The sequence below is a fragment of the Lissotriton vulgaris genome, chromosome 6, assembly GCF_964263255.1.
Source record: "Lissotriton vulgaris chromosome 6, aLisVul1.2, whole genome shotgun sequence".
Lineage (NCBI taxonomy): Eukaryota > Metazoa > Chordata > Amphibia > Caudata > Salamandridae > Lissotriton > Lissotriton vulgaris.
The window spans coordinates 553,164,758-553,236,846 of record NC_141694.1 but is presented as its reverse complement, the minus strand read 5'-3'; positions in this window follow the sequence as shown (position 1 = coordinate 553,236,846).

The window sequence follows — 72,089 nt, the reverse complement described above, 5'->3', positions numbered from 1 at the left end:
GTGAAGAAGACCTGTACTCAGAGTGATGAAGTTTACCGGTAAATAGCCAGGCATGTGTTCATTCATTAATACATAGTAATGTTGCCTTATTCCTAATTAGCATGATATACTTTGAAGTCCCTAGTAAAGTGGTACTCCATATACACAAGGTCTGTAAATTAAATGTTACTAGTGGGCCTGCAGTGCTGATTGTGCAACTCATTTAAGTAGTCCTTTCAACATATCTCAGCCTGTGATTGTAGAGCCTGTGTGTGCATTTAAAAACTTCAATTTTGGCCTGGCAAACTGAGCATTTTTGGCAGGCCAAACCTTCTTTTTTAATACATATGTCACTCCTAGGGTAGACCAGGACAGTCCGAAGAGACTGTGCAATTTATTTAAAACGTTGGGCATGTACTTTTAAGTTTTACATGTCCTGGTAGTGAAAATCTATTTTTCACTACTACAAGGCCTGTATCTCCCATAGGATAACATTGGAGTTGCCCTATAATATTTTATAAGTGTAATTTCCAAATGGGAAGTGATAACCATTTCATGTTTAGTGTCTCTGGAATACTAATTTAAAATCCAACTTAAGGGGAAGTCGGATTTTAAACTACAGTTTTGAAAATGCCACTTTTAGAATGTTGACAAAACAGGTGTTGGGCACTTTTACCAGTAAGGTTGAGCCACTGAAAATCTCAAAACCGAACAATACCAATACTGACTATTCTTTTACACAAACTTACTGTTATTAGTGAACACTATAATCAATACAGTGGTCACCATTTATTTGTTATTAACATTCATATCAATTGATTCATAATTAATCATATACAGAAGTACAATACACACATATCATGTCTTTACAGTACATTAATCCCACCTCACATGCGATTTATGAAAATCCACTGGATACAAACAAAAATATATAAACATTAAAAAAAACACAAAATCAATTAAACAAAATAAGTCTGTTCTGAATTTCACTTTCCCAAACAGGTACCATTAATTACCTTCACATAACACTACAATAAATTGGTTCTCTCCTTATGAATGGCCAATGCAACAACAAACCTGTCATTTTCTTGTCTTAACAATTTTGTGCCTGACGCCTGACGCCTGTCACATGACTGTGTGTAGTTGGCAGTTGGGATTTGTGTATTCTTCCTAGACAGCCACACACAGTGGGAGCTAATGTGTGACTGGATGAACCATAACTGGCTGAATGGGAGGGAGGAGCTTAAACCAGCCTCACTTACACCAGAATAGGCTGTGTCTTGTCCATAAACAAAGGGCTGCATGCCCCCTCCCGTAGTGAGTCTGGAGCCATGGGAGGAAGGGAGGACCCCTATTCACTTCCAAGGCATGTCTTTGAAGCCTCCTCTACTTCAAAGGCACCATTAGATGTAAGTACTGGATCACATACACCACCACTCCAGTAATCCTCTGGACATGTGGATACTCTTTGCTCACTTTGTGGAACTGAGAACATATTTTACACCCCACCAATTTCATTGTCCACCACCTGACACTGTAAATAAACACAGGGCAGACATGACTAATGCCAACCTTTTCCTCATGTCTTGCTTTAGAATAAGTTTAGTTTAATTTAAGCATGGGCGGAAAATCCGTTCCGCTCGCGGATTTTGCGGATTTTCGGTAAATTCGCAATCCGCGAGATTCGTGAATTTCCCGCAAAATCCGCGAGCGGAACGGATTGGGTCAAAAGTTCAAACTGACTTTTGTAACTCTTTTAGAATGGCGCCGGCAAGCTGCCAGAGCCATTCTAAAATAGTTACAAAAGTCAGCTTCAACAGGAAGCTCTAATAGATAAAGTAAAGCAGGTGCTGCTCAAATTCAGTTACACAATCATTAATCACCCCAAACTTGGGGTGATTAATGATTGTGTAACCTAATTTGACCTTCAACTCCAGCACCTGCTTTACTTTATCTATTAGTGCTTCCTGTTGAAGCTATATGCAGCTATTTTAGAATGGCGCTGGCAGCTTGCCAGCGCCATTCTAAGTGGGGCTGATGGCAGAAGGGCACAAAAGTGAGACAGAGGGCAGAAGGGGACAAAAAATGAGTGGGGCAGAGGGCAGAAAGGCACAGAAACGAGTGGTACAGAGGGCAGATGGGCATAAAAAACGAGAGGGTGGCAGTGATTAACCAGCAAAAAAAAAAACCCACAAAAACGCAAAGCGCCTCGCGAACACCCGCGAACACGCAAAGTGCCCCGCAAACACCCGCGAACTCGCAAAAATAAAAAAATCCGCAAATTCGCGCAAATTCGCGAATTTTGCGGATTGCAAATTCGCAAATCCACAAATTCGCGGATTGCGAATTTGCAAAATTCGCCCATGCTTAGTTTAATTCCGAACATGCATTTGAGTTTTAAAGATGTCCCTGCTATCTGCTATGCTTTACCAATGTCTCCTCTCTTTCACTTTCTGTTTCCACTTGTGCAAGACTTTGCACACACTTTCCCTACCAATGTGATGTTTCAAAGCAATATTTACACTTCTGGTTGAAGCTAAACAGAGAGCACATTTGCAGCTTGTTTTGTGAGTTAATAAAAGATATTGTACAATTATAGAAACGTTGACACTGTTGCAAAAGGTTCTGTCACTTAGATGTGTTGTTACTTTAAAGTTCTTATTTAATGGTCTCTTGTGCTGAATTGTGTTTCATTCATTACTACGAAGAATCATGAAATTGGCAAGGTAGTGAGAGGATTACTCCTTCCTAGGGAGGAAGATATAACCTTCCATGTGAGATAGGAGTGTGAATGTTAGAATCTGTTCTTACATTACACAACTTATTTGATGTCTGCTATTTTCAGGTTGGTGCCGCATTGTTTATTTATTTTTGCACGTGAGGTAAATTTTTGCAAGAACAGGACTCTTGCTAACTACTGAGCTGGTTGACATATTTCAAATTTTGTTATTGTTTTGTGGTCTAAAGATTCAAATTAAGATTAATTTTGTCATTATTTAACTCACAACACAAGCAATGACAAAGCAAATAAGCATGACTTTTGTATAGTGCACCAAAAAACAACGAGCACCCTAATATTTCAATCAGTCAATGTGTATGCTACTTATACAAATAAGCTGATAAAAAAAGAGGGCCTTATTTATGAAAATTGTCACACCAATGCGGTAAAACATTTAAGTGCATCTGCCTTGCAACACCATGGATGTGCCTTATTTACTGTATGGCGCTCCATGTCCGAAGGATTGTCAGATACGTCAGGTATCCTAATGTATCTGACGGCACAAAAATGGTGGATTGCTGGAGTGTGTCTGGAAACAGACGCAACTCTAGCAATGTGTCATTTCACATGGGCAAGCCCCCTTTGAAAAGGCCTATGTCACCCCTTGCACCAGCTCCAAGCAGGTGTAAAGTTTTGATGAAGTGAGGTCATGGAAGCGTTGCAGTAAAATTTCATAGATTTCACTGCAACACTTCTATGAGCCTTTTCTGCACCTGGACGCCCACCCCCCATACATTATACCTAAGCTATCTGGTTTTAGGTTTAAACCTAAAAAACTGATAAAACCCCACCGAAAAGAAAATAGGCATCACCGGTGTAAACATATAAACACTGAAAAAACACATTCACAACCACAAACTAAGTGCCATTCAAAGAAAGGAAAAGATGAGTAAAAGAGTCTTCTTTATTTCTTCCTAAAGGGGCACTGCAACTTTGTTTTACAAGGCAACATCAAGAAAAACTTAATTTTGTTATATAGGGATGTCAACCAAAATATTGTCTCTTCTTCCTTCTGCTTTTTTAAGTTTTATGATCTTTGGTCTAAAGATGCAGAGTTTCGAAGCATGTTTTAGGTTTTATTTAGTTATTTTAAAAACTGTAGAGAATCAGGAAATATCCAAATCATATTTGATATTTTGGCTACTTTTGATTTCACTGATAGGTAAAATGGTGGTTTTCATAAGAATCTTTCCCAATATTAAGGGTGGGCGTCAAATTCTGTTCTGTTCTGCTCGCAGAAATTGCGATATATTGGCAATTTCGCGTTCCGCAGAGAGTGCGAAAATGCAAACCTTTCCGAGATCTGCAGCATAGGGGAGATTTTGTCCATGCTCGCGCCTTGAAAATACTTTCTCGTGCACGCGATCGCCTTACCGGGATCCCCGCATTCGCCGATGAGTTTTCTTATCCGTTCACGTGCTCCACGAGATGTTGGAAGCCGTTTGCGCTATCTCGCGATCACGTCATTCGTCTCGCCATCAGACACTGCGAGAGTATAAGATCTTGAACACATCATTCTCCACTGCGAGCGAGAGCGTGAGGACACAAACACTTCAATATCCAACTCGACAAAGAACCTAAGAACGCAAACACATCATTTTGGATGCGACATCGACATCCGGCGGAAGTGTGGTGAAGCTCGAGAACTTGAACACGTAAAATTTTCAAGCTGGAGAAGAATATCATCTCTAGCAGCATAAAACCTTCTGTAAATGATGATTTGGATGAAAAACACTCCTCAGATTGACATTTGGCTGTCCTTTTTTGTGCAAGGAGTCCTTTTTTAAAATGGGGGAAAGGGAGGAAGTGCCACAGAATCTCCAACTTCCTGTTCCTGTCCAGCAGGCTCCTCCCAGTACTTTGTACATCTCCTGTTCATTCTGCCTTTGGATTTCTACTCTTGTTGTTTAATAACAAAATTGTACTTTTACTGCTGACCGATTTTCACAGTCACCCAGTACAAGTATCTGAGATGATTGATGGAATAATAAGTCAGGACGTTTCATGAGTGGCATAAAGGGAAACAAGTCAACAACAACCACAGCAGACCTTAATGTCTGTGTAGCAGTGGAGTCGAGTGTAGCGGTGGTATGACTGCGGTGCATTGATTTATCCACTTAAATTGTAAAATGCTATGTTGCTGGATATGTGCTTTCTCCAACTCTTTAAAAAAATGTACACTAAAAGGAGGATGTGCTAAGCGTGCCGGCACTGTGGGCCTGCTCTGTCCTGTTGTTGTTGTAGGTCAAAGCTGGAAACAGACTAGAGTAGAGATGAAGCATACATGCGCCTGTGCATGATTTAAACTTTGTTTCTCAATATCCCCTTTGTTTTTCCAACTACAGTTACAGGCCGGGCCTTACCCTGTGCTATACTTAGCAAAACAATGCACACTTACCTAACCAATGAATCTACATCTGCCAGGCAGGCAGTGACAACACCCAAAATTGATGGACGAGAGAACCAAGAGGAATGCCGAGATGCAAATCCGCATTTTTGACCAGGATAACACAATAACAGTAACAACTTTCATCATTTTTTAAATATTTTGATTCATTTTTTCTCTACAATCTTTACAAAAGTGTGTTCTTCTTCTTGGTATTATTATCATTAGGTTTGCTCTCTGTTTATAATTCATCCCTACAGATATTTTAAAATTTTCTTTGCTATATGTAAAAGTAATACAGGTCTCCTTATCATTCATCATCATGCATGCATTTCCTTTTTCACCCTTAACATATTGATATGGATATGGTAGTCTACAGAGTTTGTCATTTGTTGTTTGTCCATGCGTACTGTTTTTCATTTTCAAACCTTTCCCCAAACCCCCTTCCCATCCATTCAACAAACCCTAACCCTCTTCCCCCGGGCTGTGTGACTTATTGATGTGTGACTAAATTAAATGTACACCAATAATTTATCACATGCCTATTGGGGCAGATATGGCAAAAGCAACAGTACTTCAATTTCAAGGCAGGGCGAGGATCGTCTTCTGCTTGCCTACCCATGAGCAGTATATTTGTGAGATGATTTTTATTTACCAAAGGAATCTATCCATCCACATTAACTGCCGGCATCGATTGGATTTGTTGTCATCCTCCTACACAGCACTAACGGTTACGCTTGTGTCCAGTGTACTGTAGGCATAGTCAAGTGACTCAACACAACTATAGTTTGTAACTCTGTGTACTAGGCTATCCCCACCACCATTATGTTTTGTTGTAAAATATTTTTGCATAATATTGTTTCGCAGTAAGTTCTGTACTGTACTTCATTCTACTACTCCTCGAACAGGCTCTCTCAGGCAACTGACGGTCTCATTTTCTTTTTTTACAAATGCTGCTGTCAGTGTCTACTACTACTACTACTACCTCCACAACCATGGCATGTTAGGAAAGGAAACCATCATCACCATTCAGCCATCGCTGCGCCTAAGTTAAACATCAAGCAAACGTAAGAGAAGTTTGGGGGGGGCATAATTAATAATGGAGATGTTTTCAATCAATTCACACATCCCTTTGACTCCAGTTAAAGAATGCATAGACTACAAAGTCAGCCAAATATTTAAATCAAACAGTAGCTATGGGTGGCCCTGCACCAGCAAGGAAACAGTGTGATGTAAAACAGTAACCCCACCCACAAAACATTAACAACATTGTATGTAAAGTAGAAATATTGATTTAATAACCCTAACAAAAACAAACTATGTAAAAAAAACACAAAACCTGACCCACCCCTCTCACTAACCCCAACCAATGTCCGTCAAGTAAAAGTCCAACCTAATTGTCCAAAACGCGAAACCTCAACGCCCGATTCCCACCCACCAAAAGAATAAATAAGAAAGGGGTAATAAACAGGGTCTCTTTAGGTTCTGCGGCATCGACTTTGGAGGACACGCACTTGCTCCTCAAGAAGGGCGACACGGAACTTCACAGTGCGGCAGTTGTAGCCACAGTGGGGGGGCACTAATGATGCTGAAGGAAGGGCGGCAGTGGGCGGCTGCCAGACGGTGGTGCCATACCACTGGAGGGCGGTGGCTGGGGCCCTGGGCCCGGGGCATTGAAGGAGGTTGCAGCTGCTGCCGCCTCCTCCTCCTCCTCTTCCAGCACCACCAGTCAGCGATATTCCCGCTGGATGGCTTCCAGCTTCTGGCGCCGAGCCTTGGCGGCCAACTCCTTCTGATCAGGTTTCCTCATGGAAGGAGTAGCTATATATCAAAAAGAAAAAAAGAAGACTATTGTAAAATATACTCTTAGAAAAGCAGTAAGACAAGTGGCATGGTAGCACTATCAAGCACAGTACATAACATTTGTGGTATGTATCTATCCTCCCACTTCCTTGGGCTTTAACATTTGTGGGAGTTTTTCAGGCATTCAACCAACCATGCATCTGATTCCTATCAGCCACCTATGCATGCCAGCATGCATCACACGTATCCTTCTCTGTCAGTCAAAAATATTAAATCTCGCCCGTCCTTCTGAACTTCTGAACTTCTGAACTGAACAATGGTTCTTCTACCACTGTTCAGTTATCATGATTTCCCATTTTTTTTCTATGGACTTGTAGTTGTTGTAACTGTAAATAAGTGTAACAATGTTTATTGTTTTAATGTTATGCAGTTTCCTGTTGGTGCTGCATTATAGAACAACGTACAGAGCTTGTCAATTGAAAATAAAACTTTTGAACTTACATAGACTCGGTGGTATTTGGTGTGGACTTACATGAGTGAGTGAGGGAAAGGAAGGGTGTGCATGTGCATTGCTTTAACGACTGAGAGGTCAGGTGTGTTATGTTCTGGGTTGTCTACTTGTTGGGTATCTTTGGGGGGAGGGTTTGGAGAGCTAATAGTTATGACGAGACATTACTATAACTAGACAGGCAGGGGATTGTGGTAGGTTCTGAACTTCTGATTGAGGTGTGAGGAAGGTCCAACCTACCATCACCAACATCCTATTTTCTTGTGCAAAGTTCTGTATGTGCAAATCCCTACAACAGTAGTAGTATGTCCTATCCTATCAAAATAGTAAAATCTGATTGGGCATTTGTTGGTGGGAATTGTCGAAAAGACTCAAGATCAATAAGACTTGAAGTAATACAAGAGGCAACCCAAAGGACTGGACTCAATGGCTAGAGCAACTGGTAAATCTGAGTTTTATTTAAAACCTTTTTTTAAATAAAGAGTGGCCAACTGGGCAAGCTTACCTACAGACAGACTAATAGTAGTAGTACAGAGAGTCCTCATAGCAGAGGCAGTTAGGGGCAGGGATAACAAGAATTTAGAAACAGATAGTCTGAATCGAAGGATAATTGTTGGGAAAAAATAGCATTAGGAAACAGAAACAATAGTTTGGAAAAAATATGGCGCAGTAAAAGTTAGGGAATAAGAATTAATAATATTAAAAACAAGAAGACTTACTAGGGCCAGCAGAAGAGCCCTCGTCGTGGTCCTCCTGTCCCTGGTGTTGTTCTTGTGCTCCCGTCGACTCAGACCCTGTCTTCTTGCGCCTGGGTGCTGATCATGAAAGATATAAGAAATAGAGAAACATTGATGATTGGTGTGAAAAAAATAAAATATTGTTAAAGGATGGTAAAAAAAACATTTATGTAAACAACAATTGCAATAAAATGGAACTATCTCATCTGGCCAACAAATAGTATCGGGGATTCGCGGATCGACTACTTATTATTTATCAACACTAATCCAGTCTTCCATTAGGATTCCTGAATACTAACTAAGCCTAAGTAGTATGTACCACCTGACCTAGCGCACCTATTCCAGGCGTGCCAATTGTACATTAAGTATGCATTTCCACTTCTTTTAGTCCTCAAAAATGCATAAATGGAGGACACATCACTACATTTTTGCATACACCAAATTGTTGGTTAATTGATTGATGCTGATGTTCTTCTAGTGCTAAGCCTATTACCACTCATTGAACAAACTACAAAAGGTTCTACTAAGGACTGGGGTAAGCACTAGCAGCACTTGACGTAACAGAGGGGACGTCACGTAGACCACTACAAAATTACAAACTCATACTAATAAGTAACTAAACCTAAGTATCAGTCCACCCCTATCTCTTAGTGACAGGACAAAGGAAGGACTAGAGTCACTCTAGCATTACCTAACTTAAGTTCACTAAAATAAACTCTTACATAATCACGGTAAGCGAGCGCAAACGCAAAGTTGCAAACAAGTAAGATTAGTAGCGCTGAGCACCTGTGTCTTAACAATCACAGAAGACTTTTAAACGTAATAAATCTGTAATGTAAGCAGCAGCATTCTAGATGGTCTGAAAAAAGATATTCGCAATATATAACACAGAGCAGAAGAACAGACTCAAAGTAGTAATAATTAAATAGTTACTCACCAAGACCCGGGTCCTCCACTCCTAGCAGGTACAGCAGGCCCTGTCTCGGTCCAGGATAACAGACCACCGGTGCGTCAACTGGTTCTGTGTGTGCCGGACACCAGAGCAGCGAAACACTGCCCGGCGTACCTTTCCCCAATGCTGCTGACACTTCCGGAGCCCGCACCCAGACCCAGGCCTGCCGCCTGCTGCCAGGATTAAGGGAAGGTGGCGCTGCACAAAGAAAACCAGTGAGGCAAACTCCACCTCCCCAAATAAGGCCCGTCCCTGCTCCCCTTGTGGGTACACGGCTCTGGCTACGACGAGCCCTGTGGCCCTTTACCATGGTTCTGGAACAGGCCGGGGCGGGAAAGAAAAGGAAAGAAAAGGTAAAAATTAAAAAAGTAAGTAAAAGAAATGAAAAGAGCAGGTAATAGAAAAAGATTGAAAATGTAGTTACGAACACACAAAAAATATACAAAAACAAAAAATACAGAATCAGGAAAATAGTCTCAGAGATAATAAATAAAAAAGATCAAAAAAAGGTTGCTAAAAACAAAGGATTGCAAAGATAGAGGGAGGATTAAAAATCAGGCCCCAAAACCATAGCAATAGAGTGAAAAACAAGATGGCCGCGCCCATTGCGACCGCGTGGGCAAGTTTGCGCATTATTTTCCCCCGAGCACGCAAAAAGCGTTGCAAACACACAATAGCGTTCCCAAACAGGAAATACATATCGCGAACGGGTGCGAGAACGCATTGCGTGACCCAGAACTGGAAATAAGCATCGCGAGTGGGCGGGAAAAGTGAAAACAAGATGGCCGCGCCCATAAGCGACCGCATGGGCAAGTTGGCGAGACATTTCCAAGGCAATCATGCAGAAAATTTGATGAACAGGTTGGAAAAGCACTTCCGCATCTTTAAGATATTTCCGCGTGTTTGCGGAGATTTCTGACATTTTCACGAAGAGTTGCGTAACGCGATTACATAATTTCCGCCCACCCCTACCCAATATGTATCATCATATTTACCCACAGACAGAGAATGACTGAAACTCTTCGATACATTAGCCCCCTGGTCTAGCAAGTCAGTATTGATTGTAGGTGAACTGCCAAACATGCCAGGCTTTAAACATTCAACGCAAGGTGTAGTGACAGGTATATGTGAAAAGAATGTTGTCACCTGAGATAGTGGTGGAAACATGACACCAGATGTAGGTAAACCTGGAACGCAGTGTCACATGGAATGCTGCTGGAAAAAGTTCCTACCAGGTTCAATAAAGATTGGAGTGATATTGTTTGTATTTACAGTAATTTAGCTACGTGTATGAAAAAGTTGTATGGTGACCTGAAATCATCTTTACAATCTTCAGAGTTAATGAAGAATGCTTTTGACTTTGTAGTCTTTTCTGGTACACTGTTTCGATAGGCCCGGGATCTAAAATGCAAATATTTTTCATTTTGTGCTTTGTGTGACATCAAAGGAAGAGTCTTCCTAACCTTGTCATTTAGCCGTTGGTTCTCAGTCCTAGAGGCTGTGAATACCATATTATCCATGTGGCGACCGTTTTGCTTAGTGATGATGCCAAAGGCAAGAAATGTGATAATCTTTGGTCACATATTGAAAGCGATGTGAAAAAAGTACAGTCTACTACATGCTTAGGTTTTTACAGGGAATCATGACTGCTGTAGTGGACTTAATCAAAATACTAGAGTCTGAAAACACCCTTGTCTACCAAGTGTTCAGCGTAATTGGTGTAGATGTGAAACATCTCCTTGAGAGTAGGCTGGGCAACACTATTAGTGACTTTGGCACTGCAACATGCTCCATTTTAGAATCATTGCCACTTGTTTAATCTAAGAAATGTTGAGGAGCAATTCAGGAAATTTTATTTTACAGTCTATGGGAAAAGGCTTGCAATGATGCACAGAAATGTCCCTTCACCAACCATGACATTTGAAGTTAATGAAGCTTCACTGAGGTACTCTGCACAAGTTCTAGATCCCTTCTGAATTTTCTCCAGACTTTGAAAAGTACTGCTTCATTTTTGACCACTTCAATAACTGAGGGCATATGTGCCCTATTCAACACATATGTTGCAGGAAATGTCGTAGACAATCACAATCTTCAGGTGCACCAGTATTGGCATGGAAATCTATGTCATTGGCCAGAGTTAGAAAATTGTGTACTGGTTGTTTTAGCATTGCCATCTCAAGTGTTAATGTTGAGAGGGCCTTTTCACAGATTAAAGTGTACATAGGAAGGAGAGCATGACCAAAGACTCACTAAAGAAGTATTGTATGGTGTACTAAATAAGTTTGATTTGTAAAAATGTATTTGGACCTCATATACCCAGTAAACATGCTATCTATACACATGCACCATCAGTTCAGGAAGCAAGCAATAATTGAAAGCAAAACATTCCATAAACACGGGAAAAACACTGTTCTGTGTACCCACTGATAACCACAGTTTTTTTAAGGTATTGAAAAAAACTGAAAAACCCCACCATAATTTACCAAAACTAGAAAACGAAAACAGGAAAGCCTAATTATACCTGTCGCAGGTATAATTTAGTGCAGAGGTTTACAAGCATGACCAAAGACTCACTAAAGAAGTATTGTATGGTGTACTAAAATAAGTTTGATTTGTAAAAATGTATTTTGACCTCATATACCCAGTAAACATGCTATCTATACACATGCACCATCAGTTCAGGAAGCAAGCTATAATTAAAAGCAAAACCTTCCATAAACACAGGAAAAACACTGGGGCATATTACCAAGCAATAGCGATAATTATCGCTATTGCTTGGTTAGCGATAAAAAATTATCGCCGAGCTGCGGCGATTTTTATCGCAGATAAACCTTGGTATTACCAAGGTTTATCACAAATGCGATAAAAATCGGCAATAATGCATGAATATCGCTGAAAAATCAGCGATATTCAGGCATTACCGAGCTAATGCTTTTAGCCATGTTATCCACCTCCCATTGGATAACATGGCTAAGAACTGCTCCTGGGCAGGTGTTAGCTTTTGGAGATATTCGCGCTTAGCGCGAATATCTCCAAAAGTTGGTAATAGGAGATAGCGATGTTAGCGACTGTTTCCAGTCGCTGACATCTTGGCACGCCCACTTTGCATGTCATTAGTGATACATTTTTCTGACATGCAAAGCGGGGCCCAAGATGGTCGCTATCTCCTACTAGCTGTCGCTATCTGGTGTTAGCGACAGCTAGGTAATAGGGAGATAATTTTATCTCCGCTCTCTTGGCTTTTAAAGCCAAAAAAGCGGACATAAATCCCTCGATAATATGCCCCTCTGTACTGTGTACCCACTGATAACCACAGTTTATTTCAGGTATTGAAAAAAACTGAAAAACCCCACCATAATTTACCAAAACTAGAAAACGAAAACAGGAAAGCCTAATTATACCTGTCGCAGGTATAATTTAGCGCAGAGGTTTACAAAGTGATGCATCTGCCTAGATGCGTCATTTTGTAAATATGATGCAATGTGGCACATTTTTTACGCTGCCGCAGTGTCACGAAAAGTGACACAACAGCGGCGTAAGGGCCTCATAAATAAGGCCATAATTTGTTTAAGCAGCACATACTTTGGACCATATTCGCCATTTGCTAATTAAATGCATATAACAATGCATTGGTTAAGTATTTTGCTGAAGTGTGAAATAAATATATACATATTTGCACCTTATCAGATGTTGTTGTTTTGGAATAAATTATACCCCATTCCAATTGGATCCTCGGGTTGCTCCTGCAGCTGTTACTTATTTTTGTATAGTTCATTTATACATTCAGACACACTCACATGATCCACTCACACTTTGACATAGATGGCACACATATTCATATGTGTTACACCTGCCTTCTTTAGGGTGGTCCCCCCTAACCTTTTACCCTCCTCCTCCACTTTTCTGGCCTCATTTTTGCTGGTATTAGGACTCTGCGAAATTTAGCTCTGCTAACCTGTGCTAAAGTGCTTGTGCTCCTTCCCCTAAACTTGGAAATATTGGTTAATTCCCAATTGGCATATTTAATTTGCTTATAAGTCCCTAGTAATGTGCACCACATGTGCTCAGGGTCTGTAAATTAAATGTTAGGAGTAGGCCTGCAGCACTGATTGTTCCACCCACTTCCTTTAACCCAGTTGCAGGCCTGCCATTGAAGAGCCTGTGTGTGGAGTTTACAATGCCGTGTAGACCTGGCAAACTAAACCTTTAAGGAACATTGAACAGTTTTAATGTTATTTGCATGATATGTTTTTGGAGTTAGAGTAGCAGCTTAATTTTTACTTTAATTATTTCTTCCATACAGTTTCGTTTGACACATTGGTGTTGTAGTGGTCGGGCATGGCCTGAGTTTTATTAAGACATAGTGTTCACGTACCAATTCTTTTATGCAACAGTTGACTTTGACTATATGATGAACACACAGTGAGTTTAGTGTTTGGTTATTCCTGACAGGATTTCTTTCCCACCGAGGCTTCTGGTTCAAAGCATTCATTTGCCTTTATAATTGACCCACATGGGGCACACTTTTTATGATACCGGTGGATTTTGGCACTATCATAGGCCATTCAGGTTTCTTTCTTACAATGTAAATGTAATGTTTATCCTGATGGTTATCTCATATCAGTATTCACTGAGCTTGAGGTTACCATGCCAACTGAATGTTTTGGTGGAGGGTTTAAGTGTTAACATTCTGTAACGGAAGTTATGCACTGGATACTGAAAAGGTTAATTGAGTGATATGTTGTTTCAATTTCTAACATTACAGTTAGCCCTGACGAAGGGCTCTGTCACAAAAGCATTGGGTTTATGTCATCATGGTTATTTGTAGAAAATTATAAACAGTTACATGCTGCAACAATAAGCCGGTAGTGCCGTCTCATATGATCTTGAATATTGAAACCATCTTGTCTGAAAAAAGTATTGATGAAAATATTGAAGAATACACAACACAATATTGACACAGATTCATGAACGCTTCGCAACATGGATATAAGGTACTTTGTTCAGCGGACCTAACTGGGCCACTGTAACTGCTCTATTGCAGTGGACCTGAACTTGTGACTTTGGGATGAGTACTATGGTAGTGGTACTGCAGCATCAGGCCATTGGTGGCGATCCTGCAGATCCGCCCGCCGCATTACTATGGTGGGAGGAGGGTGGGCTGGTGGAGAGACCATCTGCCACACATTTGATGGGTTCAAGGACCCGTGGGACCGTCGGAGGGACTGCAATCGCTACATTAGTTGTGTGCCTGCTCAGGCATCACAGTAGGGATTGCACTTTCTCCTTTCTGCCTCCCCTTTCATTAGGGTGACCAGAATTTTAAAGCAAAAAACTGGGATATTTCACAAAAATAGAGGAAGGACTATAATTTTACGTCAAGCAAGCTCACAGAAGGACAGCGCTTCTCAGCAGAGAATTACAAAACAGGAAGTAAGAACATGCATTAGATGCAATTTTTAAACCCAGTAGCTTGCCTGTAAATTAAGGTGCTTTCTAGGAACAACTGCCAACTATCCCCGCTTTGTAAAACATAAAAAAAATACCTCCCCCAGTTTTAATCGATCCTCTCCAAAAACCGGGACATGAGCTCAATTTCTCGAAATCTGCCCAGACAGCTGGTGAAAAACGGGGACCGTCCTGGCAAATCTGGGACGCCTGGTCACCATACCTTTCATGGCAGTTCACCCGCCATGAAAAGGCAGGCGGAAAGAGACTTTACCCCCTGTTTCTCTGCTATGGTGCTTGCCACATAGTGCAGGGATGTTTCTAAATTGTATTTTTTTGAGTTCGACATGTGCTGCAGCCTGCAGCACATGCCGCAATACAAAATATATACATTGCAACCACCTTGAAAGCGGTCACATCCTAATAAGGGTAGTAGGACTGCTCACAGCTAGTCAGGCGGTCCTGCTACCGCCACGGTACCGGTCGGACAAACGTTCAACCGGCATCGTAATCAAGTGGTGTGGAGTGCAAAAAAACGATGGATTTGGGCCCAGATCTTTGGACTGGGGTGAATGTGTGACATTGATCCACATTCTGTCCATCACCTGTTTTGTTTTCAATTACCGCCATAAGTGCGCTGGGGATGCTCAGACGCGGGTCCCAGGCACTCCACACCACTGGAGTCAAGCTAGCCGGGCTGATGAGAGGTGTTACCTCGAAACCGGTCCGGTCCTCGGATGCTTGATTCCGTTCTGGGAAGGACATGGCTTTTGTAGTTTGGACTGGACTGTTCCCATGGGGCACAGGGTCAGAGCTGATTTGCATATCGCCATTGTCTAACCCAGGGTGGTGTGGAGTGCAAAAAAACAATGGATTTGGGCCCAGATCTTTGGACTGGGGTGAATGTGTGACATTGATCCACATTCTGTCCATCACCTGTTTTGTTTGCAATTACCGCCATAAGTGCGCTGGGGATGCTCAGACGTGGGTCCCAGGCACTCCACACCACTGGAGTCAAGCTAGCCGGGCTGATGAGAGGTGTTACCTCGAAACCGGTCTGGTCCTCGGATGCTTGATTCCGTTCTGGGAAGGACATGGCTTTTGTAGTTCGGACTGGACTGTTCCCATGGGGCACAGGGTCAGAGCTGATTTGCATATCGCCATTGTCTAACCCAGGGTGGTGTGGAGTGCAAAAAAACGATGGATTTTGGCCCAGATCTTTGGACTGAGGTGAATGTGTGACATTGATCCACATTCTGTCCATCACCTGTCTTGTTTGCAATTACCGCCATAAGTGTGCTGGGGATGCTCAGACGTGGGCCCCAGGCACTCCACACCACTGGAGTCAAGCTAGCCGGGCTGATGAGAGGTTTTACCTCGAAACCGGTCCGGTCCTCGGATGCTTGATTCCGTTCTGGGAAGGACATGGCTTTTGTAGTTCGGACTGGACTGTTCCCATGGGGCACAGGGTCAGAGCTGATTTGCATATCGCCATTGTCTAACCCAGGGTGGTGTGGAGTGCAAAAAAACGATGGATTTGGGCCAAGATCTTTGGACTGGGGTGAATGTGTGACATTGATCCACATTCAGTCCATCACCTGCTTTGTTTGCAATTACAGCCATAAGTGCGCTGGGGATGCTCAGACGTGGGTCCCAGGCACTCCACATCACTGGAGTCAAGCTAGCCGGGCTGATGAGAGGTGTTACCTCGAAACCGGTCCGGTCCTCGGATGCTTGATTCCGTTCTGGGAAGGACATGGCTTTTGTAGTTCGGACTGGACTGTTCCCATGGGGCACAGGGTCAGAGCTGATTTGCATATCGCCATTGTCTAACCCAGGGTGGTGTGGAGTGCAAAAAAACGATGGATTTGGGCCCAGATCTTTGGACTGGGGTGAATGTGTGACATTGATCCACATTCTGTCCATCACCTGTTTTGTTTGCAATTACCGCCATAAGTGCACTGGGGAAGCTCAGACGTGGGTCCCAGGCACTCCACACCACTGGAGTCAAGCTAGCCGGGCTGATGAGAGGTGTTACCTTGAAACCAGTCCGGTCCTCGGATGCTTGATTCCGTTCTGGGAAGGACATGGGTTTTGTAGTTCGGACTGGACTGTTCCCATGGGGCACAGGGTCAGAGCTGATTTGCATATCGCCATTGTCTAACCCAGGGTGGTGTGGAGTGCAAAAAAACGATGGATTTGGGCCCAGATCTTTGGACTGGGGTGAATGTGTGACATTGATCCACATTCTGTCCATCACCTGTTTTGTTTGCCCAGTCCCAGTTCAGCACACCCAGATATTCCTCAATAGCGCTTTTTTGTTTTTTGGTGCTATTTTTCACTATAAACTATAAGAATCAATATCTCCAGTTCTACTAATTGGATTTTTGTCATTTTGGTCTTGTTTTATTTATTAAAGTCAGTTCTATTTTCTAACTTGGTGTGGGATCTTTTGTGTGTTTTTTCCACTCTTTTACTGTTTGAAGTGTTGCACAAATACTTTACATAGTTAAGCCTGACTGCTATGTGCCAGCTACCAGAGGGTGAGCACAGGTTAATTTAGAGTGTGCCTGCCTGTTACTCTAACAAGATTGTGGCTGCTGCTTGACCATTGCTCACACCTCAGTCAACCAGTAACCCAATTTCTAACATTATGCATTCACATATTGGTCGAAATCCATTTCCCCCGAGATCAATACACCTACAGCAACCAATACATATGTCAATGTACAAACATGCATCCAGGCAAACAGAGCAACAGGCACCAATACATATATATCATCTGACACAATCACCCATAAACACAGAGTAAGAGGCATGTGTTTTGCTGTTTGCCTGTATAGCATTTTATATTGCTCTAAGGCTCCAAGTGATGTGCCAGAAGAATATAAGGAAGAGAGAACTAAAGAGATGCATATGGTTGGCAACGTGTAATCAGAAGAAAAAATAGTTGTTAAGAGAAGGATGGAAAAAGCAGGAGATATAAGTAGGTATATACTGATGAGGGGCAAAAAGGTAAGCATTTGTGATCTGGCAGAGATTTGGAGATGGTACCCTCTTTGAGGGATGCAACAGCAAGCCTCGGAGATCCTGTTCAATACATCCAAAATTAACCCTGGGCGTAAAACTCCACTCCGCTTGCAGAGTTAGCGGATTTTTGGCAGCTCTGCACTCTGCATGGAATGCAGAGTTAGCAGAAAACTCAACATGTCGCAACAGAGCAGAGTTATTTTTGTTTTCGTGCACCCAAATTGCATTTTTGCACGCGTGGGAGCAACCTACCGTGTGCCTGCGATCGCTGAGGAGATTTCCCATCCATTCGCGAGCACCACGAGATTTGCTAGCCAGCCGCATGGTACCTTGAGAGTTTGCAATCGTGAACACATCATTCGGGCGTGCCATCAGACTTCCGGTGGATGTTTTGTGAAGAACGCAATCCAGAAAAAGCGGAATCTGCAATCTGGAGAAGGTTCTCTCCCAAGCAGCATCAAAACCTTTTTGAAATAAAGATTTGGATTACAAAATAATCCTCAGATTGACATTTGGATATACTATTTCTTTTTTTTCAAGAGGTAGGAAGTGCCCTAGAGTCTCTAACTTCCTGTTCTGTCCAGCAGGCTTCTCCCAGTGCTTTGTTCATCTCCTGTTCATTTTTCCATTTGATTTGGAGCTGGAAGGATCACTCTCTGTGTCTGATACATCATATATGATTGGAGTTGAGAACTTTAAAATGTGAGATTTCCCAAGTAAGTTGGAAAATTGGTGTTGTTTGTTTGATTGGGGCATTGCACTTAATTTTTTTTATTTTTCATAGTTTTTTTTTACAATTTATTGTGTTGGGTGGCCTGTAGTCTCAGTAGGGTCCTAATTGTTTTTTGTAAATAATTTTTCTTCTTTTATAAAGGAAACATGTTGCACAGTTCACTACATTTTCTCCAACTTTTGAAATCAATTTGCTATATTTATTTAATTTACTAGCCCAGTATTCTGTCAAGAGGCCCTCCAGCCAGTAGGCCCAGAGCTACTCATGTGTGCATGAAACAACTGTGGTGGCCGTTTCATGTAAACATCATTTAGGACATGGATGACATTGGATTGAAATGCAAAATGTGTTTTTTTGGGGGTATTTCACTTTTTTTATTTCTGTTAAATAAATACCTTTGTTAGATGTGCATGGCTGTTGTGTAAACCTTTTTGGCCCTGTGGATTTGAGTTTGTGTCATTGTTGCATTAAAGCTGTGTTGTTTAGCACCCCTCCTTTGTCTCGCCAGTGTGTGAGTGTGTTTGTAATAGTGGGTCAGCAATTGCCTTGGCTAAGCCTCCCCATGTGGCCAGGGGCCATATTGTAAAGTCTGTATCTATTTAGGGCAGCTTGAGTTCATTATTTTCCAATCCTCCTGCTTCTTGTTGTTGTGAATGACCATGTGGCTGGTGGCCATTTTGTAGTGGTAGTTAGTGTGCATTGTCTGTCTTCCCTTTCTTGTTGTTGTGGCCTGGCCATGTGTCTGGCAGCCATTTTGTGAAAGGGCAGCCAGTGTGCTACTGCATTAGGACTGCAAGCCTTCTTTGTGGTGGCCATGCCTTTTTGCTGGTAGTTGTTTTGCATGCAATTTGTTCTTCTTTTATCCAGTAAACAATTGGCACAGTTCACTACTTTTTCTAATACATTTGCAATATTTTTGATTTTAATTGAATCAGTATGTGGCCTAGTCTACCAATGGGTTTTCCAACCAATAGGCCCAGAGCTACTGATGGGAGCATGAAACAACTGTTTCTGTAGTGTCTGTTGAATTTAAACATCATTTAGGGCATAGATTACATTGGATTGAAATGCAAAATGTGTTTTTTGGGTATTTCACTTTTTTCATGTGTGTTAAATAAATGCATTTGTTGGATATGTGTAGTGTTAGCTTGCAAACCGTTTTTAGCCCTGTTGATTTTCGTTTTGGGCTTTTTTGCATTAAAGCTGTATTGTTTAGCATGCCTCCTTTGCCTGGCCAGTATGTGAATGTGTTTGTAATAGTGGGCCAGCATTTGCCTTGGCTAAGCCTCCCCAAGTGGCCAGAGGTCATGTTGTAATGGCTGTATCGATCTCCATATAGTCCTGCTTGAGTTTATTCAAATCAAATCAAATCAAAAATTTCTTTATTCGACTGACAGAAAAGCAGTCATAAAAGCACATAAGTACATTGTTATACAATTCATTCAAGAAAATTTTTATAAACATTTCTAAAAATAGGCAATTCACGAGAGAATTAAAAGAATGCAGTAGTCCAGTATAAATGTGCCTATTCAAGACATGATTTCATATTTAGCACAGATCATCTTGGAATCATCCTTCCATACTTAGTCTAAACTTCAGGGCTGTTTTTAAAAACTTACAGGTAAAAAAAGTGCTGTCGTCGTGCAACATCTGAAGGTATAAAAGTGCAGGCTCAATCTGTACAAAATTCAACTTTTTAAGCAAAGGTTTTAAAAACATTTTTCTTGGACTCGAATAATAAGGACACAGGAATAAAAAGTGAGCCAGGTCTTGCGGAGACAAGTTGTCGCAGCCGCAAGCTGGCAACACTTGGCCTCTATGGGCTCCACTCGGCACAGCTAAAAGCAAATGATAGAGACCAAATCGGAATCTGCTCAACAGAAAGCGCTCGTATCTAGATATGTTCCATGATAAGTATGGTTCGCAGAACACACAGGTCTTTGTTAGTGTGTGGCTCCTGACGCTGGACTTCTTTAACTCGGTGTCTTCCCTGACAAGTTGTCGTTTTAGCATAAAAGTGTTTTTTACAAAATCAACATCATTCTTTGTGGTGTGCTGGGGTGTTAGGTATAGGTCCAATCTACCCAGGTCTTTACAACAATTTCTAATATATTTCATCCAGGGTATCTTGAGATGTCCTTCCCAAGTGAGGGCTTCAGCGAGGATGCTATGAGTCAGTGGTATAGATACATTGCGCCAACAGTTTAACCAGCAAAGCAGGGGGTTTGCGGCAATTTTGTCTCCTAGGTACGGTGTGCCCAGTTCCTCATGTACAGAGAAATTAGCGGTGCTTTTTGGTAAGCTCAGGACCTGTTTCAGAAAGTTATTTTCTAGTGGTATCAGGGCTTCTGCTGGTAAGAAACCCCACAGCTCACTACCGTAACATGCCACCGCAACGCTTTTTGCCTGATATAGTTTCATTATGGCGGACACTGGGGTATTACCTAATTTGCGTGCAAAATCCAATATTCCAGAGTTGGTCCTTAGTACCTCGCCTTTCTTTTTAATTATAGCAGGGCCCCATGAGAGTTTGTGGTCAAATAGTACTCCTAGATAGGAAAATGTTTTTGTTAGCGGTATGCTTTCCCCATTGACTGAAAAGGGGTATCGTTTTTTGGGGGTTATTCCAACCGTCATAACAAAAGATTTGGAGTTATTAATATTCAGGCCACGTGAGGACATGAATTGAAAGAAAGAATCCAATAACTTTTGAAGTCCGAGTGCGGTTCTGGATAACAAAACGGCGTCGTCCGCATATAGCAGGACCGGCACCCCTGTTTTCCCAATACGAGGATAGTCCGTGTCGGTTTTTACCAGGTGATCTTCGAGTCCATTAATGTATAAATTAAAAAGGAAAGGTGCTAAAATACAGCCCTGTCTGACTCCCCGGTTGATATTAAAGTCTCTCGTTACTTTCAAGTCTTTTGTGTAACGTACATTAGCACGTGTGTCATTATGTAGGTCGGCCAGAAAATTGATTAGATTATTTTCGATGCCCATGTTTTGCAAGATTTCCCATAATTTGCTCCTATCAACACAGTCAAAGGCCGAAGAAAGGTCCATAAAGGCCATATACAAAGTTCCATCTCTTGCTTGGGTGTATTTACCACTTATTAGGTATAGGTTCAGACACTGTGTAGTTGTTGCATGTCCCGGTCTGAATCCATACTGTGCAGGGGTCATTATGTTATTTTGTTTAGCCCAAGCATTCAGCCGGTTTAGGAGTACCCCTCCCACTATCTTAGCAACAGAGTTTATCAGGGAGATTGGTCTATAGCAGGCTGCTTTTGTTCTGTCGCCCTTTTTGTATACCGGGACGATAGTGGATGCTCCCCAGGATTTAGGGGCTCCTACTTCAACCCCGGCATTAATGACAGATGTGAGAATTGGAGCCCATAAGATGATGTTAGATTTAAATAAGTCTGGTGGAAGACCGTCAGGGCCCGGGGCTTTGTTGCTAGAAAGACCAAGAACCCCTAGTTCAATTTCTTTAGGAGAAAAATGTAGGGAGCTGCTTTCAGGGAGATGAGGTGGTTTTATTGACTGTGGAGCTTTGCTCTTAAAGATAGATCCAAAATGGGTGATCCAGTCATTCTCTGGTATGACTGTGCCGAGACTTTCAGCGGTCGGGTCGTCAAAGAGAGGTTTATTGATTATTTTCCAAAACTTTGAGCTGTTGCCCAAAGTTGAGGGGTCGAGCAAGGATTCCCATGTTTTAGTTTTTATAGATTTTTTGCGTAAAGCAAGTGCATTTTTGTAATCTGCTCGAAGGGCCTTAACTAGCGCTGAGTCTCTCGGCTTGCTTTTAAGAGCAGCTTTTAATTTACGGTTTGCAGAAGAACAGGCATGATCAAACCATCGTGGGTATTGAGCAGTTGTTCCCTTGGCGGTTACGGTCAAAAATTGTTCTATCCTTTTGGACACCACTGCAAAGGCGGATAGAACGGATTCCGGTGGAGCAGAGTCTGTGGCACAAAGCTTAAGTTCAGATTCACAGTCTTTAGCAACGGTCTCATACAGTTTGTCACTATTTATCAGATTCCATTTCAAGCGGCGGTTGTTATTAACCGGCTTAAGTACCCCTGGGTCCTTGATATTATTTTGGAGTACAAAAGAATCGCATTGTAGCTCAAGATGTAGGGGGTTGTGATCACTGTAAATGCTAACAAGGATATCAAACTTTAGAACCTGTTGGACCACACCAGCAGAAAGAAGGATGTGGTCTATGATAGACCCTGATTCAGATCCTTTATAGGTTGGATTTTCGAAGGTGAAGGAGTCCTCTTTCAATGATAGTGCCATGATCATATTCGTGGAATCCATTAAGGTGTTCAATTTTGATCCGCGATGGCAGTGTGTGAAGTGGGGACCTGTTTTAAGTCCACAGCCCAACGATCCCAGAGTTGTCAACAGAGGGTTACCGCAAATATGCGTATTAAAATCGCCGAGAAGTATTTTGTCCTGTGGCATTTTGTCCATTTTTCAGCTAGGTGATTTACAAGATTGTCGATGTTACAGTCACTTAGATTGGCGACAGAGTTATAGAAATTAATCAGAGTTATGCCTTTCTTTCCCCTTCTGAGTGTCAGGATCTGGATACTCCTGCTATCCAACTGAACACGATTAATCTGCATTTTAAGGGACAGACTGATGAATATTGCCAAGCCCCCCTTTGCCCTGCCACTGGGTGAAGGGGATGCGTGGACAAAAAAACTTTGAAATCCCTCAATGAAGGTGTTGCCATTTATCAGCCAGGTTTCCTGGAAACACAGGATGGTGTACTTCTTGACAAAGTCCACCCATGACGGGTCGTTGATTTTAGAGGCCAATCCTGCAATGTTCCAGGACAGTATCTTAATTGGGTTGGAAATAATATGCTCTGATTTGGGTGCAGGTGTTATATTGGAGAGGAGGCACGGTTCTGGGTTGGTCCCTGTCTCATGTTTAGACCTTATGTTTTCAAGTGATGTATAAAGTTGTGAAGCTACGGTTATAGGTGGACTACCTACTTCGTCCACTGAAGGAGCATGAGCTTGATTTGCTCGGGGGCTAACTATGTAGCTTGATCTCATCGTAGAGATGGTATTTGGTAAACAAACCACATGGGGATTAGATGTTTTTATTAAGTTGGTCTTGCTTTCTGCAGGATTGCTTGTCTTATCAGAAAGTGAATCAAGAAATGGGTCAGATGACAGTCAATCAACCTCATCCAATTGGTCGTGGTTGTAGAGAGCATCGTATCTGTTGGCCGTAGGAAACCCGTATTAATTAAATTGTACAGTAGCATGGTTATAGGCACGGTGAAAACCGCGCCCTTGTCGTTCAGCTATTTTTATTGGTTGGTGGTTGTATGTTTTGATTCCCCATGGGTAAGTGTATGGGTGAGGTTCTAAACCCAGTGGAATATCTAAGCGGGGTGGGGCAGGGGCCAGCCAGGGTTGGAAATTTGGCTGTGTCATATAACGTCCTTCTTGAGTGTAGTTATATTTGGATTTGTTCCTATGAGTATCTGAACGAGCTGGATAGAAATAGCTTAAACCCATAGTCCTAATCAAGCTGTTTGTCCCCGGGCTCCTCCAATCTGCAATGAATTTTGCCGGTCCTAGATGTTTGAAGGTGACCACAATGCAATCACCCTCTGTGGATTTGAAACGTGTGCCCACCCACTCTACTCTTTTAACTTGGTGTATGGTACCTATTATATTTGGAGGGAGGGGCCTGTGTGTAGAAAGCCATTGCATTACTTTGTTCCTCAATTCCTCCCGCGTTTCCTCCCTGTTGTCATCAACTTTGGGCACCCCAATCATGACTATCGTATAGGGGTTGGCCTGTGGAGGTAGGTTGATGTGTGATAGTGAGTTTGTTGTGATAGGTTTAGTGGGATGTGCTCCTGTTTCTTTTGGTTGGGTGTTAACTTTAGGGGGGGCCGTGCAATTTTTGTTCTTAGGTGCACCTGTGTTTGTATTAGGTGGATGTCCCTCTGTAGCCCACTCACTGTCATCATCATCCTCGTCTGTTTGGTTATTTGGTTTATTGAATGTAGAAGTCGTTGTATTCACAGTGAGGTTGGGGACTGTTTGAGATTTTAGTGTTTGGTCTGTTATGGGTAGGCTCTGTGGTTGTCGTTTATTTTGTTGTCCTGTATTCTTTACTGAGTTGCCTACTTTTTTTGAATTTTTTACATTAAGTGTTGTTGATGAGGGAACAAAGATAGTAGGCGTGTTAGTTGTTTTAAGCAGTCTAAGGATACTAGAAGATATATCATTTTGAGCCCTCTCAAATTTACTCAAAGCCTTTTCTATGGTATCAATCTGGTGACTAATAGGTTGAAGAAGTGTTTTAATTAAAGTTTCAATCTCTCTCATGAAAGGGAAACTCGAGGTACTCTTCTTGTCAATATGTCCTGTTTCCTCATTAACTACAGGAATACCTGAATTGGACTTAGTGTTTCCAACTGCGTCGTATAGTTCTGGGGAGGTTGGAAGGGGTCCCCCTCGTTTTGGACCAATGGGTTCCACTAAACTTTTCTTCTGCCACATGTCTTTGAGTGATCGTTTAGGTTTACCTGAAAGAAGGTGGATTTTCCTCATAGGGAATTTAGTTCTAGACTTTTTCCGTTTGGTCTTTGGAGATTTGTGTTGTTTTAGTGATTGTGATTCTGTTAAGGCAGTGACCGGTAAGGCATTTTCCTTGGTGTGAACTTCAGATATCAAGGGGATATCCGTTGTCTGCTGGTCATTTTTTGCGATGTTGGTTAAAATCATAAGACTGTTATCCTGATTATTAGCTAATAACTCCAAGGAGGAAGAGTTAGAGGGTTTTTCCTTAATGTGTGATATAGGTAATTCCGAGAACGATTGTATTAGTAGAGACTCCTGTGATGAGAAGGTGTCATCCAAGTTTTGATCGTCATTGGTAGTATGTGAAGACAGATCAGGGAAGCATAGGTTAGGTGTCAAGGAGAGTCTCCTCTCAGTGTCCTGAATGGCATCCGCCACAACATTTATAGTTTTTTGCAGCATTTTATCTATAGCGGTTATAGTGGGCAAAGGTGTACTCACTGTTTTTAGTCTGCTGGTAGATCTTGTCGCCATCGGAGTTTTACTTGTTTTGGTCATCTTGGAACAGTGGTTACTGCCCCTTTAGTCTACAGAGCAAATGGAGTGCAGGCGTGATTAGAGAGATGGCCCGTCCCGGCCACTTCAGGCCCCTGAGGGCCACAGAGGGCCCGCCCTTTGCCCGGGCTTCGCCCCGGGCGTCCCGCTCGCGTCCCGCGACGCGGGGGTTCTCCTGATTTTAATCTCCTCTGGCGCTCTCTGGAGCGCGACCCGCGTCACTGTGTACGCGCCGCCGCGAGGCCTGCCGGGATTTGTGGTCTCCCGGAGCGGCGGCGCGGAGTCCGGTGCCCTGGGACTCTTGGCGGTGGCGGCGGCGTCCCCTGGAGCCTTCTCTGCTGCTTGGCTGACTCGTGGCGGTGGCGGCAGAGAGGTTAGTAATTCCCCCGCTTTGCCGGGGTTCTCCTGTTTTTAATCTCCTCTGGCGCTCTCTGGAGCGCGACCCGCGTCACTGTGTACGCGCCGCCGCGAGGCCTGCCGGGATTTGTGGTCTCCCGGAGCGGCGGCGCGGAGTTCGGTGCCCTGGGACTCTTGGCGGTGGCAGCGGCGTCCCCTGGAGCCTTCTCTGCTGCTTGGCTGACTCGTGGCGGTGGCGGCAGAGAGGTTAGTAATTCCCCCGCTTTGCCGGGGTTCTCCTGTTTTTAATCTCCTCTGGCGCTCTCTGGAGCGCGACCCGCGTCACTGTGTACGCGCCGCCGCGAGGCCTGCCGGGATTTGTGGTCTCCCGGAGCGGCGGCGCGGAGTCCGGTGCCCTGGGACTCTTGGCGGTGGCGGCGGCGTCCCCTGGAGCCTTCTCTGCTGCTTGGCTGACTCGTGGCGGTGGCGGCAGAGAGGTTAGTAATTCCCCCGCTTTGCCGGGGTTCTCCTGTTTTTAATCTCCTCTGGCGCTCTCTGGAGCGCGACCCGCGTCACTGTGTACGCGCCGCCGCGAGGCCTGCCGGGATTTGTGGTCTCCCGGAGCGGCGGCGCGGAGTCCGGTGCCCTGGGACTCTTGGCGGTGGCGGCGGCGTCCCCTGGAGCCTTCTCTGCTGCTTGGCTGACTCGTGGCGGTGGCGGCAGAGAGGTTAGTAATTGAGTTTATTCTTTTCCAGGTCTCCTGCTTGTTTTTGTTGTGACTTCTGAGTGGACATGTGTCTGATGGCCATTTTGTGGTGGCAGTTAGTGTGCTTTACTTCTTTTGATGTAGGCCTGTATGTGTTTCCTTTGTTCCTCTTGGCTTATTGCTACCATCCATTGTCAGCGGCAGCTCCCTGAATGCTGCATCCAACATGATGCACAATGCCAAACCGGGTCCCTTAGATTTATATTTTTGTTGTTGTTCTTCTTTCCTATCCTTCTCGAGTTTACTGTACAGTACACCAACCATGAAAGCCCTTGTTATTGTCAAAGTCTCGAAAATGGCTACACTGCCACTTACCAAGACCAATATGTCACCCAAGACCTTTTTTGGGAAACCAAAAATTGCGCCTGCAGCAGTGGTGTCCGGGGAGTAAGCTTGGAGCAGCACCCCCGCATCAATGGACCCCCCCACGAACATATGCCCAAGCCCATGTCTGTCACAGAGGCAGCTAGTCTAATCACGAGTCCAACGCCGACGAGCAGGGATGTTGAAATTGGCTTATCTTTATCACAAAGTAGTACCCAATTAATGCAGGAAAGTCAGATAAGTGAACAGCAACAGCCGCAACCACCCCTAACCGTAGTTGTGCCTCCCAAAGTTGGGGCAGTTCAGGAGATCGAGCTTCCTGCAGAGGAAGAAGAAGAGCAAACCACTTTTTCAGAAGGTTCATTGTCTTCCACTTCCCCAGCAAGGAAAAATAGGGTTAGTCCATCAGATTCTTCTGCAAGCCCCCCTTCTGATGATCTAGATGCCACTTGGAAGCCACCTCGGTCTGACAGTGAGATACGCCACAAGACAAGGCTAGAAAAAGGAAGGTTCCAGGAAAGTCTTCAGAGTTATGGAGCTAGATGTAGAAGAGGAGGATGATGATGAGCGAGTCCTCATGGACATTAGTCAGCCCTAGTGGAGACTGACATTACCCCATCCCAAATTGCTGTGAGAGATGTAGCACCGATACCCCCCAACACAGATGATACCACCAACACCACTTACAGCTTCCATATCTTGCCGGCAGCGACATACATCCACCACAACCACCTCAGTAGAAGTAGGTCCACCCGAGAGTAAAACATCACACCCACCTACCAGTTCATCCGATAGTGCAAGTGGCACCAGCAGTGCCAGAAAATTGACCTCCCCAGTTTGGGACTTTTTCAGTTAGCAAGAAGGTGGTGAACATCGCTATATGCTCCATTTGTGGACAAGGTGTCAGTCAGGGTAAGCTTGGTACACACTATGGTACCGGAGGCCAAATAACCCATCTGAGAAAACACCACTCAAAACAGTGAGAGGCGCACCCTAGGGGCCAAAAAACTGCACATGTTGTTGGTGGTGGGGATGAAGAGGAAGAACCAATCACAGTAGAAGTTGAAAGAGAGGGAGACATTTTCTCTAGTACACAAAGCAGCGATGCCCCCAGCAGTGCAGTAGTACTGCCCACATCGTCATCAGCAACATTGCAATGGCACAAGAGTCAATCTGAGACACCAAGGGGTCCAAGGCAAGACAAACGTTCATTGAGCATACCAACTGGCATCAAGACGTCACCGGCATCAGTGGCACCAGAAAATAAAAAAATCCAGGATACCATTCTCAGCATGTTTAGGACGGAGGGGCAGTACGAACGCAACCCCCCAATGGCACGTTTGTACAACGCAAAGCTGGCTAAAATGTTAGCGCTGGACCTCCTCCCTTTATCTTTTGTGGTAGGGGTGAGTTTTCTTGAATTTGTGGGAACCATCTTCCCGAAATGTAAGGTACCCAGCCGGTTCTATTTCGCCAGAGTTGCTGTTACAGCACTACGTCACGACGTGCTGGAATTACTTGGCCAAGCTTTGCAGCAGAGTGCTGTTCACAATCTCCACCTGACAACAGACATTTGGACCAGTTGCCAAGCCACTGATTACATGTGCATCATTGCACACTGGATCTCTTTTGTCAGGGTTAGATAAAATATATCTGCAGTGTTGACACTGCTGAGATTTTTAATGCCGCTCGGAAACATGCAACTGTAGCCATGTTTGCCATGGAGAAATCTCATACTGCTGCAAACATTTTGGAAGACTTTGACAGCAAGGTATTTGAATGGCTGCTACCAAGAGGGCTTAACATTGGTTTTGTTGCAATGGACAATGGCAGTAATATAGTTAAGGCCATGGTGGCTATTTCAGGGTCCTGTGTTTGGCGCACTGCATTAATATCATTGTTCAAAACTTTCTTAAAAAAGATGACCAAGTTGGCAACTTACTGACCACCTGCAGAAGAATCTCCACACATTTAAGCTATTCTTTTAAAGCCCGGTAGCAGCTAAAGATCATTCAACGAGATAATAGAATGCCAGTTAAAGCACTCATCCAGGACATGCCAACACGTTGGAACTACACTTATTGCATACTTGAACGTCTGTTTGAGCAGTACAGACCAATCAATGAATATATCATGCAAAGACGGAATGCTACTGTGAAAGGCATGATCATTGAGATGGACCAATTGGACTAGTTAAATGCTTGACAGAGTTGCTACTACCTTTTGAGGTCTTCACACATGAAGTCAGTAAGGAGGAGGCAAAAGAGGCTTAGAAAAGAGGCGCACCCATGAGCATTTAACAGATTGCCCAGGCCTACCTTAATGACCCAATAGATGTCTATTTTGATCAAAACCCCAACGTGTTTTCAGTGCTGCTGGTGCCGTTCTGACAGTGAGAAGGACCAGTCTCTCACCCCACAACATGAAGATGTTAACCATGATCAAAATGAATCAGCACTTTATACCACTGGATTACACCATACCTGAAGTATCACAGCAGGAAGATGATGATGGCGATTCAGGTCATGGAAGTAGTGTGATAGGTGACCTACTTCTGGGTAAACCACCAGAGTTTGAGGACAAGGTCTGCTTCCCTGACAACTAGGCTTTCGAGTTACTTTCTTTCTTGTGTTGACACCCCAAAAGAAGCCCACCAAACAGATATAGCTAAGGAATATTATTTTCTTTTATTATTTGTGTGTGTCACTGTCTTTCTGGTTCGAATCACAACAACCATCTTACAGCCTGATTCATGAAGGAGAATTGCGCTCGCAAAGGGCCAGATTCTTAGAATCTGGTCCTTTGCGAGCGCATTTTTTGCATTTGGGATACATCATCCCAAATGCAAAAATCGATAGTAGCGAATTCGCAAATTTGCGAGGAATTACATTTAAGGAATCTCTATTTGAGATTCCTTAAATGCAATTCATCATCCATTTTCAAATTGCGAAATCGCAATTTCGGGCCGCTATTTACCGCGAGGTCAAACCTCGTGGTAAATAGCGAAAACTTAGAAAAATGCTTTTAAAAGCATTTTTCTTAGTTGCTTGTTACACACACACATGTCTTTTGGACATGTGTGTGTGTAACATCTGTGTAATTTGACATTTCAGGGGTGTTACAGGGTGTCCTTTGTACACCCCTGCACCCTTGAAATCGCAATCTCATTTGCGATTAGCTAATCGCTAATCGCAAATAAGGAATGACTCCCCATGCATTCCTATGGGCCTTTAGGCGGCGTCCCGCAAGGATCCTCGCTCAGCCCCACCCTCTTCAAAGTCTACATGAGCCCCCTCGCAGCCATCGCACGCCAACACAACCTTAACATCATTTCCTACGCAGACAACACCCAGCTGATCCTCTCCCTCACCAACGACCCCGCTACCGCCAGAGCCAGCCTCCTTGAAGGAATGAAAGACGTCGCAGAGTGGATGAAGACCAGCTGCCTGAAACTGAACTCAGACAAAATGGAAGTCCTCATCCTGGGATCATCCCCCTCCACCTGGGACGACTCCTGGTGGCCCCCTGTCGTGGGCACCACCCCCAAGCCAATGGACCACACACGCAACCTAGGTTTCATCCTGGACTCCTCCCTCACGATGACCAAACAAGTCAACGCCGTCTCGTCATCCTGTTTCAACACCCTGCGCATGCTCCGAAAGATCTTCCTGTGGATCCCCACCGAAACCTGGAAGACGGTCACCCAGGCCCTCGTCACCAGCCGACTGTACTACGGGAACACCCTCCACGCTGGAACCACAGCCAAACTACAGAAAAGACTCCAGCGCATACAGAACGCCTCTGCATGACTCATCCTGGACATCCCCCGCCACAACCACATCTCTGCCCACCTGAGAGACCTGCACTGGCTCCCCGTCAGCAAGAGGATCACGTTCAGAGTCCTCACCCATGCACACAAGGCTCTCCACCATTTGGGCCCCAAGTACCTCAACAACCGCCTCACATTCTACACGCCTACCCGCCAGCTCCACTCGACCAGCCTCGCCCTCGCCACCGTCCCACGCATTTGCAGAGCTACCGCCGGAGGAAGATCATTCTCCTACCTGGCGGCCAAGACATGGAACTCCCTCCCCATCCACCTACGGCTGACCCAGGACCATCTCTCCTTCAGGAAACAACTGAAGACCTGGCTATTCGAGTAGTAGCGGACCCCACCCCTCCCAGCGCCTTGAGACCCTAGCGGGTGAGTAGCACGCTTTATAAATTTGATTGATTGACTCACTCGGACACTACAGAGTTGGACACCATGACCATACCATATTCACAGTAGGATCGGAGATGATTGATGGAATAGGTCAGGAGTTACATGAAGTGGCCTAAAAGATAAACAGCAACAACATCAGGCCTACATGTCTGTGTAGTGGTGGAGGAGAGTGCGGTTTTGTGAACAACAGTGCTGCATTGATTTTGTTACTTAATTTGGAAAATGATATGTTGCTGTGTGTGTGAGTATGTGTGCTCAGTGCTGTCCTGCTCAAAATCTAAGCTAAGTGGAGGTTGGGTGGGTGGGCCTGCTCCTGTTGTTGGAGGTAACTGCTGGAAACAGAGTAGACATTATTTAGCCATGCTCTTTGATTTTCAATATACTTTTTGTATTTCCATCTTCACTTAAAGGCCTGCCTTTACCCTGTGCTATACTGGGGAAAACAACTCACACTTACCTTAATCAACCACATCCGCCAGGCAGGCACCCAAGATTGACGGACAGAGAGTCCCAGGAAGGACCAAGAAGAATGCTGAGATGCAACTCCCAATTTTACAATAACATTATCATTTCATTTGATTAATTTTTTCCCTTCAATCATTACGATTATATTTGACTCCGACAGATATATTTTAATTTTCTTTGCTAGCTTTAAAAGGAAGCCCGGTCCCACAGAACATAAAATGTATGTAACTTGGGTCTCTCTGGGGGCAGATAGGCAAGGCAATTGCATAATAATAATTAATAATATACTGCCGACCTGTACTACTAGTCCAGTACTACTCATCAAGTCATCCTCATGCATGCATTTCCTTTTTCTCCCTTAACAGATTTATGATGGTCGGCTGATTGTGTGTAGTCCATGTATAGTGCTTTTCTTTGTCAAAACCTTTCTCTCCAATTTCCCTTCCCAACCATTCATCAAACCCTAACCCTCGGGTTGTGTGATTTACATTGAGGTGTGACTAAATAAAATGTACACCAATTATTGATCACACACTTGCTAGGGCAGATGTGGTGAAAGCAACACTAACTTAAGGCAGCAAGAGGATCTTCTTCTGCTCTAAGTATATATACTTTAACCCACACTAGCAATAGTAGATTGCCCACCCATGCACAGTACTCGATATTCAAATTGATTTTCCAGAGGAACATAATCCATCATAATGATATAATTGGTTGCCAGCATCAAGTCATCAATCATCCTAGTTCCAGCACTAAAGGTTACGAGGTCTTGTCTGCTTTATCATCATAGCTCAAGTCGACTTTAGTTTGTAACTCGTATTAGGCTAGCCCTCCAGGCATTCTGGCTTATTTTACTTTAGCATTGCTTATCATCATCATGGTTTCTTGTTTGGCAGTCTTCTTGTGTACTGCACTTCTACTACTTGTTCCCTAGTCTCCCCCAGGTGACTAACTGTCTTATTTTCTTTTTTTGCAAATGCTACTGTCAGTGTCTACTACTACGACAACCATAGCACCGTGGGAAACCAAACCATCACCATGTAGCAATCGCCTAAGTATAAATAAACATCAATCACAGGTAAGAAAAGAAGATTGGGCGAGGCATAATTAATATAGAAATGAAATAATTAATTCACACTCCCACACCCTTCCTAGTCCGTAGGGGTTTTAGTTGTAGACTGCATAGACTAAGAGGAGAGACTGACAGTACTAGTAGGACAAGTCACAAGTGAGGGTACAGTATCCATCTGTTGGTGTGTTACACTATCTGCAGATTATTTCAAAAAAGTGGTTGTGGCCCTGCTGCAGCACAGGAAACTGTGTAAAATAAAAGAGTAACCCACCTCAAAACATAATCAACTATAAATACATCATTTCCTTAACAAATAAACTAACGAAGAAAAACCACAACGCCTGATCCACACCTCTCCCTAACCCCAACCAATGTCCATCATAAGAGTCTAATGTTCATACACCCCAACTTTTCCCCAACTCCCAGTTCCCACCCAAAAAAAGATTTAAAAGGGGTCAAGGCGACAAAGTTCTTGTGACTGGCTCACTGGATCTTCCTCTCTAGGGTGTTTATTTGCTCCTCTATGTGAGCCATATGGAGGAGCATGCAGCACTTAAATGGCTTGTAGTTGCATGTACAGGGGTGGGCAGCAGTGGTACCAGACTACTGTGCCGTACCACTGGAGGCACAGAGGGGGCCTGGCTGGGGCCCGGGGCATTGGAGGATGGCTTCTAGCTACTGTTGCCGGGCCATGGCTGCTAACTTCTTCCTGTTTGGTTGTTTTGGTTGGGAATGAGTAGCTATAGCAAGAAAGAAAAAAGACAATTGTAACCAATACTCTTAGCAAAACAAGAATGCAAAATAATTATAGACATAAAATTATAGTGGCACAGTAGCACTAGCAAGCACAGTACATAACATTTGTGGTGTCCTACCACTTCCTCAGTATCTAACATTGGTGGGAGTGTCAGGCACTAGGCACTATGAAGTAGACAAATCTTCTACCTCTCTCTCTTGTTTAGCTAAATAAACTATGTAGGCATGCCATCTCAGTCAGCTTGCGCCCTAGACAGACAAACTCATGTCGCAGACTCACGTTATTAATTACTGTCTGCAGATGGGGCAGCTGTAGTCTACAACTACACAATTATCTTATTTTTCTATTAAGGCCATACTCTGTTACATCAATGGCAACTGCTCAATTTTACTTTCATCCTGACTACTACAACAAGACAGATAATATCTGATCTAAATGGTTATATATGGGACAACATGAGGCACTACAGATTGATTGAGTAATCATGCAGCCGATAGGCCACCCATGGCTAACATGGTCAAAATGACATAGGTAGGGAGTGGGCCTCGGAGTCTGAGGGAGGTGATTGATAATGGGTGGGTTTGGGTACATACATACACAATATATATGTTGTGCTTGCAAAGTACTGAAAGTACAGGGAGTATACTGAAATACAACTTTGAATCAAAAACCTTGAAAAAAAACAGTCCTAGTTTCTCTTCCCAGTGATTTTCCATTTATCATTGCATTGCTCTTCTAGTATTCTTTTTTAAAATTCTAATCTTATTCTTATCTTCACCATTGGCTTTGCTACACTGGCACAGTTTATTTTTCTTTCATATTGTCTTCTCCAGTGACATTCTCCACCTATTCTATCATTGAATACCATCCAGGCATCCATCCATTCAAAGTAAATATTGTGAAGGAAGCCACAAGACACATGCAGGAACAGGTAAGATATTCTTTATTAAGCCCACCAGGAGGCCAGACCTCCCCTCGGTAGCATCTATACCAGCTGCCCTCCTGATTTAAAACTTAACAATCAGAACACTATCTTGGCATCAAGGTTCTGTTCTACAAAGGCAAGTTCAACACTAAACATGGATATCATTCTTCTTAATCTCTCAACAAACCTTTCACCAACAATAGATATTTGTAATTTTTTTTAAACCACCACCCATGCTGCCTTGCTTGCCTTCGAGGTTGACCCATCAAACCCCACTGAGGGATCTTATCACCCATACAGTTTCACCCACCCAGGCAGATCCTTTCTTTCAACTTATACCTATCCTTCAACCACCCATGCCTCCTATCAGCCAACTATGCATCCTGGGCCCCTTTCCTTCACTCACACGTCCTTCTCTGCCAGTCATATATTACATGTCACCCTTGCTTCCTCTTTCCATCCTTCTTTCCCTTTTCGTTCAATCCATCAATCAAGGTCATCGGACTCTTAGTCTTCTTCATAAAACTTTCCTAGCTGAGTTGATGTCAGATAGAAGAGGTCATTAAATACTCAACTCCTGACGCTAATGCTATTGCTAATGCTAAGAAAAAGCCTGGGTGTCTACTTCAACCATTGTTCACAACTTAGGGGTCAATTAGGATGTCGGGCAGTGGCACCGCGGTGCTGGCGGGGTAGAAAAACTCCTTTTTCTGCCCGCGAGCAGCGGAACTAACGTCTCCCATATTAGTATAGCAAAACATAGGTAATTTCCCGTCCGCCGCGGGGCGACACGCACCGCCATCAAAGTCCACCCGCCACCACGGTGGTGGTCCCAATGGAGTCTCACCGCCATGCGGAATGACGTCCGCACCGCTCCACAAATTAGGATGGCCCAAACAGGCAGACGCACCGCAGCGGAGTTACCGCCCAACCTGACACGGTGGAAACTCGATAGCGGAGCGCAATAGCACGGACCCGGAAGACACCACCCGGTCATGAACGCCATGGACCCAGCCCAACATATGCATCCGGTAATGTTCCTGCAACTGCACTACCATCAACTGGGCCGCCGCGGACGAAGCCGAAGGTATGCTAATACACAAATACAACACACAACACACGGGCTGACACAGAGTCCAACTCCACCACAGACACCAGGCTGGGCGTCACAACACATCTACAAGGGCACCCCTACATCAACCACCTGACAACACGTCTGCATCTGGGACACACATCGACCGTGAACTAACAGCAACGTCACGCTCCTGGTCACATCACCACTGCGGTCAACTAATGCACCCAATGCCCAAGGCAAGGCCACAACAAGACATGGGCAGGGCACAGACACCACAGGGACACACCACCCCAACCACACATCAACACACCCCAGCAAGTCACAGACCAGGTGCCTATCCTGGACTCCACCATGCACAGCAACAAGCACAGGAACAAGCAAGCACAATACACACCCTGCACTACACTACAGACAACCAGGGAAACAGCCACTGTAGGAGTGGCTGACAAGGAACACACAACACCTGTGCCTCACACACTGAAGGCTGACAATACTTCACAGCACATACACACACAAACAAACACACACCCTTGCTGTATCCACAAACATATCACACACACACAGGGTAACCTGAACAGATGCCTGCACAAAACTACACAAAAACACCACAGGAACCCACACACAACCTCAACAGAAGCAGACATACCCTGCCAACCAAACTGTGGAAAGGTAATGGGAGTACAAACACAACATCACTGCACAACATCATCACTCACCAACAAAATACACACAACATACCACAAATCACACAAGAATTGCACCTGCACTGAACTACACTGCCACATCAAACAAACCACACATGCACATGAAAGCACAAATCTAGAAAGACCACAGGACATCAGGGGAGGCACGTCAGGCAATGCCAATCCCACATACCCACAACACTGTATGCACAACAGGCAGTGTGTGCACAAAAAGCTCAACAGCTACACACAGACATGACTGACACAACCTCAACACACACGACAAATCAGCACAGCACAAAAGCAACAGCACACCCAGGAGGTGAAGATACACCACAGCCAACACAAAGACACCCAACACAACAACAACAGGATGCACCACTTTGGGATACACGAGCACAACCAGCTAGTTCAAGTTCAAGTTCAGGATTTTATATAGCGCACTACTCACCCAGAGGGTCTTAAGGCGCTTGGGGAGGGGGTTCATTATTTATCGAATACCCAGGTTTTAAGTTCTTTTCTGAAGGAGATGTGCTTCTGTGTAAGGCGGAGGTGAGTGAGGAGTGAGTTCCAGGTCTTGGCTCCCAAGTAGGAGAAGGATCTACCTCCCATGGTGGATCTTTGGATACGCGGAGCTGTGGCGAGGCCTTGATTGGGGGATCTTAGTTGGCGGGTGGGTGTGTAGAAGGATAGTCGAGTGTTGAGGCATTCGGGTCCTAGTTTGTAGAGGGCCTTGTGTGCGTGGGTGAGGAGACGGAATGTTATTCTCTTGTTGACCGGAAGCCAGTGGAGGTCTTTCAGGTGGCTGGTAATGTGATCTTGGCGAGGGATGTCCAAAATGAGTCTCGCTGATGCGTTTTGGATGCGTTGGAGTTTTTTCTGTAATTTGGCTGTAATTCCGGCTTATAGGGTGTTTCCGTAGTCTAGTCGACTCGTAACCAGTGAGTGGGTGACAGTCTTTCTTGTCTCGGCGGGGATCCAGTGGAAGATTTTTTTGAGCATACGAAGTACGTTGAAGCAGGAGGATGAGACGGCGATGACTTGCTTGGTCATCGAGAGTGAGGAGTCTAGGATGAAGCCAAGGTTACGTGCGTGGTCTGTGGGTATGGGTGCTGAGCCCAGATCCGAAGGCCACCATGAGTCGTCCCAGGCAGAGGGGGATGATCCTAGGATGAGCACTTCCGTTTTGTCTGAGTTAAGTTTTAGGCGGCTGTTTTTCATCCATACGGCTACTTCTTTCATGCCTTTGTGAAGATTGGTTTTGGTGGTGTTGGGGTCTTTGGTGAGGGAAAGGATCAGCTGGGTGTCGTCAGCGTAGGAGATGATGTTAAGGTTGTGTTGACGCGCGATGGAAGCGAGTGGACTCATGTAAATGTTGAAGAGGGTGGGACAGAGAGATGATCCTTGTGGTACACCGCAGATGACTTCGGTGGCCTCTGATTTGAAGGGGGGAAGTCAGACTCTCTGAGTTCTCCCAGCTAGGAACGAGATGATCCAGTCCAAGGCTTTTCCTTTTATGCCGATGTTGCTGAGGCGTTGTATGAGGGTGCTGTGACAGACAGTGTCGAAGACGGCGGAGAGGTCGAGTAGAATGAGGGCCACTGTTTCTCCGTTGTCAAGTAGTGTTCGGATGTCGTCTGTTGCTGCGATGAAGGTGGTTTATGTGCTGTGTTTGGCTCGAAAGCCGGACTGTGAGGGATCGAGGGAGTTGTTGGATTCGAGGAAGGCAGCGAGTTGGCTATTGACGGCTTTCTCAATGACTTTGGCCGGGAATGGGAGGAGGGATATTGGGCGGTAGTTTTTAAGTTCAGATGGGTCTGCTGTGGGTTTCTTCAGGAGGGCGCTGACTTCTGCATGTTTCCAGCTTTCTGGGAAGGTAGCAAAGTTGAAGGAACGGTTGATGACATCATGGAGATGGGGTGCGATGATGGAGTCTGCTTTGTTGAAGACAGTAGAGCACTGGGCAACACACACAGCTCAAGTGCACAAGGGCAATCCACACTGATGAGTAGCACAAGAACATCACACATAAAACAATAAGGCCGTGTCCAGAGTGGAACAGCACTCTTGGCCCAAAAACAGCACCACAAGGCACAGTCTCACAAATGAAGGGATGGGGAAGCACATACACATGTAAACAAAGGGGACAGCTGACATTAAAATCAACTGACTTGCATGTCACCATTAAACATGTGGGGTGTGTACCATTCACAAACAGAGGGAATGCAAAGCCACAATGGCTAGGCAAAAGTGGCACACATAGGGGATGGCATCACACCACACACCATGCCATACAGGAGGAGAAAAGGCACCATGTGCCTACAATGCAAGAAAAAGTCACATACAATGCCAGTGAGGAGCTGCAGGGGCACACAGTCCACACAAACACAACACACATTGTTGATCAAAAAAACACAAGACTGATGTGCAAGTCACACACTTTGCACACTCATAAGTGACATAAACAACAATGAGGAGTCGCACTGAACTGCATGGACACATCAACACAATGCACAGTGCACAGCAGACAACGCACACAAGTGCATACAATCATTTACACAGGGCAGGACAATCCAAACAACAGGCATACAACTCCTGGCTCACATCTGTGGCTATCACAATCCAGGGCACACACACATCCACACCCACTACAAAAATACACCCTTCACACTGCACTCCTCCCCACCACCCAAGAGCACACATCTCATGTATGCCAGGGGACCAGAACTAAGGGCCAACACAGGATGACCATACACATACATAGCTGGGCACATATACAGGAATAACATACATACATCATGACAGTGCCCAGCCTGCACACAAACCTGTGCACAGCATCACAATCTGTGCTGGCAGTCTACCCCAACCTGACATGGCAAAAACGTAGCCAACAACAGAAAACCACTCAAAAGATATCTGCATGACAGGTAAAAGAGGCAACACGGATAACACAAGCATCAGTATCTGAATGGACAGAAGACCCTGTTACCACTGTTTAAAAATGTGATGCAGCCAAATAGCTTTGCAATGTTGAAGTAACACATAGAGCATGAGGCACAGGCTACCAAATGCACACACAAAAATATCTTTAATCAGCAAGTACACTGACAAAACAGAAAACAGGAGTAACTGTCTTCATTCACATATTGCACAGATGTGATAGTTGAACAGCTGTACACAAGAAAAAGGTACAACATGCTGATCAAATGCAAGATATCCTGCACAAGCAAACTGTAAACAGGAATGCCAGTGTCCATGGCACAGGTGAGAGTACAACACAGCAGAGCAACAGGTACAGTGTCCAGGGCAGGTGGCCCAGCATGAGAGGCTAAACAGGGGAGACTCCAACCCAGCAGAGCAACAGAGACAGTGTCCATGGCACAGGTGAGAGTACAACACAGCAGAGCAACAGGGCCAGTGTCCATGGCACAGGTGAGATTACAACACAGCAGAGCAACAGGGCCAGTGTCCATGGCACAGGTGAGAGTACAACACAGCAGAGCAACAGGGCCAGTGTCCATGGCACAGGGGAGACTGCAACACAGGAGAGAAACAGGGCGAGTGTCCATGGCACAGGTGAGAGTACAACACAGCAGAGCAACAGGACAAGTGTCCATGGCACAGGGGAGACTCCAACACAGCAGAGCAACAGGGACAGTGTCCAGAGCAGGTGGCCCAACAAGTGCATGAGAGGCTGTACAGGTGAGAGAACAACACAGCAGAGCAACAGGGCCAGCGTCCTTGGCACAGTGGAGACTCCAACACAGCAGAGCAACAGGGCCAGTGCACATGGCACAGGTGAGAGTACAACACAGCAGAGCAACAGGGCCAGTGTCAATGGCACAGGGGAGACTCAACACAGCAGAGCAACAGGGCCAGTGTAAATGGCACAGGTGAGAGTACAACACAACAGAGCAACAGGGCCAGTGTCCATGGCACAGGGGACACTCCAACACAGCAGAGCAACAGGGCCAGTGTCCATGGCACAGGTGAGAGTACATCACAGCAGAGCAACAAGGCCAGTGTCCATGGCACAAGGGAGACTCCAACACAGCCGAGCAACAGGGACAGTGTCCAGGGCAGGTGGCCCAGCAAGTACATGGGAGGCTGCACAGGTGAGAGTACAACACAGCAGAGCAACAGGGCCAGTGTCCATGGCACAGGGGAGACACCAACACAGCAGAGCAACAGGGCCAGTGTCCATGGCACAGGTGAGAGTACAACACAGCAGAGCAACAGGGCCGGTGTCCATGGCACAGGGGAGACTCAACACAGCAGAGCAACAGGGCCAGTGTCAATGGCACAGGTGAGAGTACAACACAGCAGAGCAACAGGGCCAGTGTCCATGGCACAGGGGAGACTCCAACACAGCAGAGCAACAGGGGCAGTGTGCATGGCACAGGTGAGAGTACAACACATCAGAGCAACAGGGCCAGATTCCTTGGCACAGGGGAGACTCCAACACGGCAGAGCAACAGGGACAGTGTCCAGGGCAGGTGGCCCAGCAAGTACATGAGAGGCTGCACAGGTGAGAGTCCAACACAGCAGAGCAACAGGGCCAGTGTCCAGTACAGGTGGCAGAGCAGGTACATGAGAGGCTGCACAGGTAAGGGGAGAGCTGCAGTGAACAACAAGTCCAGTGGCCAGGGAGAAGTGCAGAGTCAGGGCATGAGAAGCTGCACAGGCAAGGAAAGAGCTGCAGTTAACAACAAGGGAGAAGTGCAGAATCAGGGCATGAGAAGGTGCACAGGCAAGGTGAGGGCTGCAGTGAACAACAAGGCCAGTGGCCAGGGAGAAGTGCAGAGTCAGGGCATGAGAAGCTGCACCGGCAAGGCCAGAACAGCAGTGAATGACAAGGCCAGTGGCTAGGGAAAAGTGCAGAGACATGAGAAGCTGCACAGTGAGTGTGTTTGACTGTACCCTTCCATGGCCAGAAACACAACCAGGTGGCAACAATGGTCAGGACTAGCACACCTCTATGAGAGACAGGTGTATGAGGGGGACTGCAACTCACATTTGGCTGTGAGGTGGACTTGGAGCAGGCTGTGTGTCGGGGTCAGCAGGAACACTTGACTGGGGAGACAGAGAAACAGGGATATCAGTTGTCTGGCAAGCTGGAGGGCTGTTTGGACCAGGTGGTATGGTGGCACGCGGATGTGGAGTCATGCAGACCTGGGACACAGTGTGGGTGGGAGAGGTTGGAGGGGTGCCCTTCTACTTTTTGGGAATATGAAATGGCTTCCCTGTTTTGGGGTTAATGGGAACTGGTGATGACATAACAGGTGCACACACCAACTGTCCTGAATCTGGTACAGTTGCTGGAACTCCCTCTGGTGATGTGCTGGATCCTGCAAAATGCTTTGTCTGGCTACACCTCTGGACAACCTTACTCTGCTTGCCAGGTGTCCCACCTACAGTGCCCTCTCCCACCTACAGTGCCCTCCTTTGCCCCTTTGCCAGGTGTCCCACCTACAGTGCCCTCCTTTGCCCCTTTGCCAGGTGTCCCACCTACAGTGCCCTCCTTTGCCCCTTTGCCAGGTGTCCCACCTACAGTGCCCTCCTTTGCCACTTTGCCAGGTGTCCCACCTACAGTGCCATCCTTTGCCTCTTTGCCTGGGGTGGCCCCTACAGTGCCCTCCTCCACCTGCTTTACTGGGCTTGGAATTGGAGTTGATGTGGTGGGGGGATGTGGGCCTGTGTCATTCCTAGGTTTACCCTATACAACACCTCTTCAGTGGGCACAGAGACTGCACATCTAGCTCTGCATGACGTTTTAGGGTCAGGAGACTCTTTTGCTTCAGATGCCTCAGAGGTTTGTGAGGCTGATGTCAGCCTCATTGCTTTTTCGGCCTTGCTCTTCCCTGACGAGCTCTTGTCCTTGCATTCTGGGGTGGCTCTGCTCTTTTGGGGGGATGGTGTCTGTGGGCGGGACCGCTTGGGTTGTGTCTGCTGTGTGCTCCTTGTGCTGTATTGTGTCTGTGACGCATGTGAACGTGGTCACTGTCCTCTGATATGGCCACTGACTGGGGGAGTGGACAAAGGCACCTGAGCTGGAATGGAAGCATGTGATTGTTGGAGGGCAGAAGTTACTGCGGATGACAAAGATTGGACTGTACAGTGGAGCCCACCCACCACAGAGTGTATACCCTCCATGTAGGCAACCACCTGCCCTAATTTCTTGTCATGGTCACTGAAGGCATTGAGCAGGGCGGTCTGCCTCACACAAAGCTCGCGCAGGAGCTCTACACACTCAGCACTGAGAGCAGCAGGGAGGACAGGTGCAGGTTTAGCAGTGCCAGGTGTGAATGTAACTCGTCCCCTCCTACGGATATGGGCAACACCAGAGGAAGTGGATGGGAGGCTGGGCATTGGCCATTGAGTGGTAGCTCTTGTAGCAGACTCCTCATCCCCTGTGCCTGACAGCATGAATGCATCACCACTCGCATCAGATGATGTAGTACTCTGTGTCTCAGCCACAGATATTTCATGCATACTCCTGTCCTCTTAAGATGCGCTGGTGAGCTCTGTGTCACTGACCTCCGGTGCAGCTGTAGTGCTACTCTCGCCACCACTGGTTCCTGGCTCCTGTTCCTCTGTGCCCAATGGCGATTCTGCATGAGAGAGAGAGATGCAGGGTTGTATAAATGACATCATCAGTTCAAAGCAAATTAAACCATGCATACAGGGGATGCCCAAATCAACATGCTGACCACCACACTCTGCATAAACATTGCACAACAGTGCCGGCAACACTGATTACCTGCCATGACTGAGCCATGTTTAGGCCACACAGCACAACCCCTTGCCCGTGGTTGAAGTGTACCACACACAACTTGACATTCCCACACCTATCATGTCCCAACACTCATTGCCACTGACAGGCCTTCAGGGAACCTGATGGGAGAACACACACACCTATTAGGAAATGACAGTCCACAATGCCAAGTAGGCCATACCGAGCACCATGTGGTACTCTGGGGTACCTTGTTGTCAGACGTGTGACCCTCAACAATCATGGTGCATGCAAAGTCTCAATACATGAACTCACACTCAGATAGTGGACCCTTATGTTAACCCCCCTAATACATTTCCCACACCATCACAATGCAGAATGACCATGTGAATACCAAAACACCTCGCTATGATAAAGCACAGCAGGGATGATTGCCTTGTAAGAGCTGTTTTGCACAAGGCCTGACACTAGCACACATCCCTGCAGCCACTCACATGACACATCACTGACCACCCTACAAACATAACATGGCTCACCGCTGCCACTGGCTCTGTACACATGCATTGACTCCCAGGAAAAGTCACCCTCACCAAAATACTCACCCCTGCCTTGCTGGCGATGCTCCTTCAGACGTGCACCCAACTCCGGATTAGTCACTGCCAACATGCGGAACATCAGTGGTGTTAAGTTGCGCCGTGCCAGACGCCCAGTGCGCGGTTGCAGCCCCAAGGTCATCTCGGCCACATTTTTTTGCCAGCCGGCTGATGTCGTCCCACCTCTTGTGGCAGTGGGTGCGTCATCTGTTGGATACCCCAAGGGCACGTACCTTTGCAGCAATGGCCCTCCACACGGCCTTACGCTGGTGTACCTTGAGCTGCAGGTATGAGAGAAAAGTAGGGTAAGTGACCAATTATACAGTGTCATGGACCAACATCTATCACAACAGTAGCAATACACAGAGTCAGGACCAATTGTAATTCCCCTAATTCCAAAACTGGGGGAAACCTCACAAGGGCACTCTGCGTAGCCCAAATAGTTATTATAGGATGCATGCATGAGGGCGTAGAGGCTACATGCCAATCATACACACATGCAGGATGACTGCACTGAAACCCCTCTGTGTGTCGCACACATCACCAGTCCCATGAATGTCTAACCCCCCCTGCCCAACAGCACTCTCAATGATAACTTACCACTACATTGGGGCCACCATACAGCCTCGGTTACTGTGTCAGCACCTCGTCCATGAGCACCTCCAGCTCCTCGCTTGTGAATGGACTGGCACGGATCTTCTCTGTTCTTGCCATCCCTGTGGACATGTAACACCTGTGGTTGAAGTGAGGGGTGAGGAGTCCCAGGCAGCAGGTACTTCTGGCAGCAGCAGAAGAGGGTCCCAGGCAGCAGCAGGAGAGGGTCCCAGGCAGCAGCAGGCAAGGATCCCAGGCAGCAGCAGGAGAGGGTCCCAGGCAGCAGGCACTTCTGGCAGCAGCAGGAGAGGGTCCCAGCCAGGCAGCAGGCTCTGTGAGCAATGGAAATGTGTTGCTCACTCCAACAGATTTATAGCCCCCTGGGCTCGTTTGTGAGGTGCAGAGCTGCAAATATTGGTTGTGCAGGACTGCCTCATTCAAAAACATCCAATGACCGGCTCCGCGGTGACGGAGCACACCTTCCGCGATTTTCAAACCGCAATTATCGCTCCCGTTGGCTGTTGGCAATGCTCCATGGGCCCGGGGTGCGCTACCGCGATGGTGCATCGTTCAAAAGCATCCAATGACCGTCTCCGCGGTGCGATTTTCAAACCTGCATCATGCCAATGCAATCATCTCTCCCATTGGCTGTAGGCAATGCTCCATGGCGGTGATGCACTGCAGGGGCCCGGGATGCGCTATCGCGATGGTGCATCATTCAAAAGCATCCAATGACCGGCTCCGTGTTGGAGGAGCATGCCTTCTGTGATTTTCAAACCTGCATCATGCCACCGCAATCATCGCTCCCATTGGCTGTAGGCAATGCTCTATGACTGTGTCGCACCGCTGTGGCCAGGCGGTAGCAACCGCCATATGTGTGGCGCTGCATGCCCATCGGCAGCAACCCATGCCAAAGTCTACCGCACTTGTGTAGGGAGTGGTGCTGCTGTCACACCGCCGTGGCCAGGCGGTAGCAACCGTTATATGTGTGGTGCTGCATGCCCACTGCCAGTAACCCAAACCAAAGTCTACCACACTTGTGTAGGGAGTGGTGCTGCTGTCACACCGCCGTGAACAGGTGGTAGCAACCGCCATATGTGTGGCGCTGCATGCCCACCGCCAGCAACCCATGCCAAAGTCACTGCACTTGTGTAGGGAGTGGTGCTGCTGTCACACCGCCGTGGACAGGCGGTAGCAACCGCGATTTTGGTCACATGCAATGGCAAATTCAATTGTGCACTCTGCATCAGTACACAGCAGCAACATGTATAATGGCACATCATTGTGCACATAATGCCATTTATTGTTTTCATGCACAGGTGGTTGCACAATATGTGTGACGCACATTGGTCTGTGTTCCTGCAATGTCACTGATACATTTAATGGTTGATGATGCCTGACAGTGTTAAGCTGGTGTCAATAATGTGTAAACAATCAATGTGTTGTGGCTCAGTGCTGACCTTGGCAAGGCTTGTCTCACTGTATGGTGTTTTTTCATACTTGTGCTACCATATTAGCCCATGCACACAAGTTTACCATCTACTGTGAAAATTGTGCTCTTGATGTGCGCCCGCTTCACATGATGCATTGAGGTGTGACAGGTACAGCAGATGTGTGTGAGGCATTCATGGTCATCTTACACACTTTTGTGGATGGTATGGGATGTGGTGTCCACATGTGGAATGTCGTGTTCAGAAACTGTGCATTTGCATTGACATTCTGTTACATTTGCGGCACCTGTGTATTGAAAATGTAGTGCTGTGTCCTCTGCGTGTCTCAAATTTAAACCCATGTAACCTTGTGTTCCACACATCTGTAACGTAATTTTGAGGTTTTTCGTGACATGCTTGACGGTATGTGCCGAGTCCACCTCATGATGGTTGTCATTGACATGTGTCCATGTACATCTTAACTATGAGGAGGCCAAATCTCATACGTCACCTGACAGTGCTGGGGGACATGGAGGATGTAGCGATCATCCGAAAATTCCGCCTCGACAGAGCGAACATGAAGACCCTTTGTGATCTTTTGGAGCCCCACCTGCAGCTCATCGCCACTACCCAACAGCCTTCACATCCACTTACAAAGTGATGACAGCCCTCCACTTTTTTGCAACTGGTTCCTTCCAGGAGATCGTGGCCCGCGCTGCAGGGATGTCGCAACCAGTGTTCAGTATGGTGCTGAGGGATGTTCTTGCAGCCATGATGAGATATAAGGATCGTTACATACATTTCCCAAGGGGAGCAGAATTGCAAGGTGTGAAGGGTGACTTCTATGCCCTTGGTCACATCCCCCATGTTGTTGGTGCCATCGATTGCACCCATGTCCGTCTGGTGGCACAATGGGCCACTGAGCATATTTTTAGGAATCGCAAACATTACCATTCTATAAATGTGCAGGTGGTGTGCCTTGCGGACATGACGATTTAACATGTGTGTGCAAGATTCCCCGGATCTGCCCATGATTCACACGTCATGAGGAACAGCATGGTGCCCCGGATGATGGCTAACCTGCATCCCGATCGTGCTTGGATTGTGGGTGAGTATGCCCAGTGATATGGCGTGCTGTGTGTTTGTGACCTGCTGCCCTCTGCCTGTGCAACATTGCAATGTGTGTTTGCCATTCCTAGGTGACGCTGCATTTCCCAGCCCTCCATGGCTGCTGAGCCCACTACGGAATCCCAGGACCTCGGCTGACATCAGGTACAATGAGGCACATGGCAGGACCCATTGTGTCATTGAGCGGACTTTTGGCCTGCTCAAGTCAAGATTCCGCTGCCTTGACAGGTCTAGAGGTGCACTGTCATACTCGCCTGTGAAGGTCTTCAAGATCGTTGTGGCATGCTGAAGGCTGCACAATATGGCCATTCACAAGGGGATTCCCCTGCTCCTGGATGACGGAGAGGAACCAAGGCCTGCCCCTGTCCAAGGACCTGAGTCCAGTGATGAGGACAGTGGAGAGGAGGAAGGAGTTGACATTCGTCAACAGCTCATCAACCGCTACTCCACTTGAAGGTGTGTAAAGATGTATGACTTGCACATTGTCTGTTGTGGTTGTTGTTGTTGCACAGGGCTATCTGCGGATGGTCCAGACAGGCAAATGTTGAGTCATCTGTGTGTAGGAAAGGTGGCATTGACGTTCCATATGCGGACATATGCTGGACTCTATTTGTTAACACCTGCTCCACATAGTCTGGTATGCCTGTTGTCTAATGAGTATGTTTTGTGTAGTGTTATGTCTGTGATGCTACAATGACACCAGTGACTCTTGTTCTGTTGTGTCTCCCTAGGTGCTTCAGAATAATCCTGCCCTACATACTGTGCATAATTTGGACACATCTTGGACATTTTCAAAACTGTAAATATTGCACTAAAAATGATACAGCACAAAATCTGGTGTGACAGGTTTTTTATTTGCAAAGTGGACATGTGAGGGGTGCAGGAATATTTACTTGAGGGTGGTGAATGGGCAGTGAATTGACAGTCATGGTAGATGAGATGCAAGAGTAGACACCACATGGATGTGGTGACCCACTACAACAGACAAGTGCCATTGTCAAGGCAGTGTGGGGAAGGACAGTCCAAACAGTCAATGCAGTGGGGAAGAGGGTTGCCATCAGGGCTGGCTCCGTGACTGGCGTGTGGCTGGTGATTTGCCTCCGGAGACTCCCAGACTCTTCTTTGGACGCCCCCTTGATCTTTTTGGGAGTCGGGGGCCTGCTGAATGGCCAGCCGCATCTGAGGACTAGCCCCTCGCTGTTGGCACAGGGGAGGATGGTGCACTGTCCTTCTGCAGCACAACAGAAGGGGGTGGGGGTGGGGGTGTTGGTTGTGACGCAGGCCTGTCCCTCAGCAATGTCACTTGCTGGGCCATGAGGTCCACCATTTGACCAATGCATTTGTGATGGACCTCATCAGCAGGATGAGCTCATGTAAAATTTCGTCCGACCAGCCACTTTGTCCCTGGACCTGTTCATATGCACCAATGACTCTGGTTAAGTGATCCAGGGATGGTGTGCCAACCTCCTGAGTTCTGTGGGGACCGTGGCCCTCACACCTGCCCTGCTGCCATGGACCTGTTGCCTCGCCACGGTGGCTCCTCGCACACTCTCCCTGCCCTCCACAGTTGGTGTTGTGTCCTGGTCGTCCCCTGGGACAGGGAAGGTGCTGGTGGTGGTGGTGGCCGAGGTGGCAGCGGTGGAGGCACAGGCCTTGACTGCAGGAGTCTGCTGTGCAGTTGTTGGTGCAGCAGATGTGGTAGTGGGGAGGATGGGGTCCTGGGACCTGTTGGGCCTTGGCACACCAGATGGGCTGGCCTGGAGCTCATCGCCCAAACTGTTCTGGGAGTCAACATCCGAGAGTCCATGTACCAGGGATGGAGACTGGCTCTGCTAGTCGTTGTTGTCCTCAGTAGCAAGATCTTCATCACCTGTGGATTAGATGGTAAATGGTCAGTGTAGGGCACTGTGCAAGTATTCTGTTAGATGCATGTCATCTGCTGTCTTTACTCTACACAATTGAGACAACTTTTGTATTATTGTTACATGCAATACTGGCTGTTATTACATGGTGCATGAAAACATCAAATACTCAAACATGTCCTGTGTCGATGCATTGCATGCAATGTGTGCTGTGTGTAGTGTTGCATGGCTCACAACCAGAAAAAGCCAGACCTGTGACGATGCCCACCTACCTGTTAGGTAAGGGTAGACAGTGCAATGGCTGAAACATGCTCCTGGGTGGGGGAGGCCTCCATGCTGCTGGAGTGTGGGACAGGGGGCATGCTGGGAGTAGTGATACAGGCCTCCCACCCCCAAACAGTCCTCCAATACAAGATGTCTACCTACCTGTTAGGTGAGGGTGGACAGTGCAATGGCTGACACATGCTCCTGGGTGGGGGAGGCCTCCGTGCTACTGGAGTGTGGGACAGGGGGCAGGCTGGGAGTATTGATTCAGGCTTCCCACCCCTTAAACAGTCCTCCAATACAAGATGGCTACCTACCTGTTAGGTGAGGGTGGACAGTGCAATGGCTGACACATGCTCCTGGGCAGGGGAGGCCTCCATGCTGCTGGAGTGTGGGACAGGGGGCAGCTTGGGAGTAGTGATGCAGGCCTCCCACCCCCAAACAGACCTCCAATACAAGATGGCTACCTACCTGTTAAGTGAGGGTGGACAGTGCAATGGCTGACACATGCTCCTGGATGGGGGAGGCCTCCATGCTGCTGGGGTGTGGGACAGGGGCCATGCTGGTAGTGGTAGTGCAGGCCTCCCACCCCCAAACATGTCTCTCAGTGAGAATGGCTGCCTACCTGTTAGGTGAGGGTGGACAGTGCAATGGTGTTTGGGTTGTGCAAGGACGTAATTATCAGTGTGTTGGTTGCCATTTGTTTGTACTTACCAGCCTCCGTTACCCCAGCTACTCCTGTGAGACTCTAAGGATGCAGGATGGCAAGCACCTTCTCCTCCCATGGTGTGAATGTTTTCTGTGGGATGAGAGGGCCACTGCCAGTCTGGTTCGCCAGCTCCCAGTTCTTGCTCCTCTTCTCCTTGACAACCCTCTTGAGATCATGCCACCGATTCATGATCTCCTTCTTGGATCGCGGGGTGGTCCCTACTGCATTGACCCTTTGCACTATCCTTTCCCACATTTGTGACCTTGTGGTTAATGGTGTCTGTTAGACCAGGCTACCAAACAGTTGTGGTTCCACTCTCACTATCTCATTGGCCATGACTGTGAACTCACCCTCTGTGAATTTTGGCATTTTCTGTGCTGCCATGGTGATTGGTGTTTGCAGTGTTTGTGGGTGCAGGGGTGTATGTGGTAGGTGTGGTGTTGAGGTGTGAGGTGTGTTGTGTGCTGGGGGATTTTTAGTGCTGGTGTAATGGTGGTGGTGGTGCTGGTGGGGTGTGTGTTGTGTTGTTTTGCCTCTCCTGTCAAATGTGGTGTTTGGCCTTCTCTTCTGGAGTGTTGCAAAGGATTGTGGACAGTAAAGGGACTGTATTTATACTCAGCTGTGTGGGTGTGTCCAATTGGGCCTTTGCTATGAGGTGTATTGTGGGTGTTGTCCTGGGAAATTTAATTATTTTTATTTGCATTTGTTTTATCATTGGTATGTGTTTTCTGGCTATTTGTGCTCAGTTAGGCATTGTTGCGGTGTTTTTGCTTAGTCCGCCATGTTTTTCATGTACCGTTCGCTGCGGTGGCTATGCTGCAGCTCTTCCGCTGTCTCTCCCATTCACTGCAGTGTGCGACCGCGGCGGTCGGAAACAGCGGTTCGTACCGCAGGACCATCAGGGAAATCCTAATTTCCCGTGCGGTGTCTCCGCCATGCTTGCGTCGGGGTGAAGCTTTTCTGCTGCTTTTCCGACCACAGCGGTCGGTTTTGGGTCATCACCGCCCGCGTCGGACGGTTTTTGTTGGTCCGGCACCGCCGTGGTCGGTCTTTTTTGGCGGTTGATCCTAATTTGACCGCCGGTTTATCCGCGGTCCAGGCGGGCGGTTGTTTTCCGCCTCCATGGCGGTCGAGGTGATTTTCCACATGCTATCCTAATGGGCCCCTTAGTCTCTTTCAACAGTACAGTGTACACCCTTGCAGCAAGTGTGTATTGTATTGTAAGTAAGGAATATAATTTATCACTACCTGCCACTGCTGCTGGCTCACACACCACTGCATCTGCCGCATCTGCTGACTCCTGGCTGGCGTCGCCTTCCACGCTGACCCCGGCACTGGTGGTCGGCACACCTAGAAAAATAATTACACATTTTTTAGATGCCTTATACGCCTCTACCTTTTTATTTATACTAGCAAGATTGAAAATACAATACATACATATTCCACACACACCACTAGTACAAATCGGGTACTAGAGTAGAGTAGACAGTAGTATCAAAAATATTAAAATATCTTGTTTGGCATTTTGTTGGTGGCAATTTTCGAAAAGCCTCTCAAGAAGAGGACAACCCAATGAACTGGACTCAGTGGCTAGAGCTATTAGTAAATCTGATTTCTAAAACTTTTTAAAAAGAAAAAGAGTGGCCAACTGGGCAGACAATCAAACATGAGGTCTCTCGAGTCTCGACTTGAGTCCTCTTTCTTGGTTGGAAAATATATTTGTGCCCACCTCCTCCTCATACTTCCTTCCAGCCAAGGTGCACAGTAATCAGTTGTTCAAAATCAACTGCTGCTGCTAAAGTAATAATAATAGTAGTAGGCCTAGACGAGAAAAAGTAAAAATACACCACATTGGGGTGTCCAATGTGACCATCATTTTATTTACTGATTGAGCATCGGAAGAAAATAAAAGTAAGCCTTCTAATCTCAACAAACATGCCTAAAATACTTTAGTTGGGCATGCAATCTGCACAGCAGAGTAGTAGTACTAGTGGTAGTAAAGGAACAATGTATTCTCTGAGTCATACAGTACCACCACTAGGCAGTCCACAAAATATAAGGGGAGAAGGAAAGCTGACTGTAAAACCAGAATATATTATAAAACAAGTTACAGATAGACTAATAATAGAAGTACAACAGAGTCAGAGGCAGTTAGATGAATGTAAAAAACAGACACAAGATATATAATAAATAACTAAGCAGCTAGGTAATGCAGGGATAACAAGAATTTCGAAACAGATAGATCAAAGAATATTTGGTAAGAATTAGAATTAGGAAACAGAAATATATAGTTTAAAAAATTAAGGTGCAGTAAAAGTTAGGGAAATATAATTATTAATAACAGGAGGACTTACCAGGGCCAGCAGCAAAGCCATCTGTGGAGAAGCGATCCTGGCCCGGGATGCTCCTCCAGCTCCCGCCTCAACAGAACTGGTTGTCTTCTTGCCCATGGATGCTGATCATGTAAGACATAATAAAGAGACAGAAAATGAATTGGTGTGAAACAAATAATAATACTTTTTAAAACGCTCAAGAAAGATTTGTTGACAGGAAACGACAATTGGAATAAAATGTACCTATCTAATCAGATTGACTAGTAGTATCGCGGTTGCGGACCTTCCTATCTATTTATTATTCCAGTACTCCATTCCGATCCAGAATCCTAAACCTAAGTACCACCTAGCCCGCCTATTCCAAAGACTTTGGAATGAAGTGCCAAAAATTATATTTGCTTCTTCTAAGTTCCAATCTCATTCGCAATAATCAATGTATCAACCCCCTTTGATGGGTCAATTGTTCACTTAGTCTGCATTTCCATTTTTTAGTCCTCACAAATGCACGGATGGACGCATGCATATTGCATACACCAATTGTTAGTTGGTTGCTGATGTGCTGAGTTGCTATATTATTTACTCACTAACAAAGTACAAAAGGTTCTACTAAGGACTGGAGTCAGGAGCACGTGACGGAGGACGTGTCACGTGGACTGCTAAAAAATTACCAACTAACACTAAGTAACTATAATAATAACTACCTACCACCACTATCTTAGTGACAGGACAAAGAAAAGGAGTCTCACTAGCATTAGCACAAATTTGAAAACAAGTAAGATTAGTAGCGCCAAGCAACTATCTAGAAGAAAAACAATCGCATAATATAAGATTCTTAAACATAACTTGCAGATATGTAAGCAGTAGCAGTATTCTTGCTATTTCGGAAAGACATAATATTCGCAATAACACAGAACAGAACACACAATAGCACTATAATTAGTTACTCACCCCTCCCCCTGACCTCAACACCGAGCAGGTCCAGAAGGTCCTACTCCCAGTCAAGGATGTCGGACCACAGGTGAGTCAGCTGGTTGTGGGTGCACCGTACCTCAGAGCAGCGGAACACTGCCCGGCGCACCCTCGCCCACCACCGGTGTCACTCCTGTATCCCATAGTGGGAACCAGGCCTGCCATCTCCTGCCAAGGTTAAGGGGGATGGCACTGTACAAACAAAAAAAAACTAGGGCGTCCACCTCCACCTCTGAGAATAAGGCCTGGGTCTGCACCCCTTCCGGCTGCCACCTTCTGCAAGGAAGGCGGCTCCTGGTCGCACTACCCTAATCCTTAGCTTCTGGGGAGGGGCACGGAAAAGAAAATGTAGAAGTAAAAAATAAAGTCAGAAGAAGTAGGCAAGTAAGTAAAAGCAAGTAATAGAAAAACTGTACAAAAACGCAGTGAAAGTGGAAATAAAATGCAAAATTTACACTTAGGATTAGAGAGGGATAGATAATAAATAGAAAAGATCAGAAATAAGTTTCAGAAAAAAAAGATTGAAAAAAATTGAGAGGATTCAAAAACAGGCCCCAGAACAATACAAAGAGTAGAAAAACAAGATGGCCACGCCCATTGGCAGCCTTATGGTTAAGTTTGCGTGATATTTACCCCCGAACACGCAATCCGCATTGCTGAACGTCTGAAACGTCTTGCGAGCATGCGCGAGCATGCGAAAAAAGGAACTCCGCAAGCTCATGGAACTCTGCATAGTATAGATTTTTTACTGCTTTGCAGAGATTCGAGTAGCGCTCCTATGCAAACTCCGCCCAGGCTTATCCAAAACCGGGAGGCATAGACACACAGATATTACATAGATAACAGATATACATGCACAAATACAGTCCCACAAAACATATTATACAATCACGCCATGCATGCAAACATAGAGGGGCAAACACAAAGAAACAGGGATGGACAATCTGCACAAATGCAGGTTTCTGCTTTAGAACCTTTGTTGATTAAATCTAATTTGAGGAAGGGTATTTAATAATGTGAATGTTTAATCAATCACTGGTGATTGGTTTCAGAAATCACCTTCACCGGGTCATAAAATATTTAAGTCTCCAGCCCATTCAATCGTTTCCCTTTTTTGAATGATCACCAGTCAGTAACAATGCAGAGCTGAATATATGCTCAGGATCTACTTGGCTTCTTTGCTATGGCCATACATGGTAGCAGTGCCATTCAGTACCTTCATTTCTTTAATACTAACATGACACTTAGGGGCATATTACCAAGCATAAACAATAATTATCGCTATGCTTGGTTAGCGGCAATAATTTTACCGCCGTGCTTCGCCTATTTTTATCACTTAGGTGCCTTGGTATTTTCAAGGTTTATCTCTTAAGCGATACAAATCGTCCGAAATGCATGAATATCGCTGAAAAGTCAGCAATATTCATGCATTACCGAGCTAATGCTCCTAGCCATGTTATCCACCTACCATTGGATAACATGGCTAAGAACTGCTCAGGGCAGGCGTTAGCTTTTGGAGATATTCGCGCTTAGCACGAATATTTCCAAAAGTTGGTAATCGGAGATAGCGATGTTAGCGACTGTTTTCAGTCGCTAACATCTTGGCACGCCCACTTTGCATGTCATTAGCGATAATTATCGCTGACATGCAAAGTGGGCCCCTAAATGCCCGCTATCACCTACAAGCTGTCGCTAACTGGTGTTAGCGTCAGCTTAGTAATTGGGCGATGAAATTATCGCCGCATTAGCGGGAAAAAGTCCCGCTAATGAGGCGATAATGGCCCTTGGTAATATGCCCCTTAGTTTTACCAGAGCACTTCATCTGTAGTAAAGGGTTCCATTCACATGAATAGGCCCCAAAACACATAAAATTGGAAAAAATGGGACTAATCAGTACATATTCATATTCACTGGTTACAAATAGAAAGGACTGTGCCCTCTTTCCACTTTTACTAATAGGGAGTTGGATATGTTAGGGCTAATTTACAAAAGCATGTAAGAGTACATAAAAGAGTACTCATGTAAATCTACTTGCCCTATTAATAAATGCTTTGCAGAAATCATTTCCTTGGTGTTGTGTTTCGAGTTATGGAAGTTTCCTCTGCAATTTATTGTTATGAAATGGAATGCTTACGTGAAGCAAAGAAAGACTACAAAGATGCTAAATTAAAGCCCAAGACAAAACAATAAAACATTGTGCCTGGTATGCACGGAGTAAGCTGACCACATAAATCTTTATTTTTCATTTTCTTGACATAATACAAGATGAGAAACTTTGGTTTGAGCTTTTCCAATGTGCTAAACACATATGTTTGTGCTGTTTTCTATTTTCGTATTTCTTCCTTTATAATACATTTTTTATTTTAGCAACCAGAAGAGCAGCATGCTCTTTCTACTTCTTTCACTACTCTTAATTGTTTGCAGCAGCTTATTTTGATTGCTGACAATTCTTTGCATTCAATGAATCATTGTAATATGAAAAAGGTGTAGCACGCACAGCTCAATGTCTGAATTAGGATGTTATTGATCTGACTCCTGATGAAAAATGGCTACCAATGAAAACAATGAGTTTGCATGACACCTGTATATGTCGCTCTCATTCCATCACTATGCAGTTCTATGTACCAATTTCCTAGTCCCTTCTTGTACATTCATAGGCTTTCCTGTTCTTCTTACTTTATAATAGATGTGATTTCTGATGATTTTTTTCTTTGTTTTCCAGTCGTTTTCCAGTTTACAAAATGCACTTGTTATCATTGTTCACTTTTTTGTACCATAAAGAAATCACGAGAACAGTACATTTCCAGTGCTGATAGAGAACATTTATTTTAATTACTTCTGCTTTTGTACCCTAAAAACATGAGAACAGTTCACTCCCACTGCTTATAAAGAAGTTTAATTTTAATTACTTCCTGGTGTTGTACCATAGACAATATTTTCCCCGTGCCTTTAGAGAATTGTGCTTTTAATTATTTATTTGTCTAGTTTATTCCTATTGAAAGTACTTCCCTTCCTTTCCCCTCCTCTCCACTACCTACCCTCACCTCCCTCTCCCCCTTTCGCTTCAGTTAACTTCCCTTTTCCACCCTCCCTTGAAGATTCTATTCCAATGAACTGCTCATTATTACTCTCACCTTCCTACCTGTCTCATTTCCCAGCACACACTTCTTTTCGCAGCAGGCCAGACCCACCCAATGGCAAGGATGTGCACAGCTAGAGATATGTATGAGCCTCACCACGATTTGATTGCACAAGACAAAAGGCTGATGGTGAACATTTAACACACCATCTTGCCTCCCTTTTCTTTAGTCAAATGACAGTGGGCAGCAGACAGATGATTTTCTATTATGAACCTGAGCTATATGTTGAGCGATGTTCTGTACTCCATTATTGCAAGCCGGTGTCACATTTCACTGCTTTATCACAAGTCATCATGATATATTAAATGTATTATACTGTTTGATCTTGCCATTTCCTGCTCTCCTTGGTCATAAGAAAAAGGACTGGTGATTAATTATTTATTCGACACTGTTTGCTATATAAACTATACTGACAGACAACTGTGCTGCTTTATAAAAAAACACAACTAATTTAGTAAAGAAACGTAATTACCCGCAGACAGGCTTTGGTAGTTTGAGGTAAACAAGCAAAACATAGATGTTGAGCTGCTGAATGTAGAAAGATCGCATAGCAAGTTTTGTATTTCTTCATGAATCTATTCTTCTCATTGTGCTGTTTTTATATTGTTTGGTCGTCCCTACAGGATCTTGCGTTTTATGTGCAAGTCAGCTTGAGAACTGCTAATCGATGATTTCTGTCAGGCATCCGGCCTCTGTTTAACTGAAAGCAGTGCTGCACCTACTGTGCCCATTTACAGCATTTTTGATAGATGCACAAGTGAGGTTTTCTTTGTCTTTGGGTCAGTTATCCTGCATGCACTGATCTTATGCAGAAAGAACAAGTATAGTTAGACATGTGGTCATTAAATGAAGCACAGCAAGCTATAGTACGTTGAAACAAGATGTGAAGAGTCATACAACAAAAATGGCAGGGATGGGGAGTTAGAAGAAGTAGCTCCTATAAACCGTGGAGAATTGGCGAAGGTGTCAAGGGTAGTGGTTTACCATGGACCACAGTATGGTGTCCATCACAGAAAAGAGCTGAACTAATTTAAGTGCACAAGCACCACAAAATCCAATGTTTTGCACTTTCCATTGAAAATTAAAATTTCCTTTTGGTGGGGTTTATCAGTTATAATTGGTTTTAACTGAAAAGTAGAAACCCTAATTCTACACAATAATGTGTGGTAATTCTGCTAGTGCCATTCAGTAAATCCTATAATAATTAATGCAGAGAAAGAGGAATGGCTGCTCATAAGAAACAAAGTGCACATGCAGCATATTATAGAGCTCCACAGCAGGTCAGAAAGCAAAGACGGAGGAGGTGCAGAGGAAGTGGGAGGAATACCAAACTTTCAGTCCTTCTTTATTTATTTCCATTTCTAAGGCCCAATTGAAGTCAGTTTCACCATTACTAAGTCACAAGCAAAGGTGTTAAATATACTAAAAGGGTGGGTCAGCATTACCAATATCATTGTCAGTATTACCAACAAGATTTGATGTGATATGTGATCTGGTTTCACGAGATCAGAGCACTACAAAGGCGAGGAAGTAGCCTTAGTCTCCAGGGAAATACATTTTGACTGCAGAATGTTGACAGCTGTGGTTTTAGATGCTGACAAAAGATCATTGGTAGCTTGCTTCCCAAGAAAATCAGCAGAACCCCTCTTTTTTGTGCAGTTTCCATTCCATTCTAAAGTCTCAACCTGGATTACAATACTTTTTTTCTTTGAGGGTCGATGTTTGACTTACATTTCATTTTCTAGGAAAGTAAATGTTACCTTGATGGGATTAGTAAACATCTAGAGGATGGGGTTTGTAGCGCTAGGTACAAAACGTTGTGAATATGAAAAAAAGAATAATGCAGACAGCTGTATCGCCTTGCCATTATTTGAATTGTGTCATTCTCTATTTTTTTCTCAAGCACTCTTGATATCCTTGAAAACGTTCGAAGTGCTTCACAAGTTTTTATTCTTACCTCACAGAACTGAAGTGTTAAACTTCAGCAACAGAAAAATACTCACCTGTAGTGGGGGGTGCCTACTGCTCCCTCAACAGGCTATGGGGAGGGAAGTTGGTTGGTGACAGAGTTTTATGTGAAAGATGTCTACTAGTTCTCTCCATAAAATGCAGTTAGTTCCCCATTAAATGAGTTCTTATCTTCACTGTGATTGTTCCCTTTGTTACACCTAATTGGTACATTTGATTTACTTGTATGTTCCAAATAAATTATACTACATGTGCCCAGGGCCTGTAAATTAAATGCTACTAGTGAGCCTGTAGCACTAACTTTGACATCCACAGCAGTATCCTTTTAAAACAAGGCTCAGGCAAAAATAAACTTTTGTCAGATGTAGACCTTACTTTTTATTAGATAACAGTAACCCCTAAGGTAAGCCCTGAAGGCTCGAAGGGGAGGAAGAATTGTTTTTAAAAAGATGGACATGTGGGTTTAAATTTTATATGTCCTAGTAATGATTCCGATCCTGGATAAACGCTGTACAAACCGTGGTATGGAGCGTTTTCTCCATACAACTCGTACTTGTAAGGAGGCCCCTACAACCTAGGAAGTATGATCCGTAAAATAGACGCACTCCATACAAATTGTAAAAAAGACCATACAACTCGTATATACAAGCGATTCCGATTCGGATTGCTCTGTACTCTACGTTCCCATGTATTCCCGGCAGCAGTTTACAACCCGGCAAGTACGATTCATACAAACGGTATGCTGTACGGCTCTTTTTTTACAAGAGCCAAAAAGTGCGGGAAAAGCCTTGTACACCCCTAAAACAGTGCGAGACAGACCCCCCCATGTACGCGTCGTACACCCCATGAATACAGGGGTACGGTGCGTATGCACAGTGCGTACAGATGACACGGAAAGTGGGGTACGGTGCGTACATATGCGATGAAGGGGTACTGGTCGTGTACACACCGTACAAGCACCGTACCCCAAAATCACCTGTGTACGAACCATACCCCAAAATCGCGTATTTACGCACCGTACCCCAAAATCACATATGCACGCACCGTACCCCAAAATCACGTATGTATGGTGTGTAAATGCGCGATGTTGGGGTACAGTGCGAACACAGGCGATTTTGGGGTACGTTGCATACATACGCGATTTTGGGGTACGGTGCGTACATGGGCGATTTTGGGGTACGGTGCGTACATACACGATTTTGGGGTACGGTGCCTACATACGCGATTTTGGGGTACGGTGCGTACATGGGCGATTTTGGAGTACGGTGCGTACATACGTGATTTTGGGGTACGGTGCGTACACGGGCGATTTTGGGGTACGGTGCGTACATATGCGATTTTGGTGTACGCACCATACACATGCCTCGCATGTGGGGGGACCACTGTACGCCTCATACCTCTATACGACCCATACCCCGGTATGAGTCGTACCCCCAGAATGAGTCATACCAGGGTATGAGGCGTATAGGGGTTCGCTTCGTTGCCTGGTACGAGTCATTCCCTGTATATAGGCCATTTTCCATTCAAATCGTATGCTGACAAACTGGTACGAATCATACTTGACGGGTTGGACAGCCTTTTTACAATTTGTATGGTCTTTTTTACAAGTCAGTGTCGTACAGCTTTTCCCGATCCGATTTGTAAGGATTGGGCCGATCTGTATGTATTTTTCCCGTACGAATCGTACTTCACGGTTTGGAAGGGACTTGTACAATTTGTATGGAAAAAAACTACAAATCCTATTAGTATGGAAAAAAAAATCCAGGATCGGAATCAGGCCCTTAAATTCATTTTTCACTATTGCAAGGCCTATCTCTTCCATTGACTAACACTGAGATACCTTATTATATTTAATAAGTGCTAACTTTGCATTGGGAACAGAAAAACAATGTGCTATTTTGTAGTATGTTGTACTTAGTCATATTTGCTGTAGTACTGAGGAATGTTGCGGTTGCGTAGTTACTGCTTTTGTTTAGAGAGATCGAATGTTATGCATACAGAGAGACTCTCAACTGCTGAGCCTGGTGGAGCATCCTGTGAGCTCCACGACCTTGTAATCTGAATAAATCTGTCTAATCAGCTATTTGCCTCCGGTCAAATCACTACAAAATTACTGGCGACGATTTTGATTACTTGGTCTAATCTTCAAGAACCCAGGGTGCTTCAATTTCAAGCTACAACAGTGACAGTGACCCTTCAATTCGGTTATTTTTTTACCTACTCAAGTTGTTATCCTTGCTGCTTACTACCATCCAGCACTGCCTGTTTCCTTCTACTTTCATCAAGATATTTTTGCTTCTCTTCAAGCATTCAACTGGCTGATGTCTACTGCCAAGTGACTGGTAGGGCGTTTCTGCGCTGTTCACTGTTACTGTTCTATTTCAAAATGTTATGGCTCAGCAGCGCTCCACGTGTATTTTCAATTATATTGCTGCGAATTGAAAATACTTATAACATTCATAGTATTTACGTTTGAGCTTTAGGGAACTAACCACCACTTACTGTCACAAGCATTGTCTCGTTCCTGATTCTTTTACTGTGACGCTCTCCGTTCTGCAAGCAGCGCCATCTTTGCATAGCCTGCGTTTCAGTGACATTATCTTTTTTCCTGCCAGCAGAATGCCGTCAGCGTAATCACAGCGGACTAGGCGTCAGCATCATTTTCTCCATTAATGTGTGTGTTTCAATCACCTGGCAATGGAAAGTCAACGCATGGTTTGCGTTCCACTGAGGCTACCACAGTTTCTTTTGTGATGCGCACACCATAAAGTTCATAACGATATAGCTCATCACAGCGCTCACACATACGGTGATGCGCACACCTTTAAAGTTTACAATGATATTTTACACCTTGCTTCATTCGCTTGTCAGTGCTCACATTCTCGGTGATGCGCACACCATTAAGTCCACAGTGAATTTTGTTTTTGCAGCGCCTATACTGATTATTAGGCTCATCACGCGGTGATGCGCACACCATAAAAAACATTTTGGGGCAACATTTACAGCGTGTCGTTCTCTATAGTGCTCATTACACGGTGATGTGCACACCACAGTCACTTTTCTTTTTTGAAGCATTTGTTTTTCACACATGTCTTGCTCATCGCGGGGATGCGCACACCATAATTTTATTTTAGTAACCATTATTTACTGGTACATTGCACATCGAACGGTGACGTACACACCACTATTTCTAGGAGTCTTCTTATGATAATAAATTTTCATGGAGTTGTTTTTGGTTGTGTAAATATTTATGCTTAATATTTACTATCAAGCAACAATCAAGGTGCCAATACTTATAAAAATTTCAATAATTAGATAAATGGTGCAAGGATATCGAAACCAGGCAGCCATAAGCTCATTAGTAGCCTTTTATTTTCAAATGTTCACATTTTTTCAATAGAAATACATGTACAGGGAACATAATTATACAAACAATTTTTATACAAAAATTTATACAAATACCATATAATGTTCACCTTAAATACAATTGTTTGGTGGTTTAAAATGAAAAGGACCTTTTCCTTTTACACCACCAAACAATTGAATTTAACATCTTGTGGGGCATGCTAATTCTAGTAAATGTTTGATGATTATTATATGCTGTAACATTATGCATGCAGTGAAATAGGTATTTATTAATGGTGTGTTTGGAAGGTGTAAGGGTCTCTATTCTAATTGAATAATTCATATTGGTCCAAAAGGACTTTGTGGTGTGGATGTTGATTGTTTGATTGTATATAGATAGATGTAATAGTGTGGTTGTAATTGTATGATAGTGATTGTAAATTGCAGGTTGTAAAAGGTGTACATTATATGGTATTTGTATATATTTTTGTATGAAAATTGTTTGTATAATTATGTTCCCTGTATATGTCTTTCTATTGAAAAAATTGTGAACATTTGAAAATAAAAGGCTACTAATGTGCTTATGGCTGCCTGGTTTCGATATCCTTGCACCATTTATCTAATTGTTTAAATTGTTATCAGTATCGGCACCTTGGTTGTTGTTTGGTTGGTTGACTCAGCCTTACTGATTAGAATCAGGCCCATTGTTGTTATATAATATTTACTAAGCCACATTTTCTAGAATATTTTTTTTTGCAGTACATATACAATGTTTGCCATGTAAGCAGTTAATCCACCTCCCTCCTTCTTAGAGTCTCCAGGTGAACCACCTGTACTTTGGGGAAAAAGGTTTGATGCCTTTGAGACATATTTAGGAGCAATAGGGGCTTTGAGATATGCTGCAGAAAGAAAATAATTCCTATTACTTCACTCTTTAGGTTTTGAAGGCCGATCCATTTTCAAACATTTACCTGACCTTACTCCTGAAGAAAGCAACAATCTTGATGAGTTTAATAGTACTGTTTAGAAACTCAAAAAACAGTTTGATAAACAACCCAGTCTCATTGTTTTGAGACATAAGTTCTTCAAAAGAAAACAAAGCGAGGATGAAGATGTTGATACATATGTTTCTGTTTTAAGACGTTTAGCTGCTGTATGTAAATTCGAAAATTTCACTGAACAACTTATTAAGGGCCAGTTTGTTTGCCAATGTAAGAATAAGAATATTAGGCAAAAACTTTTATCATTATCTGATCCCTCTCTTGATGAAACACTAAGGATTGCCAAAAGCATTGAAACCTCGATGTCTTCTTTGAAAGAACTTGAAGACAAACCTACTGGGAAGACCAATGACTCTATCAATGTTGTAAAGAATGTTAAAGTCACATGTAAAGTTAAAAACACTTTTCCTAAAGTTTCTCCTAAATTCAACAAACCTGATCTTAATCTCTGCATTAGGTGCGGTAATCCTCCCTATGGTAAAAACGGAAAGTGCCATGCTATTCCTTTCACTTGTAATTATTGCAAGAAAGAAGGACATTTTGCAAAGATCTGTCTCAAGAAAAAGTATACTAAAACACCTGTTGCCTGTGTTGTAGAATCTGATGGTGAAAGTGATACAGAAATTGTTTCCGTTATAAGGGAGGGGGGGATGAATGTGTTCAGATTGGTTCTACATTAGAGGTAGTCCAGGGTGACCCCTCTAAATATAGAGATCCTATTGTAGACATTGGTATTGGAGATAAAACTATTCCATTGTTGGTTGACTCTGGTGCCCGGATCACCATGATCACCAACAATTTGTTTGAGGAAACGTGGGGTGACTCCATCAAGCTTCTTCCTCCTGATCGCTCCCCTGTTTCTTACGAAGGATATTTTGAAGACAAATTGTATTTTAAAGGGAGGTGTGTCAAGGGAAAAATGTACGTTGCAGTGAAGGGTTTGAACATTCTTGGTTGGTTTCCCCAGGGTTTATTCGGAATTATCCTGAGACCCAGAACCCTAAAACAAGTTCTAGTTGCTGATTGTTGCAATGATATCACACAAAAATGGAAAATAAAATATCCTTTTGTCTTTAGCAATTCTCTCGGAAAAGTTAAGGGTTTCAAACATAAAATTGTTGTCAAGAAAGATGCCACTCCAGTCAAACACACGCTTCGGGGTGTTCATTTGAGTGTTAGATCTGATTTGGAGAAGGAATTAAAGGAGCTATGTGCCAAAGGCATTATTGAACCAGTTGAGTCATCTTTATGGTTAACCCCTTTGGTAGTTGCCCGCAAGAAGAATGGTCAACTTATGGTTTGTGTGGATTTGAGGTCCATCAATAAGGAAATTTGGATTGACTCCCATCCCCTTCCAAAGATTTCTGACCTTTTTGCAGCCACCAAGGGTGCCAGATGTTTCTCCAAATTAGATTTGGCATGCGCCTACCACCAGGTTGACCTTCACCAAGACTCAAAGCATCTCACAGCATTTGTTTCCCCTTTAGGCACTTATCAATATTGTACGATGCCATTCGGACTGGCCTCAGCGGCGTCCGTTTTCCAAAGGATCATGAATAATATTCTTCGTGACTTAAATTCTGTTTTAGTGTTTCAGGATGATGTCTTGGTATTTGGTAACAACAATTTTTCCCATGATGCAACATTGGATAAAGTTTTATCTTTCTTTAGGGATAGTGGTATAGTTCTCAAACCCGAAAAATGTGAGTTCTCTTGTGACAAGGTTGAATATCTAGGCCACATCATATCGCAAGAAGGGGTCAGTCCCAAACCAGGACTGTTGGAGGCAATTTCTAATGATCCTGCCCCTACGGATAAATCAGGAGTTAAATCACTACTTGGGCTTTGCAAGTACTACTCTAAATTTGTTCCAGATTTCGCAAGTATCGTTAGGCCCATTAGAACACTGTTAAAGAAAGGTGTACCTTTTGAATGGGGAAAGGACTGTGAGAGTGCTCTTGAACTTGTTAAATTGTCTTTAGCTCGTTGTAAAGCTCTAAAGCCATTTGATCCTGCCCATGATTGTTTCAAAACTGTTGATGCTAGTCAAGTAGGTTTAGGTGCCATGCTGACACAAAAAATAGATGGAGCAGAACACACCATCACTTTTGCATCCAGGGTACTCAGAGGGGCTGAACATCAGTAATCGGTTATTGAGAAGGAACTTCTGGGATGTTCTTGGGCAATAGAAGAATTTTGCTCATATGTTTGGGGCAAGAGGTTCACTCTTCTCACAGATCATAAGCCCCTTGTAAACATTCTTGGTGATGGTATGAGCAAGTATTCTACACCCATGATAGTTAGGATGGTTACCAAACTGTTACAGTTCAATTTTGAAGTCAGGCACATACCTGGCGGACAAAACTTAAGAGCTGATTTCCTGTCTAGATTCCCGATTAGTGATAATGACCAAGAGAATGTTAAATTTGACGCCCTTATTAATGAAGATTGCGAAGGTTGTTTTGTTGCTGGAATAGATATCCTTGTCACAATATAGGATCTGAGGAAGATTGGAGATCAGCTTTTCTCTCTGATTCTATTCTTCGAGATGTTTGTGATTTGGTTGCCAAAGGTTGGCCACGCGAGAAGGTTCTTTCACCTTTACTTCAACCTTTTTGAAAAGTCAGTCAAGAATTAACTATTGAAGATGGCTTGTTATTGGAAGGTGAGAAACATATCCCTCCGTCTTCTCTCATACCTGGTATTTTAAAACATGTACATGAAGGACATTTAGGTTCAACTGTTACTAAGCGTCATGTTCGAGATGTTTTCTGGGGGCCTTCAATGGATGGCGAAGTTGAGAATATGGTGAGAGACTGTGTTGTTTATTCTTCTTCGGATAAGTCATTAAAAGTTAGTACCCCTCCTTTGAAACCCATTGAATGTCCTGATAAGCCGTGGGTTAAAGTTGGGATTGACGTACAAGGCCAATATGATATCCTTTGTGGTCACTTCAAATACATCTTAGTTTTAGTTGATTACACATTAAAATGGCCAGAAATAAGATTGGTTAAGGAAGCTAATTCTAAAGCTATCATTGATTTTCTCAGTGACGTCTTTTGAGAGAAGGATTTCCTGAATTTGTAATGTCAGATAATGGAACACAGTTTATTAGTCATGAATTCCAAAGTTTTCTCAAATCTGTTTCTGTCAAACACATCAAGAGTTCACTTTATCATCCCCAAACCAACGGTCTCGTGGAAAGAATGAACTGGGTGGTTGGGGATTGTGTGAAGTGGGCCAAATTTGGTCATCATAATGTTAAACGAGCCCTTGAAGATTGGTCATCATGATGTTAAATGAGCCCTTGAAGATATGATGTGGTTTTATAGAACTACACCTCATTCTGTCACCAAGGTCTCACCGTTTGTGCTCATGAGAGGAAGAAATGCCAACAATTCTTTTAGACCTGGATGGGGAATTTACTCAGGTCTACTACTAGTGTTGAGGAATTGATGTGTAAAGTCAAAGAAAATGTAACCAATTCACAAGAGAAACAGAATGTTTGGTTTGACAAAAAAAGAGGGGTTAAAATGTCTTTTCTCAATGTAGGAGATTTGGTTAGAGTTAAGTCTCCCGTTTTCACAAGGAAGGGTGAAAGTAAGTTTGGTGAGCCACAACGTGTAATTAACGTTTATGCAAATGCTGTACAGGTTGAAAGTTGCCACTGGTGGAATCTTGAGAAAGTTTCCAAAGTTGTTCGCAGCTCTGTGTTGAATTCCACCAAACATAATGATTCTGTGTTGAATTCCACCAAACACAATTATTTCATCCATCACAATGACGTCTTGAGTTCTAATCAACATAGTTTTGATATACCAGACACCATACATTGTGGTCCGAATACCTCTTCTCCACTAAGTTACGAAAGGGTAAGAAGAAGTTCGAGAAAATGTATTTTGCCTGTTCATTTAGTCAAGTCAAGTCAAGTCAAAGATCTTTATTCGGAATAAAACATCCATAAAAGTGCATAACAAATACAATGGCAAGAATTTACAATACAAGAATAAACAACCAAAAATGTAGTCTATCTAGTTCTACAACAATGCAGGTACATATTAAAAGAGAATAATATATGTAATAAAAATTTTTTTGGATCATTTAAAAATAGCGACAACTTTGAAGTGTAAGACAAAAACAAGAATAAAATCAGTACAGATGTATATGCAAATTTCAGATGTGCAAATTAGTAAACGATATAAAGTGCAAAGTGCGATGTGCAAATTTTATCAGTCAATGTGCAAAGTAGCTTGCGAGCGGACTGCAGCTTTGAGGAAACAACTCACTCTAAATATTATTTCATCCGATCCTAACATTAATAAGTTCCTCAACGCTATCTTAAAATCTAACAGATCGTATTTCCGACAGTATGGCATTAAATAATGGACAGTAAACAATTTATAAAAATCACAAAAGAACATAAAATGCATGAGACTTTGTTTCATGATCGGGTTACACGGACAACCTAAGGTTTCCAGATGTTTATTATAGCCCAAAGGGAAGTTTAGCAGATTTACAATGCTCCCGTCCCGAAAAGGGAACAGTAAGCTCCTGTTCCATCTACCGAGATTTAAACGTAGATATTTCTGGGGCGGGGCAGGGTAACTAGCAGGGGGCTCCAGGTGGCCCATATACTTTGCAACAGTACACTTTGGGATGTTTTTCCTTTCCTGCTCTTCCCTATAGAGGTTATACAGAGCCCTTTGAATCAGAGTCTTATGGAAAGGGAAGACCACTCGGTCCCCCCGAACGTATGGATGGGTGCCCCGATCCCCCCGGGAAACCATTTTGGGCGGGGGGCGTGGTTCGACTGGTATGCCCAAAGCGGCGTAGCCGGAGCACGCCCTTCCCGCCCAGAAGGGGTTGTCCTAGACACCCACCCGGAAGACCGCGCCTCGTGGGCGTACCTGAGGAGGGTCCCCGCCCTCCCGCAGACGGATAAAAGAGTGGGAATTCAAAGAAGCGTCCTCTTGTTCCAGTGCTCTGAAGGCTGCACCACTCGTTGCTCGTGAGCCCTCGACGGAACAAGCGGCAATTTTGAGAACTTGTAATCTTGTTTTTTCCCTTTTAGTTATCGAGAGTTCGGAGGATCTGGGACCTCGTTGATCGACTTGAGCGGAGTAAACGAAGCTATGGCCGGCAAAAAAGCGGGAAAGAGCTCCGAGCTGGAGAAGGTACTGCGCACCTTGTCGAACCGAATGGCAATCATGGACCGAAAACTCGGGAAAGTTGATTCGATCGGTCGAGGTTTGGCCGAAGTTAAAAAGCAGTTAGCGGCCCAGAACAACCCCTCAGGCCGCCCTAAGAAGGTAATAGGCCCGGCCTTGCCGGGAGTCGTCCCTGAGGGTAGGGGGAAGTGTATTAAGAGGAGGGCGGTTTCCGGGGAGGATCCGGTTCCTGAGGTGCCCCCATCCGCCCCCATCACACCGGCGCACAGCCCGGTACCAAGTCCAGATATAGGTCTACCAATCCCGGTTGTAATTACCCCTGTTAATGATGATCAGATGCCCCCGGAACTGGCTCTTCAGTTAGCGGCAGTATTGCCCTGGCTTAAAAAGAAAGCAGGGGGGGCAGTGGCTGCGGGGGATCCGGCCGAGGAGGCAAGATTAATAATCGAGCAGTTACGGCAGTCGAGGGAAGCCGGTACGGCGAATGTTCCTTCTATTTCCCCACAGGTGGCGCCAGGAGCAACCACGGTTGGCCTGGAAAAGACAACAGACACGGCGGTTGAACCTGGTAAGAACTCATTGCCAATGGTGGGGGAAAGTTCAGTGCCTTCGCGGCGTGAGAGGGTGGCCCAGCACATCCCAGCGGCCACCAAGGAAATGATATGGGGGGACAAGTATGTGAATATGTTTTCTTTATTGACCGACCATCGTGAGATGGAATACGCAAAGACCCAGAAAGATCTATGGCACCCCAGCGTATGGCGGGCCAAGATGGCGGAATTTAGGGTCGACGAGACCGTAACGAACTGGATGAAGGCCTTCTCGATATTTACGGCAGTAATGGGGGAGCGTAGGCCTGAAGTGTTGACCGAGCTATCCTGTTACCAGAATAGGATCATGGATTTTCATAACATGTACGGGGGGAATGAGTGGAAAGGATATGACATGCAATTCCGAAAGTCTAAAGAGTTTGATGTTACTTTGACATAGGACTGCCTCGACACGGTATCGTGGCACAGGCAGCTATTGCCTGGATCGGCAGGTACGTCCTCGCCGGGCAGGACCGGGCCTGGGACAGTTCAGCAAAGGCCAGCACAGCCCTTTCAAGCAAGCGCCGGTGGGGAATCACAGCCCAAGACCGGCGGAAATGGGGGCAAGAGCGGTGTCTGTTGGGGCTTCAACAGAGGAAACTGTAACAGACCCCAGGGAGCGTGTAGGTTCCGGCATGCTTGTGCGGGCTGTGGGAACTCCTCACACCCGGAGAGTAGCTGTAGATCCAAGAACGGTGGTGCGAGAGCAAAGGGGGGGTCCAAGCAAGAGTGAGGTGATGCTAGGTAAACAATCCCCTTCACCCGTTGACATCATGGCTTTGACTCCCTGGTTGAACAAATACCCTGATCATATATCATATGTTGAGGAATGGTTTCTTATATGGCTTCAACATCCCGGCGGGAAATTTTCAGGGGACCCCCTTTTGTAAAAATCAGCTATCCGTCCAACACAACCCTGCAGTGGCAGCCAGAAAAATTACCAAAGAAGTCAGCCTGGGGCGGGTAGCAGGACCCTTCCCATGCCCGCCGGTGGCGGATTTCGTGTGTTCACCTCTGGGAGTGGTCCCGAAGAAAGACCCAGGGGAGTATAGACTCATTCACAATCTGTCGGCTCCGAAGGGCGCTTCGGTGAATGGAGCCATTGATCCGGATATCTGTTCAGTCCGGTACGCATCGTTTGACGATGCTGTGACCCTGCTGAATCGCCTGGGCCTTGGGGCTCTGATGGCGAAATCGGACATCGAATCGGCATTCAGGTTGCTCCCGGTACACCCACGGGACCAGCGCTTGCTAGGATTTACGTTCCAAGGGAAATATTACATGGATAAATGCATGCCTTTGGGTTGCTCAATTTCTTGTGCTTATTTTGAGATGTTCAGCTGTTTTTTAGAATGGGCATTCACTAAGGCCACAGGACATGAAGAAGTGATGCACTATTTAGATGACTTCCTGTTCTTGGGGCCGGCAGGCAATGCGATATGTGCACAGGCACTGCAGGATTTCTGCATTCTCATGCAGGAGTTTGGCGTCCCATTGGCACCAGGTAAGACGGTGGGGCCATCTACTTCACTCGAGTTTCTGGGAATTGAGCTAGACTCAGTGGAGGGATGCTTCCGTTTGCCAATAGAGAAGGTGGCCAAGTTCAGGGCATCCTTAACGCAATGCCTAGGCAAAGAGAAAGTGACCCTGCACCAGTTACAACAAACAGTGGGTCAGCTTAACTTTGCCTTGAGAGTAATACCGATGGCTCGCCCATTCTCCCGCTCCATTGCACAAGCTATGGTAGGCCTCAAGGAGGGACACCACCGCACGAGACTGTCGGCAGAGGTTCGCCAGGATATGCGCATTTGGTTGGCATTTCTGGCGGACTTCAACGGTCGAGTAGTGTGGAACAAACCCCCAGCTTCATCGGATGAACTGGGTTTGTGGACCGATTCAGCCGGGAGCGTGGGATTTGGCGCCATCTTTGGTAACCGATGGTCGGCACAAGTATGGCCGACGTGGTGGCACTCCAGTGGCCTAACAGGTAACATTGGGTTCTTGGAGCTGTTCCCCATTTGGGTGGCTCTGTTGGCATGGCCAGACGATTTCAGGGACCGATCAGTAGTGTTTTGGTCGGACAATATGACTGTGGTTGAGTGCATCAATCAGCAAGCAGCCCGTTGCAAGTGGATCTTGAGACTGTTGAAAGAGATTGTGTTACATTGCATGAGATTGAATGTACAGTTCAGGGCAAAACATGTGACGGGTGTACTGAATAATGCAGCGGATGCACTCTCTCGTTCACACATGCAGGCTTTCAGGGGCTATCTACCCACAGCGGACCTAGTGGCGGCACCGTTCCCCGAAGCACTGTGGCTGATCGGTGCCCCGGATTACAAGACCTCATGGCAGCCAGCTTAGCGCCCAGGACGAGGAAGGCTTATGAGGGAGCGTTTCGTTCTTACTGCGCCTTTTTGGGCCCGGCAGGGAGACATAGCTGGGGGCAGGAGGAATCCTTCCTGGGGTTCCTAGTAGCACTGCACAGAGAAGGCCGATCAGCCGCGACTGCCAACAGATATAGGGCGGCCATATCATTCATGGCACAGCTCCACGGTATAAGGGATCCAACGGGTTCCTTTTTAGTCAGAAAGGCGCTTCGCGGCTGGCAATGCCTGGAGGGTCGCAAACAAGATACGAGGCACCCGATTGGTTTAGAGAGATTGTCTCGGCTTTTAGCAAAGCTGGATGAGACATGCTCCTCCCCTTCTGAAGCAGTTCTGTTCCGGGCAGCTTTCGCCTTGGCATTTCATGGGGCCATGCGGGTAAGCGAAGTCGTGGCGAGGAACAAGAAAGATATGGAGGGAGGCCTTTGCAGGGATCACGTGCAAATACGGGGTGATTCGATGCTAATCTCGATAGCTAGGTCCAAGACATACCAGGATGCTGTGGGGGATAGTGTGGTTGTGCAGCGCGCTCGAGGGTGCCCCACTTGTCCGATAAAGTGTTTAGAGGAATACTTGGCACAGAGGCCGGCGACATGGGGAGGGAGCCTGCTTAGGCACAAAGATGGCACCCCTCTGACGAGATTTCAGTTTCAGAGGGTGCTAGCACTGACAATCACCGAGGCAGGCATGGACCCATACGATTTTGGGACCCACTCCTTCAGAATAGGGGCCGCTACTGAGGCTACGGCTCGGGGTCTGGGTGCAGAAGAGGTAAAACAGATAGGCCGTTGGTCCTTGAACTGTTTCAAAAGGTATGTGCGGCTGCACATGTTGTAAAAGACTGATGAAATGCACTCACGCTTGTTGTCTTTTGCTTGAATTACAGTTTCGCGAGCCTGTGACGCGGGGCGGAATCTGGGATCAACCCATCACCGGAGGACCAGCGGTCGAGGATCACCGACTGGAAAGCAAGTGGTATGGGTTGTGGGCCACTCATACGTGAGGCGCGCCGGGGACGTATTCATGGCAGGTGACCCGACTCACGCATCTGGGAATACGGGTTTAGAGTGTCCTTCCATGGGAAGGGAGGCCTCTGTTTTGACCAATTTCAATCGTTTATGGAGGGTCTTTTAGGGCGGAAAAGGTCACCGCCATCTATAATCATAGTACACTTGGGGGGCAATGACTTGGGAAGACTGGGAAGACGAGTGTTAGTGGAACACATTTTGTCGGCAGTCAGCTGGTTGGCTAAGAGGCTCCCGGGGTGTACAATTGCCTGGTCTCACATGATTCCCAGGAAAGTTTGGCGGGGTGGGTTTCTCTATGTCAGCGTTGAACCACTCGGTTAAGAGGGTTAACAATAAAATTGGGAAACTGTTTCGCTCCGCGCATCTGCATAGCATTCCACATGGGTGTATTCAGGGTGATCACTTTTATTTGAATGATGGGGTTCACCTGTCCAGCGAGGGGAATGATTTACTCATAGGAGACTTAATAGCATGGCTAAGGGGTTTGAGGAGGCATGACCTTTAGGAGGTGTGGGGGGGCCGGATAGTCGGTCAACTATCCGGCCTGTGGCGGTAAGGTCATGATCGGTGAGCAGTAATTTCAAGGACCCTAGGGGGGGTGCCACCCAGAATGGATGGGAGCGCCCGGGGGGAGGCGGCCATTGGCCCCTCCCACGGGTAGGTGGCACCCACTACGGATGGGTCATCTTGGGGGTGACGGCCATAGGCCCCTCCCAGGGGGGAGACGGCTAGATGCCCCTCCTACGAAT